Consider the following 72,089-nt stretch of genomic DNA (forward strand, 5'->3'; position numbering starts at 1 on the left):
ATAGATATTAAACAAGTTGTATATCAAGGAACTGGATGAAAATATAATGATATTGAAGTTGATATTACTTGGAGATGTCATGTTGGGGAACATCAGGATCTTCCCGTTCTAATTTCATGCGATGTGAGTTTTAGAAATATGATTGAATCATTCATTTAAAATGGATTAAACATGGTGAAGTTATATGTTAGTGGTCAATCTAAACAAATCATATCCTCATCTACTATAAAGCATGATCATACTCTTATCTTAGTCTCCATATATGCTTAAACGGGTAGACAAGCATCACAATTTGTTGGCCCATTTAGGATAGTGAGGGGTGGATTAAACTTGCCCAATTTGAGAATTCATACAGTGATCAACATAGGTATGACTCCTCCAAGCCTAGTGATAATAAAGATGATGATATATTGGGTTTGGGTGACACATAAAATGATGATGATGATGATCACAATCAAGATTGAGATCTGATCTTGGAAAGCTAAAATAGGTTTGATAGGAGTGTGACATAATAGAAACCCGCCCCAAGGCAGCAACACTATTGGAATGAAGTAGAATGACGTCACGAAGCCATTTAATCTTCAATAAGTCAGATTATGTTCGTTCAAGAATTGAAGAATACAAGAATCACTCTCACACATTAAAACTGAAAAATTCAGAAATAATATTCATCAATGGCTGTCGAAATTTAGGTTACATGTTTTTAAATAGTTTTTAAAAATTAACCCTAATGGTGTGGGCTGAACTGACCCACATACAAAACTCCAAAAACCCTAAACTGAAAAGCCCATAACTTGATCCAAACAAGGCTTGGATCCTAGCTCAAAACAAAGTTTAAATTAAGCCCAAACATGAAAGAAAATAATAAAAATAACTAATCTATCATTAAATAGCACCAACCCTTCTTTCCTTGTGTAACTAGGATGAATAAGGAATCCTTATAAGAAAAGGATTATGAAACATTAATGAATCATTGCCACTCTTGAAAATTATGTTTCAGCTCATTAAAGATTCTTGTGGAACTAGAAAATTCCCAAAATAAGCTGCTACATCCTTTAAGAAAAAGGATCCTTATCAAATAGGAAGTAAATAACAAAATTCATACAACCTATTTTGACCTATATCGCAAGTCCTTTTCAAACTCTAATGCACTTGAAAATTTACCCTAACATAGAAAAATACCTTTGGAATCTTCTGATAAAGTTTTAGCTCAATCCCACGGTTGGATTTTGAGTTTTGTTCAATAGTGTACAAATAGACATAAGGTAATTTTATGACAAAATCCGAATTTGACCTTGCCTGAATCGTATCATGATGATATATTGGGTTTTGGTGACACATAAGAGGATCATGATGATGATATGAGATCACTTGTGCCTGAATTTGAGAATGATACTTTAGCCGATGGCATAATTTGCAATGAATAGGCTCTTAAGCATAGAAATTTAGTCGGTAGTGTTGATTTGGTAGTTAGAAAAACTTTCAACACTAAATATGATTTAATGAATCCAGTTAAGTGGTGACATATTACATATTCACTTGAATATCAAGTTTATCATTCAACAACAATCTATATCAAATTACAATGTATACAAGCACTAGAATATCTAGACTATCTTAGAGGCAGAACTGGGTTCTCCTTTATTATAGAACTTGTAGCCTCATGTCTTAGCTTTCCAACGAGACTAATCTCGCTTGAATAAGAGTTTTAGAACTCCATATATAGTTAAAACTCTGAGGAGAGGTCAGACAGTAACAATTCAAAAACAAGAGAGTAATAGTTCGACAGTAACAGTCCAAATGTATAGAAAGGAATGATAACTGGGGTTGGACAAAGAACAATAATATTAATGGGTGAAATGAGAAAAATATAAAATATTAAGAAATGACTGAAAGAAAGACTTATTGGTTGTTGATATGGTTATTATAAAACATATCCTTGAGTGAGGAAAATTTATGAGATAAACATGTGATTTTCAGGAGGGACCACAGGCACGGTGCAACAGCAGCAGCAAGGGAGCGTGAGTAGAGCTTCTATTGCAGGTAGGTGAATCGCACTTATACCTTCTAGTTAAATTCCATGATTTAATATATATTACTTATGTGAAATGTGAATTACTGAATGTATTTGTATTCAAGGGGAAAGGTTGTTGTGTGAATTGCTAAGTGATGAAATTATCACTAACAAAGGAAATATGAGAAGTGTGATTTGAGGCGTAAACTAGCATACATTTAGTGTATATTAGGATCCCGGGAAAGGAGATCACCATGTTTTGGCTAGCATACAATTAGTGTATGTTAGGATCTCAGGTAAGGGGATCACCATGTATTGGCTAGCATATATTTAGTGTATGTTAGGATCCCGGGTAAGGGGATCACCTTGCATCAACTTCTATGGGGTGATGATGATGATATTAGTGAAATTGGTATCAGTAATGTGTTAAACAAAAATAATCATGTTTGATCTTATAAAGTCTGGAATGGAGGTTAATAGTGGTAGAGGGCACGATTATTAATAGTTGAATACGGAAGAGATTCTAATGAAAATCAGAAGGAAGAAGTGAACAAAATATGAATGCATGTTACCCTATTGAAATTGTTAGATATTCGTGTTGTTATATTTATATGATATTCACCTTTCAATAATATGTATTTTTGTTTGAAGATCATCGTATGCACGACAGGAGTTCCTAGCTTATGTTCCCTTCTTGTAATTTAGGTTCTAGGGGGTATACCCTTGTATTTTGTAAACATGAAAATATTTATATAACTTAATTTGTATAATTAATGTTTAAATTTAATTGAATGCACTTAACTCTATAGTTCATATGACCATATTTCATGTCTATGTATTTATATATATATTTTTATCCATCCATAATGATATTTTGTTATATAATATATATCATAAATATTGTGGTTGATAGGTGTGAGAATATTTATGGAAATTGAAACCCAGGATGATTGGGTCGGGATTTAAGTTATGAGATGCGAGTTATTAGAAGTGTAAATAGGTTATATGTCGATAATAGGTTATATGTCGATAACTTGGGACCTTCCGGTATAGGGGGGACTCCGTCGAAATTTCGGTAGATTTACTACGAAAACCATGAATATATATATATATATATATATATATATATATATATATATATATATTACTCTGTTTTCGGTGGATATGAAATTGTTGTTTTTATCCCGGAATGGGGGATGTTACAGCAATACTCATGTGATTTCACAATACAATATCCTCATAAAAGAGAATACCTCATACAAACATTCATAACATCATGTTTACTCATTCATACATTCACATCCATGTTCCATTACAATTATCGATACAAATCATTTCATAAGTGTTGAATGGCAATTACCTAATTAGTATAATTGTTCCCTACATGAAACATAACACCTAAAACATGCGAATATATAGTTCTAAAAATGTGTAAGCCGTAGAATGGATTTCCTCACGCATTTTGTTGGTGTGACGTCCCTGTTACAGCACAAGTTAATTTAAAGCATTATGAATAATTTAAAACATAGCAATAGATAGCTAGAGTATTATTGTTATTTTTCATTCATGGCCTACAAGAGTATAATTCTTTCATTTCTCTTTACTTATATAATGCCACCCTTATGATTTCATCTATTATCGAGGCTAATTATAATATTCAAACCTGGCCATCCATCTCGTATGTCGTTAACTGAATCTAGTCCTTGAACTCAAACCACTCATCACTCTAGGATGCCCTTAGTCAAAGATTTTCATCAACTACAACCCGCCCATCCCTCTAGGATACCATTAGCTGAAGTTAATCATCAAACACAACCCAGTCATCCTCTAGGATGCCATTAGCTGAAGTTAATCATAATACACATTCAAACACTCCATAATAGTTGATCTTTCGTAATACTTATTCAAACATTCTGTAATAGTTTAACAAACATTATAGCACAATATTATGTCCTTCATAGTACTCATACAACATTCCATAACAGCTCAACATTCACTATATCACAATAATGGATCCTTCATAATACTCATACAAGCATTCCATAATAAGTTAACATTCACTATATCATAATAATGGATCCTTCGTAATACTCATACAAGCATTTCATAACAATTTAGCATTCATTATATCATAATAGTAGATCCTTTGTAATATTCATACAAGCATTCTGTAACAGTTTAGAATCCATTATATCACAATAATAGATCTTTTTTTTTTGGTAAGTTGACGTATGTATTAAAAGAAGAAGATACAAACATTATAAGGGGCATACCCCAGATTTACAATGATAACAGAAACATAAAACAACATATGGCTACAGGCTAGCCACTGACCATAAAACTGAAACCTCACTAGATTCGTTAGGGGAACCAATACAACCAGCTAACTAACAAATTAAGAATCTATGGTATTCACCCTCCAAGCTCGTTGGATCCTTTTGTTTTCATTTGTTGGTGCGACATTCCTCATCAAATCAAGCTTATCACGAATGATACATTCGATTTGATTAAAGACCAAATTCGAAGTTCTAGACATTCCAGCAAAGATCCTTGCAATAATAGATCCTTCGTAATATTCATACAAGCATTCCATAACAATTTAATATTTACTATATCACAATAGTTGATCCTTCATAATACTCATACGAGCGTTCCATAACAGTTTAACATTCACTATATCACAATAATGGATCCTTCGTAATACTCATACAAGCATTCCATAACAATTTAACATACAATATATCATAATAGTAGAGTCTTCGTAATAAATTCACTTCGAAACTAAGGTTATACTAGAAGGGGTGGAAGTCACCTACATGTTCTTCCAGTAGGGTGTCCTTGTCTAGTTGCAGGTCCGATTATGATCGCACCACCTGATACATCAATGGTCACAAATTCGCACATTTGCAGTCGCTAATCACATAACTCGTCACTATACATATTTCAAGAATACCCATGTTCACATTTAAGTGTTCCATATATTACACAATCATACAATGAAATCGTTACAGGTATTTAAGTCAATTCTGAAATGAAAGTATGTTGCAGAATTTAACATCAAAGCATCAAAAACTGATTCACTGGTGACGCAAAATTCAGCAGCGAAAATGACTCACTGGTGGACCAAAATTCGGTAGTGAAAACTGACTCGCTAGTGACATAGAATTTATCAGTGAAAACTGACTCGCTAGTGACATAAAATTAGCCTGAGAAAACTAACTTGCTACTAGCACAGAATTCGAAAGCGAAAAATGACTCGTTGATGACATAGAATTTGGCAATGAAAAGTGACTCACTGGTGACACCGAATTCGACAGAAATCATCAGCGCATATAGGCTACTACTGACTTAGAAATCATTGATGAAAATTGAGTCGCTGCCAACCCTAAAAATCATCAACGCTACACAGTTCTACAGCTGATGATGAAACATGCACACACAAGCTACTGTTTACTCAAAAATCATTGACGAAAATTGAGTCGCTACCAACCTAAAAATCATTAACGCCACCCATGTCGCATCTGATTCAAAAATCAACAGCGGTGATGAAGTCGTTTCTGATTTTACTCTTTCCCTCAACTAAACATAAAGCCTACGTTAGTTTCCCCCCTCATAACTCACCCCCAATCGAGTTTGATCTTATATAGAAATCAATCGCATTCAAAATTTTATCACAAGACTATCAACAATGCATAACCAATTCTCAACATACATAATCCTTCCAAGGAATCCTTTAATCATCACTTTAAGTTCTCAATGGTATTATCCAAAATTCATCAACATTATTGGTAGTAATTCAACAACACGTAACAAGTTCTACATCCATGTTATTTCACGTCGATCTTAAGATGTTCATCATGTAAGATTTCTTCATTATTCCTAATCTTGGTCGGAGCATATTTGCCTCTTTCTTTCAATCTTCTGCATGCATTTCATCAAGTCTAATACAATAATGTTCCTAACAGCATGTCATGCTCATACATATAACCATTAGATTCCTAAATAAACAAGTTTATTCATTCCACACACAAATTCAAGGCATTAACGTGGTGTGATTTTAGTTTTAGCTTCCACATGCTTTTAAGGTTCAAATGACAATACAATTTTGTACATAACATCTTTCTAACACATTTTCACATAATTGGTTCAATCACATATGCATAAATCATGTCATCAACACAAGTCTAGGTTCTGTTTTGGTTATAGCATGATCTAAGACTATAACATGGTCATAATCTATGCATTTCATCACAAGAAATTCGCGTTCTGTCCAGCCTTCACTATGGTTGGCCCTCCCCTAGGTTCATACCTTCAAAACCGTTCATGTTTCTTACGTAAAGGGTCTATGCAAGTGTTCTTTCATTCTTTGTTCTATTTAGGTTAGTCCATTTAGTCAAAATTCCTTGAGTTAAAGAGAACACTACCCCTTCTATTTTTAGGTTCCCCCCCCCTCTTCTTTGCCCAAACCACTAGGGAACACTCAACCAAGGAGATGATATTGGTTTTACCTCACGTTTTTAAAGGTCTTTGTGAAGGTTTTGGTGGTTTGTTTTTCTTCCTTCTTTCGGTTTTCCTCCTTTCCCTCATGCAGCTCTTTCCTCTTTTTCTCCCAACTCTTTCCTCACTCTATACTCAAGGGGTTTGCACGCAAGTTGTTCTGGATCAGTTTCTTCTTGGGAAGGTATATGTTCCCTCTTCCTCCTTGTTTTCAGTCATTACTCCTTCTCTCTAACTCTCTTCTCACTTAGCACCTAAAGAGGTTTGCATGCAACTAGGGTTTTGTCAAGTTTTCTTTAGGAAAGAGGAAAAGAAGCAAGAGCATACAGTTGAGCATATGTAGCAGCTGCAGTTAATTTTTGGGAAGAGGAAGGGTCACCTTCTCTCTCCCCCTTGTATTTATACCCCCTCTTTAATGAGATGGGGGTGTTTGGGTGCTGGTCAAGGATGTCCTTATCCCTCTTTTGGTTTATTTTGGGGATGATTTCTATTCCAATTTATCCCTAGGATAGGTCGGGCCCCCTCCTTTAGGTTTTCTCTAAGGTTAGTTGTTTTGTTCCGATAGATTTTTTTTTAGTATAGGCCGGCCTTTTGCTTAAATTTTTGTTGGGCTTTACACTTTTGATGTTGATTAAGATTCTTATTTGATTTTGGCTCTAGTTAAAGAAAACATAATCACAACTAAAGATGGTTCTTACTTTACCTTCAGAGACAATACTAGTGACCGTACGTACTTATATATGTGTAATATTAGACACAAATATTGGCATTAAGAATAGAACGACAGAAAATATAACCTGAGCCAATTGGATATCATTGATATTGTACTCAACACTTTGTAAGCAACTTCAATTACAAATTCAAAATTTTGTTTGCACAAAAAGATTTAATATAGATGTGTTATGAAGCTTCAAAGTATAAATTTGATGTCTGATTTAATAAAATATGCAAGATATATCTAGAACATAAAAATAGGTTGATCGTGAAATGAAAGAAAGATAAGCACTTTACTATGATGAAGGTAATTAGTATGGCAATTTGAAAATTAATCTGTGAAAAACCTTTAACCACATCTTGAATGGTGCACGTGTAATGTCTATTTCTACTTTAGTCTAAATGACCTTTCATAGGAGTAATGCTTATTTTACTGAACAAAGATACAACTAACTTCAATACACATGGGATATAATGGCTTCTAACTGTACAGGTAGAATTAACAAGAGGTAGGGATAGACTAAGAGATCATGTAAACCCCAAGATAAATTAAAAATAATAATATAATAGAAATTATGGTATAATGAAATGAAATAAGAAAGAGAAAAGAAAACGAGTTAAAGAAGATAAAGGAAGAAAGGTTATGGGTGAAAATGTCCATGTTTCCAAAATTAAAAATGGTTTAGCCATTTTGAGAAATGGCAAGACCAATTTAATAAAACAGACGGAATGTTTCTCAAAATGGCCAGACTATTTTCGCTAGTATGCCTTTTATAACCTGACGATGTGCAACAATATAGAAAAAAGCATTTTCAATTCTTCTTCCTTCATTTCACCTTGAAGAGCTGGAAAGTAAGTTTAGGAGTGAAAAGAGAGGGTTTTGAAAGAGAAAAACACATCCATACTAGAAATTAAGAAAGATTAAAGAGAGGGAAAATTGAGTTAGAGAGAGAGAGTGAAGAAAGAAAAGGAAAAAGGGAGAAGCCTTGGAAAATTTCAACTACTTGATTTTCAAAATATATCTTGTAACCAAGTAAGATGTTTGAAACCCCTTTATACCAATTTAGATAAGATTTAAGTGATTTTGAGCAAAATTGATCAAAATTGAATTAGGTGTTCTTGAGATGAAATTGAGGGAAAAAGAGGTTTTCATAGAAATTGATTTTCTAGGATCTTTTAAGAATGTAATAGGAGTAAAATCATGTTAAAATAATAAAGAAATTTTGATGGGTAGGAAGCCCTAGGGGTTGACCATAAAGAGAACAAAAGGGGGAAGTTTCACATTTACAATATTGTCCATTAATTATGTTACAAATATGTGTATGATCATTGAAATAATGATTTTTTATGGAGTTGAATTATTAAAATGATGAAATGTTGAATAATTGAATGGTTAGGTATAAAAGGATGAAATTGCAATTTTTTAGAGAAAGTATTAATTATTTGAAAATAATCCAACTCATGTTTTGTCATTTTATTGTAGCGAGTTGGATAGACAACAACCTAAAAATGCATGTGTTACCAAAATTGCATTGTAATTAAATTGGTGGTTTAATATTTCTTACATAAAAAATGTTTATAATAAATTGAATTGTTGATGTTGTAATAGATGTTATGGACTTTTTATTCCTAGGATGTCCTTATAGCTGCTCTTCTAATTTGCACAATGAGCAGTGATAATTAGACTTCAATGGTCCTCCTAATATCTATGGACATCAATGGCCCCCTAATATTTATGGAGTTGGTTGAGTAGCATTACCTAAATCGTGTGATAAGACATGTCACACCTGATATCACGATGACCTACTCTATTTCCTAGAAGGTAAAGACGTTTTGAGTTGAGAAAGGAGAAGAGGTCTAAAACTTATAAAAGAAAGTTGTCACCTATTATAGTCACTTGAAACCTTAAGAAGTCTTTAGAGTTTTTCAAGAGATGAAATATGAGACTTCAAACTGAGTATAGTTATTACTATTACACTAGAGATGTGTTGTGGTTGTTCTTAGTTTGTTTAGACTAAAAAAATGACAAGCCAATACTAACTATAAGGGTGAAGTTATGGTTTCCATTATTCTCAAAGATGATGTTATTTGCTTGTTAGTTTCTTCCTTTAAGAGAGAAGACCTCCCTCTTCTCTTATATTTCTCATATTTTCTCTTTTTCTTTATCTTATTTATTTTCTTTTTATCCTTCTCTACCATCTCTTTATTTCCTTTCTTTCACCTTTGCTCTCTTGTTTTTTTCTCTTGAGTAGGGTTTGAGAGGGGTATTTATAGGCAAGTGATAAGGGTTTTGTCGTCTTTGTGTTGGCAAGATCAACACCTTTGATCTTTATAAAGACATTATAACCTTAAATCTCTCTCAAACCTTGTCTCCTTCTCTGCCACAAATTGGCTTAAAAAGTAATGGAATATTGTTGTATTCTACAGGTTTGTTCACAAGCTTTGCAGGGTTTTTGGTTGGCTTAGGCATAGCATTTATAGGATGAAGACAAAAAAAAAAGAATATAAGTGAGGTACGAGGTCAGGTGCGAGGAGAAAAGTGTTTCTTGTCTATGATGGTGGGTAAAACAACAGATCAAATGGGAAAAAGAAGACCACTCAAGGTTGTTTCTTAAATAACCAAAAACTATATGAAAAAAATAACATCATAGGCAACAAGTCATTTTTTTAAAAGGACAGGATGAACGACGCACCATTCTCTTTTGGAATTAGGGTTTCATGTTCTTTTAAAATAAAATGATGTCATTTTTAGCATTTTCAAATTGGTCACGGTACTTTATTTTGTTTTGTATTTTAGTCATTGACTTTTGAAGATCTTCAATTCGGTCCTAAATTGGGTTTTTTTAAAAAAAAAAATTTCCTTTCAATTTCACCCTTGATCACTCTTAATTTGGTCCTTACATCTATGCACACTTTATAATATGGTCTTTGGTTCTCAAGTTATGTAATTTTGGCCAAATCAGCTCTTTATTCTAAAATTATTTTTAATTAAGTCCCTAATTGAAACAAAAAAATCCTCCTAGTTCAAGTGCCTTTTCAATTTAGTCCTTGGACCTTTAATCCCTTTTTTTGTGAAATTGACTTTTATTTTTTATTTTTTCTTTAATTAAGCCACTAAATGAATTAATTTAGCCCATTTTTCTATAAATTACAATTTTGCTCCTTAACTAGGCCCTTAATTGAATGAATTAGAGTATGAAACTTCCAAATTTTGCTATCTTTCCCATTTTGATCCCTGGACTTTCAATTACTTCAATTATGATCGATTTCAACATTTGTTTTGTTGTAATCTCTTCAATTAATCCCTAAATTGATTTTTTTTACATATTAATTAAATTCTTGTAATCTTTAAACTTTTTTCAGTTCAAATTTTTTTTGGAAATGATTTTTTTGGAAAACTTTGGAAAATCTTGGGGTAAAAATTAGGTTATAATAATTGGCCTCTCTCTACAATATTAATGGATAAAGTCTTTTGAAAAAACTTTTAAATAAGAGATAGTATTTGTGAAAATTTTCCAAAAAGGTATAAGAGTCAGAAAGAGACTTTGCTTGGTTTTTTTTTGTTTTTGAAATTTAGGTCGTTTAGAAAGGTGACTACCTCATAGTTTAATAATGATTTGTGCATCGTGATGGTTGAATTGAAAACTTTCAATGGTAAAATATGATTGTTCTTGTTATTGGTTTGAATTTTAATTATGAAAGGCTTAGTTTTTGTAGGATTCTTGGTATGGTTTGAAATTTAACACAAGACTGCATTCCCCAACATATGTTGAATTCTACTGTAGGATGAACTTCTTAGTACTGGTTTGAAATCCAATGATTCAATGATAACTTTTAGAATCAGTTTCATTGATTGGTTTGAATTCCATCAACTTTTTAGTGTTAGTTTGAAATCTAGTGACTCAAAGATAACTTCTAGTGATGATTTTATTTCCAACAACTCAAAAAATAGCTTTTGGTTATTTGAAGGATGATTCAATTTTTGTAGCAAAAACACAACTCTTAGGGAACCATAAGAATACCACCTCATAATCAATTGAAACTTCATATTCTGTCTATTTGGTGTGAGATCGCATCATATGTCAAATTTGGGTTTATTCTGATATCGTTTGCTTGAAATTTTAATTCAAGGTTCAATTTTTCCACATAAACACAACTCTTTGTGAACCATAAGCATTCCATCTCAGAATCAATTGAAACTTCATATTCAGTCTATTAGGGGTGAGATGGAACTGTATATTAAATTTGGGCTTCTTTTTATATCCGCTTCTAGAGGTTTTAATTGGAGGTTCAATTCTGCCGCAAATTCCTAAAGAACCAAAAGAAAGCAAGTTGTGAGGTAAAAAAAAGGCATAGTGAGCTTATTAGAGTGTAAAGCCTTGATTTTTTTGTGTGATACACGAGAGGTGTGAGGATAGATTTTGTGCTACTAACCAAATTTTATAGATTCAAAGAATATCTAAAAACAACGAATCAGCGACACAAAATGTTGACGTAACTTTCTAATACGATCCAAGTAAGGTTTGATTCAGATTTTGATGCGGATCAGCCCAACACCAAGCGTAATCATGCCAACGACCCATTGGAGGTGCCAATTGGGCCAATCACAAGAGTTAGGGCAAAGAAGCTTAAAGAAGCATTAAATGGGCTTGTTCAGAACATATGGAGCAAAATGGATCTAGAGGGGCTTGGGACATTTAAGAAGGGTAGCCTTTAATCCATCTAGTTCAGGTCCAAGAAGAGCCCAATTCGTGTGGAACATGGGGTTGATTTGTCCGGCCCAATACCAGCCTTGTTAGGCTTGTTTTTTCCTAATGCTACAAGGATAAAAAGTCAGCAATTAATTCTCCTAATTAAGTAAGGAAGTTGGCCATATCTTATTCCTAAAGAGAGGGGGATTATTTAATGCTTTTCCTAACTTAGGAAGGAAAGTAATTAAATCAGCAACAAAGGAGGAAATTTGTTTTCTTATTTGTCAATGTTAAACAAGGAAATCCAAGCTAATCAAGGACATCATCCAGGGGGGGCAGCAACACAAATTTTCCAAATCAGATTTGTCCTAGTTTATTTGGGACTTCTTAAGGGTGACAAATATGATTCTAGCATATTGAGCATGATAATTTTCAGAATTTTATTATTTTCTTCTTAGTTTTTGGGTTATTATTACTTATTTGGGTCAATTGTAAGTGGGCTTCATATAATTCCACCTAAGGGGGGTCCATTAGGGTTTTCTTAAGTCTAGAGTCAGTATAAATAAAGGCATAACCAAACATGTAAGGTTACGCAATTTTCAGATCAATAAACTTCTTTGCTGCACTTATTGTGTGTTGGTGGGATAATCTCCCTTCCTTGGTTCTCTAAAGAACTGAAAACGACTTATCAAAGAACAACTGTCTTCATGGCGTCATTCTTATACTTCTCGTTCGCGAATCAATATTCATTGGGTGGGGGTCTCCGTTTCCAATATTGATGGTGCCTAGGTACAAGTTATCTTTGTGTTACACTCCTATCAAACCTAATTTACTTGGCTTTCCGGGAATTGGTGTCTTTGCGTGTGGGTTGCGTGACCATGTGATCACGAGGTTTGCATCAAGCTCCAAGGTCTGAATCAAGGCTATAAGACAGTAGATGAATATCATAAAAAGATGGAGATAGTAATGATTCGGGCCAATGTTGTTGAGGATAGAGAAGCCACCATGGCTAGATTTCTTAATCAGTTGAATCGAGACATTGCCAATGTTGTTGAGGATAGAGAAGCCATGGTTGCAAGATTTCTTAATAGGTTGAATCTTGACATTGCCAATGTTGTTAAGCTACAACACTATGTGGAGCTAGATGACATGGTTCATATGGCTACGAAGGTGGAGAGACAACTTAGGAAGAGACATGTTCAGCTAGCGTTTAATTCGAGCTCTTCATCACCTTGGAAGTCGAATCTAAAGTTGATGTCCCTACTAGTGCCAAAGGTAAATCTGAAACTCAACCTAAACATACTTGTGATGTTAAATGTTTCAGGTGTGAAGGACATGGACATTATGCTTCAGAGTTTCCAAACAAGAGAATTATGATGATTACAGATAATGGTGATATTGCATCTGAAAGTGACAGACCTGATTTTGAAGGCATGCCACCAATGAAGGATAGTGATGGGGATGAGTTAGCATGACTGGTTGAGGAGTCCTTGGTTACAAGGCAAACACTTCAAGTTCAGGTCAAGGAAGATGAAACTAATCAACAAAGGGAGAACATCTTTCATACGTGTTGTTATGTACAAAGTAAGGTGTGTAGTTTAATTATAGATAGTAGAAGCTGTGTTAATGTTTGTTTGTAGTACCACCCTTGTTAGTAAACTGAATTTGTGTACTATTAAGCATCCTAAACCATATAGATTGCAATTGCTGAATGATAGTGGTAAAGTGAAAGTGGCTCAACAAGTTGTGGTTCCATTTTCCATTGGGAAATATGTTGATGAAGTTTTGTGCGGCGTGGTACCAATGCAAGCAAGTCACATCTTGTTGGAGAGACTATGATATGAAGACAATTCATGATGGGGTTAAAAATATGTATATCATTGTAAAAGATGGTAAAACCATCACTCTTGTACCTCTTACACCCAAACAAGAGTATGATGATCAAATAATCTAGGTGGATTTCAAGTTCAGAACGTGATCTTTCTAGATTGTCCAACCATGATTGCACTGGACTTTTGTGCAAGAAGTTATAGCCATTTTAAATTTGGTCTGTTTATGTTTCAATTAAAGTCAGAAAATGTGTGTTAGTTAAATTTGTCTAGTTACTTTGTCAAAGTCTAATTTTTGGGCTTGACTTCTGTCATGTTGAATTTTTCCTAACATTGGAGGGATGTTCCAATTATAAATATAGTATCAAAATATGTAATAAAACACTTTTGGCCAAGATTTCAAACTTAATTCAGAGAATTAAGAGTTGTTCTTCCAAATTGATTTTGTGAAGAACCCTACCTGACTTATCACTTTTCAATCACAAAGAGTGTGGCGTCGAAATCCTAGATTGATCTTTGTGGCATCCAGATCGACTTATCAAAGTATCATTCTAGTCTATCATCCATCTTATTTACCTTAAAATCACAATAATCCATCCTAAACACCAAAAGAAAGATAACACAACCAGACCCATCCCTCATCCATTTTCGTCAGATTCATTCACGGCACATCATCTGGTATCAGAGCATCAGTTGCGATTTAAGGCAGAAGCCAAAAAACAAAAGAAAGGCTTGCTGGAATTAAGGTTGATAAACTTAATTATGGCTAGAGATTAAGAAGATTTACCAAGAGGGTTAAGTTTGGAACAGGCACAGGTTATGGGCTTACAATGATCTCATGCTGAGATTCAGGATGAAATTACTGGAATTCATGAACAGTTGAATACCCTTATGCAAATGATGCAAAGAAATAATTTGCAACCCCAACAAAGGCAAGCACTTAGGGTGCCATGAAATGGTATTATAGAAGCTGACGAAGATCCAAATGGGGATGATGAGGCCGACGATACGGGTAGACCAAGAAGGCAGAATTATAATCCTCCTAATGATCTCAAACGTAAGATTCCACCATTTAGAGGAAGTAGTTCACCCGAGGAATACTTGGAGTGGATTCAGAAGGTTGAAAAGGTGTTTGAATGGTATGAATATTCTGAAGAAAGGAAGTGCAAGGTGGCAGAATTATAATCCTCCTTAGGAATACTTGAGTTTACAGATTATGCTCTTTTATGGTGGGAAAACTTAAAGATTCAGAGGAGAAGGGATGGAGAAGAGGAGATTACAACGTGGGCAACTATGAAAAGAGTGATGAAGAAGAGATTTGTTCCTGATTACTATAAACAAGAGCTATACATCAGACTTCAAACTTTGTGACAAGGATCTTTGAGCGTGGAAGAGTATGTGAAAGAGTTGCTGCTGATTCGATGTGAATTGATGGAACCCCAAGAGCAAACAATAGCTAGATTTCTTGGAGGGTTAAGGAAGGATATAGCTAATGTTGTTGAATTACAGCCGTACATCTTCCTTGAGGAAGTTATAAAGCTTGCAACTCGAGTAGAGAGGCAGCAGAAACGAGGAGGTGTCCGAACTGGTGTAACTACGTCAAGCACAACAAGGGATGTTTCTACACCTACACGAACATGGAGCACACCTAAACGAGATGAGAAGGTGGAGTTTACTAAAGGGAATACCAGTTCTAATTCTTTAAAGGGCAAGGAGAAGGTGACAGAACCTCAACATCCTAGGAGGTCTGGGGACATCAAGTGCTTCAAGTGCTTAGGATATGGGCACATTGCTTCGGAATGTCCAAATAAAAGGGTTATGATTTTGCATGGAGATCATGGAGAGTTGATCAGTGGAGATGAGGTTGAAACTGAAGATGAAGATGAGGAACAAGTGGCTGAACAAGAGGAGGATTTCAAACCAGTGAAGGGAGATTTGTTGGTTGTACAACTAGTTCTGAATGCACAAATTGACGTTAGTGATGAGCAACACGAGAACATCTTTCATACTCGATGTCAGATTCGAGATAAGGTGTGTGGAATGATCATTGACAATGGAAGTTGCACTAATGTTGCGTCAACTACCTTGGTGGAGAAATTGGGTTTAACTACCCTTCCGCATCCCAGGCCATATAGTTTGCGATGGCTGAATGAGAATGGGGAGATTCGGGTGACAAAGCAAGTCCATGTACCTTTTTCCATTAAAACCTATCATGACGAGGTTTTGTGTGACGTTGCGCCAATGTCAGCTAGCCATTTGTTGCTGGGTCGTCCATGGCAGTTTGATAAGGATGTGACCTACAATGGACGAAAGAACACTTATTCTTTTATGCTGAATGGAAAGAAGGTGAACTTGTTACCATTGAGTTCTCAACAGGTTAGGGAGGATCAGATACGAAGCCAACAAAAGGAGGTGAAATCATGTAAGGGGCTGTTGTTAGCCAAAAAAGGAGACATCAAACAAGCATTAGCGTCGGTAGGGGCTGTTTTTATGATCTGGTCAAAGCAATTACTACAAGTAGAAAAATTGTTTGGCTTTAATCCTTGTGTTCCTATTGATCTTGTTCATATTCCAATTGATGAAAGGACATCTATGGATGGAATTAGAAAGGCAGAATTGATGAAGAAACTACATGAGCAGGTTTGATTACATATTGAGGAGAAAACGACAAAGCATACTAAACAAGCTAACAAGGGGCGGAAATGGTTAGGTTTGAACCTGGGGATCTTGTTTGGATTCATATTAGCAAGGGTAGATTTTCAAGCAAACGTAAGTCCAAGTTGATGCCAAGAGCTGACGGTCCATTTCAGATTATAGAGAAGGTGAATGACAATGTGTATAAGGTAGATCTTCCTGGTGATTACAACATATCAGCTACTTTTAATGTGAAAGACTTGACTCCATACTTGGATGATGACGACGATTCTGATCTGAGGACAAATCATTTTCACCTCGGGGCTGATGATGTGCATCATGGGTATTATAATCCATCTCGTAAAGTTAAATCTAATATGCAAGAGGATTCAGATGGTCCAATGATAAAAGCGAGAGCGAAACAACTACAAAGGGCCTCAATGAGTCAAATTGGAATGATTGAAGCTGCGTTGGAGTTAAAAATTAGCAATCAGTTTGAAATTGGTTCAAGGGTGCTTATTTGCCTACAATTGGAACTTAGAAATGGGAAAAGCCCTTAATTGTTCTTTCGATGCCGGACTACTAGAATTTGGGTTGATAATGCAAATAAGTGAAGGAATTGATGTTGTTTACGGTCAGAACAGTAAATGAATTTGAACCCGAATTTGAAGTCATCCATTGCATGTGAAAACAAGACTAATCTAGGTGGATTTCAAGTTAAGAACGTGATCTTTCTAGATTGTCCAACCATGATTGCAATGGACTTTTATGTAAGAAGTCATAGCTATTTTAAATTTGGTCTGTTTATGTTTCAATTAAAGTCAGAAAATGTGTGCTAGTTAAATTTGTCTAGTTACTTTGTCAACGTCTAATTTTTAGGCTTGACTTCTGTCATGTTGAATTTTTCCTAACTTTGGAGGGATGTTCCAATTATATATATAGTATCAAAATATGTAATAAAACACTTTTAGCCAAGATTTCAAACTTAATTCAGAGAATTAAGAGTTGTTCTTCCAAATTGATTTTGTGAAGAACCCTACCTGACTTATCACTCTTCAATCACAAAGAGTGTGGCGTCAAAATCCTAGATTGATCTTTGTGGCATCCAGATTCACTTATCAAAGTATCAATCTAGTCTATCCTCCATCTTATTTATCTTTAAATGACTATAATCCAACCTAAATACCAAAAGAAAGACAACATAACCAGGCCCATCCTTCATCCATTTTCATCAGATTCATTGTTGTCGATTTTCGAATCATTCATGGCACATCATAAAGCTAACAAGTGAGCTTAAGGCGATGGGAAGAGAAAATTAAGGTGAGGAATAAGGGGAGAGAAGACCATTAAATTTCGGCCAGAACCTAAAACACCATTACAACCCATTCGGCCACCCATCCAAACACAAACAATTATTTGGCCAACACTCCAAACAAATAAGACCATTTAACCACTACTCAAAAACACCCAAATCAGGCCGAGTGGAGGTAAGACATGAGGAATGGAGGTAAGTCAAGAAGGGTGATTAGAATTGTGTGGAAAAACTAAAGAAACAACTCAATTTTTATGTTAGAGAGGGTGAGGTCAAATCTGTATTTTTCACTAACAAGCCAATGATTTTACATGTGTTTAAAGAGGCTTACTTTAATGCTAATGATCTTGATCGTATTGTACCTAGTGTTGCAATTTCTTTGTTGCAAAAGTTTGATGATGTGTTCCCCGATGATATTCTTAACGGATTACCACTATTGAGGGGGATAGAGCATCAGATTAATTCCGTACCCGTAACTTCAATTCCTATCCAACCAACCTATAGAAGAAATCCTGAGGAGATAGAGGAGCTTCAAAGGCAAGTTGATGTGCTGTTGGAAAAAAGATATATTCGTGAGAGTATGAGCCTATGTGCTGTACCTGTGCTACTTGTGCCCAAGAAGGATGGAACATGGAGGATGTGTGTTGATTTTCAAGCCATCAACATAACGGTAAAATATAGACACCCTATTCCTAGGCTTAATGATGCGAATCTCGTGATCATGTGGTCACACAACTCACAATCAAGATTGAGATTTGATCCCGGAAAGCCGAAATAGGTCTGATAGGAGTGTGACACAATGGAAACCTGCCCCAAGACACCAACACTATTGGATTGAGTAGAATGACGCCACGAAGCCAGTTAATCTTTGATAAGTCAGATTCAGTTCGTTCAAGAACTGAAGAATGTAAGAATCACTCTCACACGTTAAAACTGAAAAATTCAGAAGTAATTATCATCAAAGCTGCTGAAATTTTGGCTTCCATGAGTTTAAATAGTTCTTGAAAAGTTAACCCTAATGGACCCCTTATGTGGACTTAAATGAGGTCCACTCAAAACTAACCCAAAACCCTAAACTGAAAAGCCCATAACTTAATCCAAACAAGCATTGGATCCTAACTGGAAAAAAAGTATTAATTAAGCCCAAACAAGCCTTGGGCTGTAGCTAACAAAATAAAACAAAGCCCATAATATTAAATCCATGTTCTATCATGAGAAGAAGAGAAGGAAGTAAAATATTATAGAACTGATTCAAGGCCTCTTCCAATGCCTTTGTCTTAGACCGAGTCATTGGACCATTTGGAACATGTAATAGGTCCTTGTTGGTGTTTCTAGGTTGGTCCACATCATCCCCTCTCTCCTCGAAAGGATTCAACCTCAAATCAAAATCTGTGTCAAACAACGTAAGATCAGCAACATTAAAGTTAGCATTAACAACATACTCACCTGGAAGGTCAATTTTGTATGCATTGTCATTGATTCTCTCTAAAACCTGAAATTGACCATCACCACGAGGCTGTAATTTTGATTTTCTTTGGTTAGGAAATCGTTCCTTATGCATGTGTACCCAAACCCCATCACCGGGTTAGAAAACAACCAGTTTACGTCCCTTATTTGCTTTAGAAGTGTAAAGTCTATTCTTTTTCTCTATTTGCAGTCGAACTCCCTCATGAAGTTGTCTCACCATCTTTGCCTTCTTTTCACCATCTAAACTTACATTTTCTTCAAAAGGCAAAGGAATTAAGTCCATAGGAGTCAGTGGATTAAAACTATAAACAATTTCAAATGGAGAAAAACCAGTGGTCGAATGCACAGTTCTATTACAAGCAAACTCAACAAAAGGCAAACATTCTTACCAACTCTTTAAATTCTTTTGAATTATAGCACACAAAAGTTGGGATAATGTTCTATTCACTACCTTAGTTTGTCCATCTGTTTGAGGATGACATGTTGTTGAAAATAAGAGTTTAGTTCCCAACTTTCCCCATAAGATCTTCCAAAAGTAGTTAAGGAACTTAAAATCACGATTTGACACTATACTCTTAGAAATGCCATGCAAACGTACAGTCTCCCTAAAAAACAAGTTTGCGATATGAGATGCATCATCCGTTTTATTGCATGCAATAAAATGCGCCGTTTTATAAAACCTACCAACCACAACAAAAATAGAGTCTCTACCTTTCTTTGACTTAGGTAAACTTAAAACAAAGTCCATAGAGACATCTACCCAAGGTTCAGTAGGTACAAGTAATGGTGTATATAGTCCATGCGGTTGTACTCTAGATTTTGCCTTTCCACAAGCAATGCACTGTTCACAAATTTGTTGTACATCTCTTTTCATCTTCGGCCAATAAAAATGCTCATGCCATACATTCAAGGTTTTTGCAACCCCAAAGTGACCCATTAAACCACCCCCATGTGCTTCACGAACAAGCAATTCACGTAAAGAACTAGCAGGAACACACAATCTATTCTCTTTGAACAAATAACCATCTATCAAATAAAACTTATCAAAAGTCGAATGTCCACATGCGTTATAAATCTCGGCAAAGTCAGAATCATTAACATACAATTCCTTCACATATTCAAAGCCTAGCAATCTAGTATTCATTATGTGTAAAAGAACATACCTACGCGAAAGTGCATTAGCTATAATGTTCTCTTTGCCTTGCTTATACTTGATTACATAAGGAAAAGTTTCAATGAATTCAACCCATTTTGCATGCCTCCTATTCAACTTACCTTGTCCTTTCAGATGTTTCAAGGACTCATGATCCGAATGGATGACGAACTCTTTTGGCCACAAGTAATGTTGCCATGTTTCAAGTGCTCTTACCAATGCATAGAGTTCTTTGTCATAAGTGGGATAGTTCAAGGTCACTTCACTTAACTTCTCACTAAAATATGCAATAGGTCTCCGATTCTGCATCAAAACACCACCTATTCCCATTCCAGATGCATCACATTCTATTTCAAATGCTTTTGTAAAGTCAGGTAAAGCCAAAACAGGTGCAGAACATAATTTATCTTTCAAAAGAACAAAAGCCAATTCTTGTTCCTCCCCCCATTTAAACCCAACTGACTTTTTAACTTCATTCAAGGGTGCAGCTATTGTACTGAAATCTAGCTAACCCATGAAAACTCATAAGTCACTTATCAATTTGGGTGTAGGCCAATCCCAGATGGCCTTAACTTTCTCCTCATCCATCGTGATACCCTGTGCAGTTACAACATAGCCAAAAAACACAATTTTCTCCATGCAAAAGGCACACTTTTTAAGATTAGCATATAATTTCTCACTACGCAACACACTAAGTACATTACGCAAATGATCAAGATGCTCAGTTAAGTTTTTGCTATAGATCAGAATGTCATCAAAATACACAACCACAAACTTACCTATGAATGCACGCAACACATGATTCATTAAAGGCATAAATGTACTAAGTGCATTTGTAAGTCCAAACGGCATTACTAACCATTCATACAAATCATGCTTAGTCTTAAGTGCTATTTTCCACTCATCACCTTCTTTTATTCTAATTTGATGGTATCCACTTTTCAAGTCGATTTTAGAGAAAATATAGGATCCATGTAACTCATCTAACATGTCATCAAGCCTAGGAATGGGGTGTCTATACGAATCACCAGCAAGTTGAATTGACAATTCCTTAGCCTTCTTTCGAAGCCTTTGGAGTTCTTTTCTTGCCAACAATCATCGCCAACTGTTGTTTTATGTTTCTGTTATCATTGTAAATCTGGGGTATGCCCCTTATAATGTTTGTATCTTCTTCTTTTAATACATACGTCAACTTACCAAAAAAAAAAACAATCGTCGCCAACAACTTTGGATGAAAGTTGCAGCTGTTCTATTTTATATCATCATTGCAGCCTTTTTTCTCCTCTTTTTTTGAAGCTTGATGGGCATTGATTGCTGTTGTTAACACATCAAATTCTTGCTTCATCTCCCCTAGAATACGGGATAGACTTTTGGATTCTTTTTTTAGAACACTAATATCTGTATTTCTCTCCTATTGATACCACCTCTCCTTTTGAATCTGCCTTTTCTTTTGCCATAGCACCTCATCAAAATAAATGAACTCCCTTCGGTTTCTAGGCTGTCGAAAACCTTCCTGATAGCCTATGGTCTCATCCTTAAAATCACCATCACCAATTTCATGAATGTCCTCCTCAAAATCATTATAATTAGCCCACCTTGGCCTTTCAGCCCCACTGCCATTATTTGATTTCAGTTCAGCCCTAACCTTTCTCACATCTTGGGTACAAGTTCCAGCCACGTTTCCATGTTTACCCACCTTCTTAAGTCTGTCACACATGTTCCTCATCATGAAATTCATTCTTTCCATCATCTTCGTCATGACTTGCATTTGGAATTGAAGTTCTACATTGGAAGGGGGTGGTGTGTTGTTTTGAACTAACATGATAGTACCTACAAGAATTGGTTAGTGGTGAAAAAAATCCTCACATCGCTCGTGTTTCGTTCAAACACTCTTAATATCCTCACACGCTCACACCTCTCGTCTCACCTTCTTACGGTTCTTGCGAAACTGAAACGAACACCAAATAGAACCAACTTGGCAGTGCAATCCATATATATATATATGACTCAAGAAGCAATAAAAACTAGAAAACAAGCAAAACGAAACTGCGATGATAGTCTCGCGAGTAGCAAGCGAGTCCATCCAAAATATGAACGAAACTGAAGACTCGAATAAAAACAGAAATAAAAAATATGCAAAATCATGAAACAACACCCAAAAACGTTGGATATGATGAAAATAAATTGTAAGAAATGAAAACAACAAAAAGCGAGCGAATTTCAAAAGTTGATGCAAAACAGACTCATTTACGATGAGTTAAGTCCGAATTTGGAACCTAAAGTAAATGATATCCAATTGAGTTAAAATTTTAGATATAGTGCGATATCAACCCAAATAGACAGAATATAAAGTTTGAGTAATTTACGACAAGGTTTGATATACTGACGCAAAAACGTTATGAATCAGACTTAATTAGACCTGATTTTGAAACCCAAAGCAAACAATATTCAGTTGACCCTAAAATCAATATGTGGTGCGATTAGGGTCCCAGTAACAACAGAATAAAATTTGAGCTCATTCCGAGTTGATTTGGTCAAATTTTTCTTTGTTTAGTTTTTTTTTTTTTTTTGGTAAGTTGACGTATGTATTCGTTAGGGAAACCAATACAACCAGCTAACTAACATATTAAGAATCTATGGTATTCACCCTCCAAGCTCGTTGGATCCTTTTGTTTTCATTTGTTGGTGCGACATTCCTCATCAAATCTATGGTTTTCATTGCGTTCTTGCCATACATGATACACTGTAGCTGCAAAACTCAGTTTACGAGAAAAATTGACGAAACTCTTGCCATGCCAAGAGACAGTCGCCCATCGAATCCATTCATCCCAGCCTTTTGTCATTCTTGGAATGTCGCATCTGTCACAAACATCCCACCAGATCGCTTTAGTATAGGAGCATTCAAAGAACAAGTGGTTGTGATCCTCATTGTTGCGGAGACAGTGTGAGCATCTATTGGGACCATGTATACCAAACCGATGAAGTTTATCTTGAGTTGTGAGTTTCTGTTGGACAGCCATCCATAGAAGAAATGAATGTCTTGGAACAGCATTCTTGAACCACACAATGTCATGCCATTCAACCACCTGACGATGACGTCTTAGTTGTTCCCAAGCTACTTTGATCGAGAATCTGTGATTTGGCGAATCCAACCAAACTATCTCATCCTTTTGCCCCATCTTAGGATTAGAATTGGAAGGAATAGCTTCTATAATGGGGTGCCAGCCAATAGCTTGGGTGGTAGGAGTTTTCCATTTTGAGTTATGAATTAGCACATTCACCTTCGTGTTCTTGGCCATACCTGAATCATAGATGAATCTTTCCCCGTAAGAATCCGCGAGTGGGCTGTGAGGATGCCAATTGTCAAACCATAGAGAGGTTGTCATTCCATCTCCTATGATGTACTTCATCTTTGGCCATGCTAAGGATCTGAGCTTTAGAATCTTTCCCCAAGCCCAAGAGCAATTCTGTGGCGTCTTGATTGTCCAGAAATTCCTACCTCGCAACAGATTGGATCTGATCCAAGTAGACCATATTGAGCCATCTGAGTCATTGCACAGGTTCCAAATGTGTTTCAACAAAGCAATCTTGTTCCATTCTGTTATCCTTTTTATTCCTAGCCCCCCCTCCTTTTTTGGAAGACATACCTGATCCCAAGCCACTTTAGCCCCAGTGGTTCTCATATCTGAACCTGACCAAAGAAAGGATTTCATAATTTGCTCCACATTTTTAATTACTTGCCCAAGTAAGAGAAAGAGAGATGCCCAATAGACCTGTATGGAAAATAAAACTGAATTAATCAGTTGTACCCGTCCTACATACGAGAGCGTTCTACAAGTCCAATGTCGAACTTTAGAGGTGATTCGATCCACGAGGCCCTTACAATAAACAACCTTTAGCCTGGACGAGAGAAGAGGTACTCCCAAATATTTCATAGGGAGCTCCCCCTCTCTAAACCCAAGAATATGAATAATTTGCTCCCTCTCAGCATTTAACACACCGCTCAAGAAGATGTCACTTTTGTTTGGATTTCGATAAAGACCTGATAGGTCTTGAAACTTTGTGAGCACAGTTCTGATCATACGAATTGAGTTTACATCCCCGTTGCTAAAAATCATCAAGTCGTCAGCAAAACAAAGATGAGAAATTTTGTCCTTCTTGCATCTCCAGTGGAACTTGAATTCTTGGTTGGCACTCATCTTGCAGAATAGCCCCGAAAGGATTTCCATACATAGGACAAACAAATATGGGGACAATGGATCCCCTTGTCTCAGCCCTCTTCCCCCTTGAAAGTAACCTGCAAGCTCACCATTGACGTTGATAGAGAATTGACATGATGTAACACAAACCATGATCCAATCAATGATTGTTCTAGGGAATCCCATTTTTATTAACATAGCGTCAACGAAATCCCACCGCACCGAGTCATAAGCCTTCATCAGATCAACTTTCATAGCACAACGAGCAGGTCCCGTAGATTTATGATAGCCTTTCATTAGTTCCTGCGACAAAAGAATGTTATCACTGATTCTCCGTCCTGAGATAAAAGCAGTCTGATATGGACCAACTAAGGATGGCAAAACAACTTTGATTCTCCCAGCTAGAATATTAGCGATGCATTTGTACACTGTATTGCAGCAGGATATAGGACGAAAATCTGTCAACCTTGTAGGATTAGCAACTTTAGGAATAAGGGAAATGGATGTAGCATTCATTTCTTTAAGCATTCTACGAGTCTGAAAGAATGATCTAACAGCGTTGATTACATCTTCCCCAACTATATGCCACATTCTTTTGAAGAAACCTACGTTAAAGCCATCCGGACCAGGGGCTTTGTTGTTCTTCAAACTAAACATAGCATGCTTAATCTCCTCCCTTGTTACATCTTGTGTGAGTAGATGCTGTTGTGTTGAAGACAGTTTCAAGTTAATTGCCGATTCCATCACTTCCTCGTTCAGAACCCTAGGCATCTGATGCACTCCTAACACACGATGGAAGTATGCAATTACTTCTGATTTGACTGCCTCCTGTCCTTCGACAACCTCTCCATCCTCCCTTGTAAGTGATAGAAGCTTATTTCTATTCTGTCTTCCATTTACTGATTTGTGAAAGTAGCTAGTATTCTGATCCCTCAAGCTAAGCCATTGTATCCTTGCCTTCTGTTTGAAAAAACTCTCTTCAGCCCTGACGGTAGAAGCGTATTTACGAACAACATCCCTTTCTCGCATGCACAAAATTGGGTTGTCATGCGCTGTATGCAGAGCCTGTTGAGCCTTATCCATTTCGTTTTTTGCATCTTTAACTCTATCTGAAATGTTGGAGAAGTGAGCCATATTAAAAAGTTTCAATTCCTGCTTTAGCTTTCTTAGTTTGCAACACAGCTGATACATTGGACAACCCCCCGAATTCTGATCCCATACCTTCTTCACCAAGGGCATGAACTCGTCATGATCCATCCACATATCAAAGAATCTGAATGGTTTCTTTATGGTCTGACATACCCGAAGGCAAAAATCTCGCTTCCGATAATGGAAAGTTCAGATTCCACTTCTCATTGACAAGCACTCTATCTAGTTTCCGCATGATCAGATTCTCGGGACATTGGTTCGACCAAGTATAATGCATACCTGAATATCGAAGATCATCTACTTTCGCTTCTCGAATACATGTATCCAATCTGTCCATAGTACCAGCCCACGTAGTAGACCCTCCTAACCTGTCCGACTGGTTGCGGATAGCATTAAAGTCACCCATAAGAATCCACGGGGTTAACTCCCATCCATCACTACGACTCACTATATCAGACCATAATGCCTCACGTAAGGAAGCATTATTGTCTCCATAAATAATTGAAGTATTGAAACTGATTTTGGCAGCTAATATAGTGACAGAAACATGAATAGCCTGGTCTGACATTCCAACAACATCCACCTTCACCGTATCAGCATTCCAACAAACCCAAATACGACCACGACAAGAGAAATCATAATTATACAAGAAGGACCAAGAGCGCAGAAGAAGTTTAGAAACATTATCTTTATTCTTGTCTTTAACTCGATTTTCAACCAAACCAAAAAAAGCTATCCTCTCTTGATAGATGAGCCGACGCAATTCTGAATGCTTTATAGGATCATTCAAACCTCTAATATTCCAACATCCAATAATCATAAGAAAATAGAGAGGAGTACAAACAGCAACACAAAGATTACCTTGACGTGCCTCCTAGAGAGGAGCCAGATATCTGATTCTTCTTTGAAGAGGCTTTTGAACCCCTTTTCTTTTTCTCTAGAGAGTCTCTAGCCTTAATAGCTAACTGATTAACAGTTTCCCTTTCGGTGGAATTCAGGGTTTGAGGGGTTGTCAGGATCGTTGACGTTAACTCCTTATCGGTTTGTTCCCCATCTGTATCACCTCCCATTGCGTCCATATCTTGATCTAAAGCAGTACTTGCAGCCCCTTGCTCCTGTTTCATGTCTTCTCGTAAACTCTTCAAGACAAGAGGAGAGGAAGGATTTTCATCTTCATGACAACCAGCATTGCACACATCTGATGTCGCATGATCATTCATATTACAATCAGGCATATGTATACCAGATGTTGAACAACCATTCTCATTACAATTACCCACTTTAGATGCAAAGGGAGCATTCTCCCCACTCACAGAACCCTTGTTTCGTTTACCAACTACCTGCCACTGAAACTGATTCTGCTTGTTATCCGCAGATTTAGAGTTCATAGCTCCTAGATTCCTCTTACCCTCTGCCACCACTTTAAGATTATCAATGTTATTAGTAGCACATAGCGCTATGGTGTGTCCAAAGACATTGCAATTACTGCACTTCGACGGTATCCATTCGTATTCAGCTGAAATTGTTATGAATAACCCATTTGGACAGCGAAGATCATATTCCTTAACCAACGTCTTTGAAGCATCTATCTCAACGCAAACTCTTGCGTAACTAAGCCTTTTACGCAACAATGTCGTATGATCCGCATGAAGGGGGACTCCAATAGCACTCGCTAAACAGCTCAACCCCTTAATAGTCAAATAGTCGAGAGGGACATTATACAGCCTAACCCATACTGGAACTCTTGCCAAATCATCTTTCAAAAATTGCATGTTCGGTTGCCAACGTTTAAGCACCAAAGGCCTGTTTGCCATGTGCCATGGGGCTCTTTCCAGCACATTAGTGGCATCATCGAGAGAATCAAAGGTGAAGATGAAGAAACCATTATCCGAAGACAAAACTTCTGATAGACCGTAGGAGCTCCAAATTCTTTTGGCAATAGAATTAACCACGGGATACGGTAATTTCTGCCCCACAAAATGACCAACTAGGGTGGATTTCCAAAATTCACAGCCATCTTCAAACACATCAAGTGGAGGAGCTACTGTCACACGACCATCAGTCATAGTAGGGGGAGCAAAGTGCAGATTACGGACTGAACTAATGCCAAGGGTCTTGCTACCCTCATTGTCATCAGCATCAGAACCCTTCAAAGCATTTAAAAAATTCAATTTGGGTCTAAGTTTTATTTGTTCTTGTTGATGAGACCCTACCTTCACCTCATCAACTTTAGAACCCAACACATTGTTCATTTCTGGAACAACTTTAGAAGCTTGGACATTAGAGTGTTTCTCTATACTAACATCAGAATCAGCTTCAAACTGAGAAATCCTCATCCCATGGCTATTCAACATATCTTGCAGTTCTAATCTTAATGTATGTCCAGACTTAACTTGATTGTGTTGTTCAATGTTAGAGCTAACCATTGGAACATTTTCCATAGAAGAACATAGAGACATTATGGTAGCATACAAATACTAGAGAGAGCAAAATTCTAATAAGATAAACTGAGGCCAAGAAGCAACCTAAGCTCAGAAATAACAGCAACCTAACTCATAAACAACAAGATGCAGATTAGTTCATGAAGGAAGAAGAGAATTACAGAATTACAAGGCCAATATCTCCCAGCACACTGATTGTAACAATAATCCGTTCGGTCAAGATGTAGAGTAGATTCCGAAGAACAACATACTAAAAAATGGTAACGATCCAACGGTGATCAAAGGAGATCAACCTACGACAAGCCACTCTGAAACTAGCAAGAAAAATGAAACTTTTCCAAAGAACTGTGATTTAATCTTCACATATGGCAAAGGCCTTCATGTCTATGACAGCCATAAGAGAAATCATAAAGAAAATCTATTCACTATGCTGCAACTTCACCACTTCTCCATAGTTCCAGAACTGAAAATGCAGAATAGTAGAAATATTGCGAGATCAATATCTCTTACCTCGTTGATTGGATAACAAATTCGTTCGGTCAATGTTGAGAGAAGGTTGGAAGGAACAACATAGTAAAAAATGAGAACAATCCAACGGTGGACGGAGTAGATGTAGCTCCGACAGCACCACACACTCTCTCTCTCTCTCTAATTTAGGGTTATCTCACTAGAAGCGAATGTTAGGGAAAACTATTTGGCTGATTTCCTAAAATCTGATTTTAGAATATTTAGGATAGTAATTTTTGAATTTTTATTATTTTCTTTTTAGACTTGGGGTTATTATTATTTTTTTAGGTCAATTGTAAATGAGTCTCATATAAGTCCACCTAAAGGGCATTAGGGTTTATTTTAGTTTGGAGTTAGTATAAATAAGGGCATAACCAGACATATAAGGTTATGCAATTTTCAAATCAATAAACTTTTGCCGCACTTGTGTGTTGGAGGGATAATCTCCCTTGGTTCTCTAAAGAACTAAAAATGACTTATCGAGGAACAACTGGCTTTGTGGCGTCATCCTTATACTTGTATTGATACCTAAGTACAAGTTATCTTTGTATCACACTCCTATCAAACCTGATTTACGTGGCTTTCTGAAAATAAATGTTTTTACTTGTGACTTGCGTGACCACGTGATCAAGAGGTTCGCGTCATTTGATATCAAAGCTTGAATCCATTAATCAGATTATATCCTTTTGAAATTTTGGTTTCTTGTTGATTCCGCAAAAAATCATTAGTGTCCAATTTCTTCTTCTCCTTGAATTTGTGGAATATAAAAGAAGTTGTTATTTCATTCTGTTAATGTCCAAAATATATCAGTAGCATAAAAAAAGGAAAGAAAAAAAAAAGTTCAAAATGATATTTTTGGTTTCTGCCACAGAAAACTAAACAAGGAAAAATTGGATCAAATCAACTCGGAATTATCTCAAATTTGATAATCTGATTACTAGGGTCCTAATTGCACAACGTATTATTTTGGGGTCAATTGCATATCGCTTTTTTTGGTTTTCAATTTCGAGTCTATTCAAATCTGATTCATAATGTTTTTGTGTTAGCATATCAAAACTTATCATAAATTGTTCAAAATTTATATTCTGTCTATTTGGGTTGACATCAAGTCTTCAGTTTCCTTCATAGTTCGGATAGATTTGCTTGCTACTCACGAGCCTATCATTGTAGTTTTGTTTTGCTTGTTTTTTGGTTTTTATTACTTCTTGAGTCATATACACATATTTGGATTGTGCGGCTAAGTTGGTTCTATTTGGTGTTGGTTTCAGTTCACAAGAACTACAAGAAGGTGAGACGAAAGGTGTGAGGATATTTAGAGTGTTTGAGCGAAACACGAGTAACGTGAGGATTTTTTTTCCACTAACCAATTTTTATTGGTACTATCATGTTAGATCAAAACAACATGCCTCCCCCTCCCGAGGGAGAACTGAGACGATCCAAGTAAGGTCAAATTCGGATTTTGACGTAAAATATGCAACTATCCAGTTTTACTGCAACAGTCATAATTCTCAATCTAACTATTGGATCGAGCTGAAATTTTTCATGGAGTCTCCTGATATATTATGCTACCATAGGTTAAAATATCAATTTATTCGGAGTTTAGGAAGATATCTCAATACGGGTCAATGAATTTTGTTATTTACTTCCTTTTGACTTGTGGACTTCCTATTTGGCAAGGATCCTTTTCCTACAAAGATATGGCAACTTGTTTTGGGAATATCCTAGCTCTTCAAGGATCTTTAATAGGCAGCAAAATAATTTCCAAGTGTGGCAAGGATTCATAATGTTTCAAAATCCTTTTCTTACAACGATTTCCTTATTCATCCTAGCTACAACAAGAAAAGAAAGTCATCAATTTATTCTCCTAAATAAGTAAGGAAGTTGGCTAGATCTTATTCCTAATGAGGGGAGGATTATTTAATGCTTTCCCTAGCTTAGGATGGAAAGTAATTAAATCAGCAACAAATGAGAAAATTTGTTTTCTTATTTGTCCAAGTTAAACAAGGAAATCCAAGCTAATCAAGGACATCAAAGGGGGAAGCAACATAAATTTTCCAAATCAGATTTCTCCTGGTTTATTTGGGACTTTTTAAAGGTGACAAATCTGATTCTAGCATATTTAAGATGATAATTTTCGGATTGTTAATATTTTTTTTTTTGGTAAGTTGACGTATGTATTAAAAGAAGAAGATACAAACATTATAAGGGGCATACCCCAGATTTACAATGATAACAGAAACATAAAACAACATATGGCTACAGGCTAGCCACCGACCATAAAACTGAAACCTCACTCGATTCGTTAGGGGAACCAATACAACCAGCTAACTAACAAATTAAGAATCTATGGTATTCACCCTCCAAGCTCGTTGGATCCTTTTGTTTTCATTTGTTGGTGCGACATTCCTCATCAAATCAAGCTTATCACGAATGATACATTCGATTTGATTAAAGACCAAATTCGAAGTTCTAGACATTCCAGCAAAGATCCTTGCATTCCGTTCTTGCCATACATGATACACTGTAGCTGCAAAACTCAGTTTACGAGAAAAATTGACGAAACTCTTGCCATGCCAAGAGACAGTGGCCCATCGAATCCATTCATCCCAGCCTTTTGTCATTCTTGGAATGTCGCATCTGTCACAAACATCCCACCAGATCGCTTTAGTATAGGAGCATTCAAAGAACAAGTGGTTGTGATCCTCATTGTTGCGGAGACAGAGCGAGCATCTATTGGGACCATGTATACCAAACCGATGAAGTTTATCTTGAGTTGTGAGTTTCTGTTGGACAGCCATCCATAGAAGAAATGAATGTCTTGGAACAGCATTCTTGAACCACACAATGTCATGCCATTCAACCATCTGACGATGATGTCTTAGTTGTTCCCAAGCTACTTTGATCGAGAATATTTTTATTATTTTCTTCTTAGTCTTTAGGTTATTATTTCCTATTTGGGTCAATTGTAAGTGGGCTTCATATAAGTCCACCTAAGGGGGGTCCATTAGGGTTTCATTAAGTCTAGAATCAGTATAAATAAAGGCATAACAAGACATGTAAGGCCAGACAATTCAGATTAATAAAACTTTTTGTTTGCCACACTTTGTGTGTGTGTGTGTGTATGTGTGTTGGTGGGATAATCCCCCTTCCTTGGTTCTCTAAAGAACTGAAAAGGACTTTTCGAATAACAACTGGCTTCATGGCATCATCCTTATACTTCTGGTTCGCGAATCAATATTCGTTGAGTGGGGGTTTTCCGTTTCCAATAGTGGTGGTGCCTAGGTACAAATTATCTTTGTGTCACACTCTTATCAAACCTGATTTACTTGGCTTTCCAGGAATTGGTCTGTTTGCGTATGGGTTGCGTGATCACGAGGTTCGCATCAAAAACTTAAGTTTTAAATGCAAGCAATGATGCAAATGATGGAGAGGATGAATTTTATGATGGGGAACGTGTGTGACAGACTTCATAGGGTGGAGAAACTTGGTAACGAGGTTGTTACAATCACCTAAGACGTGAGAAAGGTTGGGGTTGAACTGAAAGCAAATAGTGGCAGTAGGATCGAAAGGCCAAGATGGGGTGATTATAAGGATTTTGAGGAGGCTATTGATGATATTGGTGATAGTGGTTTTGAGGAGGAGACCATAGGCCATCAGGAAGGCTTTCGACAGCCTAGAAACCGAAGGGATTTTTGGAATAAAACTAGGGGCCAATTCGGCCAAAGGGGAAATTTTTATAGTGTTGGGGGACATGATGATTTAGATGGTGTTTTGGGTTCTATCAAACTAAAAATACCTTCTCTTAAAGTTAAAAATGATCTTGAGGCATATTTAGAGTGGGAGAAAAAGGTGGATTGGAGTTTTTATTGACATAAATATTCGGAGGTGACGAAGGTAAAATTGGTAGTAATTGAGTTCACAGATTACACACTGATTTGGTGGGATCAGAATGTGATTAGTAGGAGAAGGAGTGGAGAGAGGCCGGTAGCATCGTGGGAGGAGATTAAAGTGTTGATGAGAAGGCAATTTGATGCGAACCTCGTGATCACATGGTCACGCAACCCACAATCAAGATTGAGATCTGATCCCGAAAAGCCAAAATAGGTCTGATAGGAGTGTGACACAATGGAAACCTGCCCCAAGGCACGAACACTATTGGGTTGAGTATAATGACGCCACGAAGCCAATTAATCTTCGATAAGTGAGATTCAGTTCGTTCAAGAAATGAAGAATGCAAGAATCAGTTTCACACGTTAAAACTGAAAAATTGAGAAGTAATTATCATCAAAGCTGCCGAATTCTGGCTTGCATGAGTTTAAATAGTTCTTGAAAAGTTAACCGTAATGGACCCCTTATGTGGACTTAAATGAGGTCCACTCAAAACAGACCCAAAATTCTAAACTGAAAAGCCCATAACTTAATCCAAACAAGCCTTGGATCCTAACTGAAAATAAAGTATTAATTAAGCTCAAACAAGCCTTGGGCTGTAGCTAACAAAATAAAACAAAGCCCATAATATTAAATCCATGTTCTGTCATGAGAAAAAGAGAAGGAAGTAAAATATTAAAGAACTGATTCAAGGCTTATTTATAGCCTTCCATGTAGCCCCTTAATCCTAGAAACAAAAGGAAAAGGTAGCCACCCATAAATATTATAGAACTGATTCAAGGCTTATTTATAGCCTTCGATGCAGCCCCTTAATCCTGGAAACAAAAGGAAAAGGTAGCCACCCATGTTGTTTCCAAGTTGTAGAAGGATTCTTTTGTTTCCTTTACTGTCCTCACCTCATGGCCCAAATAAAGTTGTGTTGGACCCCTCTTGCACATGGATAAGATGTGCCAGGATCTCCTCTTGATACTCTAATGGACTTTTCAATTCTGTCTTGGTTGAAACATTCAAAACCAATGCATCCAATGCCTCTTTCAATGCCTTTGTCTTAGACCGAGTCATTTGGACCATTTGGAACATGTAATGGGTCCTTACTGGTGTTTCTGGGCTGGTCCACATCATCCCCTCTCTCCTCGAAAGGATTCGACCTCGAATCAAAATCTGTGTCAAACAACGTAAGATCAGCAACATTAAAGTAGAACTAACACCATACTCACCTGGAAGGTCAATTTTGTATGCGTTGTCATTGATTCTCTCTAAAACCTAAAATGGACCATCACCACGAGGCTGTATTTTTTATTTCCTTTGGTTAGGAAATCATTCCTTACACATGCACCCTAACCCAATCATTGGGTTGGAAAACAACTAGTTTACGTCCCTTATTTGCTTTATAAGCGTAAAGTCTGTTCTTTTTCTCTATTTGCAGTTGAACTCCCTCATGGAGTTGTCTCACCACCTTTCCCTTCTTTTCACCATCTAAACTTACGTTTTCTTCAAAAGGCAAAGGAATTAAGTCCATAGGAGTCAGTTGGGATTAAAACCATAAACAATTTCAATTGGAGAAAAACCAATGGTCGAATGCACAGTTCTATTAGAAGTAAACTCAACAAAAGGCAAACATTCTTCTGAACTCTTTAAATTCTTTTGAATTATGGCATGCAAAAGTTGAGATAATGTTCTATTCACTACCTTAATTTGTCCATTTGTTTGAATTATAGCACGAAAATAAGAGTTTAGTTCCCAACTTTTCAAGTCCCAACTTTTTGAAAATAAGGTTTGAGGACCACAAACTTACCTATGAATGCACGCAACACATGATTCATTAAACGCATAAATGTACTAGCTGCATTTGTAAGTCCAAACGACATTACTAACCATTTATACAAACCATGCTTAGTCTTAAATATTGTTTTCCACTCATCACCTTCTTTCATTTTAATGTGATGGTACCCACTTTTCAAGTCGATTTTAGAGAAAATACAGGATCTATGTAACTCATCTAACATGTCATCAAGCCTTGGAACGGGTGTCTATACTTTACCGTTATGTTGTTGATGGCTCGGCAATCAACACTCATCCTTCATGTTCCATCCTTCTTAGGCACAAGTAGCATGGGCACAATACACAGGCTCATACTCTCACGAATGTAGCCCTTTTTCCATCAGCTCATCAACTTGCCTTTGAAGCTCATTCCTCTCCTCGAGATTGCTTCTATAGGCTGGTCGGTTAAGAATTGAAGCTCCGGGTACGAAATCAATCTGATGCTCTATCCCCCTCAATGGTGGTAATCCGCTAAGAGTATCATTGGGGAACACATCATCAAACTCCTGCAACAAAGCAATAGCAACACTAGGCACAATATGATCAAGATCATTAGTATTAAAGTAAGCCTCTTTGTACACAAGTAAAATCATTAGCTTGTTAGTGAAAAATGCATATCTGACCTCGCCCTCTCTAGCATTAAAATTGGGTTGTTTCTTTAGTTTTTCCACACAATTCTCATCACCCTTACTGACTTTCTTCACTCCTCTTGTCTTACCTCCACTCTCGGCCAGATTTGGGTGTTTTTGAGTTGTGGTCGAATGGTTTGATTTGTTTGGAGTGTTGGCTGAATATTTATTTGTGTTTGGATGGGTGGCCGAATGGGTTGTAGTGGTTTGCATTCTAGCTGAATCTGATGGTCTTCTCTACCCTTGTTCCTCACCTTGATTTTCTATCCCCATCGCCTCATGCTCACTTTTTAGCTTTATTTGATCATCATACACCTGTTTGGGTGTAAGAAGTACAAGAGTGATAGTTTTACCATCTTTTACAATGGTATACCTATTTTTAACCCCATCATGAATTGCCTTCCTATCATATTGCCATGGTCTCCCCAACAAGATGTGACTTGCTTACATTGGTACCACGTTGCACAGAACTTCATCAATATATTTCTCAATCGAAAATGGAACCACAACCTGTTTACACTTCACCACTATCATTCAGTCATTGCAATCTATATGGTGTAGCATGCTTAACAGTACACAAATTCAGTTTACTAACAAGGGTGGTACCACAAACATTAACACAGCTTCCACCATCTATAATTAAACCACACACCTTGCTTTGTACATAACAACGCGTATGGAAGATGTTCTCCCTTTGTTGATTATTCATCTTCCTTTACCTGAACCTGAAGTGTTCGTCTTATAACCAAGGACTCCCCAACCGGTAATGCAAACTCATCACCATCACTATCCTCCAATGGTGGCATGCCTTCACAATCAGATCTGTCACTTTCAAATTCCATATCACCATTATCTCTAATCATCATGATTCTCTTGTTTGGACACTCTGAAGCAAAATGTCCATGTCCCACACCTGAAACGTTTAACATCACTGGTAAGTTTAGGTTGAGTTTCAGATTTACCTTTGGCATCAGTAGGAACATTAACTTTAGCCTTTGGTGGTTAAGTTCTAGAAGGAACAAAGGATCTTGGCCAGACAGTACCCTCTCTTTTTAGATTCGGCTTCCAAGATGATGAAAAGCTCGAATTAAACGCTGGTTGAGCATGTCCCTTCCGAAGTTGTCTCTCCACCTTTGTAGCCATGTGAACCATGTCCTCTAGCTCCACATAGTGTTGTAGCTCAACCACATTGGCAATGTCTTGATTCAACCTTAAGAAATCTAGCTATGGTGAGAAGAGAGAGAAAAGAGAGAAAGAGAGAGAGAGTGGTGCTGTCGGAGCTACATCTACTCCATCCACCGTTGGATTATTCTCATTTTTGACTATGTTGTTCCTTCCAACCTTTTCTCAACATTGACCGAACGGATTTGTTATCCAATCAACGAGGTAAGAGATATTGATCTCGCAATATTTCTACTATTCTGCATTTTCAGTTCTGGAACTATAGAGAAGTGGTGAAATTGCAGCATATTGCATGGATTTTCTTCATGATTTCTGTTATGGCTGTCATAGACATGAAGGCCTTTGCCATATGTGAAGATTAAATCACAGTTCTTTGGAAAAGTTTCAATTTTCTTGCTAGTTCCAGAGTGGTTTGTCCTAGCTTGATCTCCTTTGTTCACCGTTGGATCGTTACCATATTTGAGTATGTTGTTCTTCGGAACCTACCCTACGTCTTGACCGAACGGATTTTTGTTACAATCAGTGTGCTGGGAGATATTGGCCTCGTAATTCTGTTATTTCTGAGCTTAGGTTGCTTCTTGGACTCAGTTTATCTTATTAGAATTTTGCTCTCTCTAATATTTGTATGCTACCATAATGTCTCTATGTTCTTCTGTGGAAAATGTTCCAATGGTTAGCTCTCACATTGAACAACATAATCAAGTTTAGTCTGGACATACATTAAGATTAGAACTGCAAGATATGTTGAATAGCCATGGGATGAGGATTTCTCAGTTTCAAGCTGATTCTGATGCTAGTATAGAGAAACACTCTACTGCCCAAGCTTCTAATGTTGTTCCAGAAATGAACCATGTGTTGGGTTCTAAAGTTGATGAGGTGAAGGTAGGGTCTCATCAACAAGAACAACTAAAACCTAGACCCAAATTGAATTTTTTAAATGCTTTGAAGGGTTCTGGTGTTGATGACAATGAGGGTAGCAAGACCCTTGGCATTAGTTCAGTCCGTAATCTGCACTTTGCTCCCCCTACTATGACTGATGGTCGTGTGACAGTAGCTCCTCCTCTTGATGTGTTTGAAGATGGCTGTGAATTTTGGAAATCCACCCTAGTTGGTCATTTTGTGGGGCAGAAATTACCGTATCCCGTGGTTAATTCTATTGCCAAAAGATTATGGAGCTCCTACGGTCTATCAGAAGTTTTGTCTTCGGATAATGGCTTCTTCATCTTCACCTTTGATTCGGTTGATCATGCCATTAATGTGCTGGAAAGAGCCCCATGGCACATGGCAAACAGGCCTTTGGTGCTTAAACGTTGGCAACCGAACATGCAATTTTTGAAAGATGATTTGGCAAGAGTTCCGGTATGGGTTAAGCTGTATAATGTCCCTCTCGAGTATTGGACTATTAAGGGGCTGAGCTGTGTAGCGAGTGCTATTGGAGTCCCCCTTCATGCGGATCATACGACATTGTTGCGTAAAAGGCTTAGTTACGCAAGAGTTTGCGTTGAGATAGATGCTTCGAAGACGTTGGTTAAGGAATATGATCTTCGCTGTCCAAATGGGTTATTCATAACAATTTCAGCTGAATACGAATGGATACCGTCGAAGTGCAGTAATTGCAATGTCTTTGGACACACCACAGCGCTATGTGCTACTAATAACATTGATAATCTTAAAGTGGTGGCAGAGGGTAAGAGGAATCTAGGAGCTATGAACTCTAAATCTGCGGATAACAAGCCGAATCAGTTTCAGTGGCAGGTAGTTGGTAAACGAAACAAGGGTTCTGTGAGTGGGGAGAATGCTCCCTTGGCATCTAAGGTGGGTAATTGTGATGAGAATGGTTGTTCAACATCTGGTATACATATGCCTGATTGTAATATGAATGATCATGCGACATCAGATGTGTGCAATGCTGGTTGTCATGAAGATGAAAATCCTTCCTCTCCTCTTGTCTTGAAGAGTTTACGAGAAGACATGAAACAGGAGCAAGGGGCTGCAAGTACTGCTTTAGATCAAGATATGGACGCAATGGGAGGTGATACAGATGGGGAACCAACCGATATCATGACAACCCCTCAAACCCTGAATTCCACCGAAAGGGAAACTGTTAATCAGTTAGCTATTAAGGCTAGAAACTCTCTAGAGAAAAAGAAAAGGGGTTCAAAAGCCTCTTCAAAGAAGAATCAGAAATCTGGCTCCTCTCCAGGAGGCACGTCAAGGTAATCTTTGTGTTGTTGTTTGTACTCCTCTCTATTTTCCTATGATTATTGGATGTTGGAATATTAGAGGTTTGAATGATCCTATAAAGCATTCAGAATTGCGTAGACTCATCCATCAAGAGAGGATAGCTTTTTTTGGTTTGGTTGAAACTCGAGTTAAAGACAAGAATAAAGATAATGTTTCTAAACTTCTTCTGCGTTCTTGGTCCTTCTTGTATAATTATGATTTCTCTTGTCGTGGTCGTATTTGGGTTTGTTGGAATGCTGATACGGTGAAGGTGGATGTTGTTGGAATGTCAGACCAGGCTATTCATGTTTCTGTCACTATATTAGCTACCAAAATCAGTTTCAATACTTCAATTATTTATGGAGACAACAATGCTTCCTTACGTGAGGCATTATGGGCTGATATAGTGAGTCGTAGTGATGGATGGGAGTCAACCCCGTGGATTCTTATGGGTGACTTTAATGCTATCCGCAACCAGTCGGACAGGTTAGGAGGGTCTACTACGTGGGCTGGTACCATGGACAGATTGGATACATGTATTCGAGAAGCGAAAGTAGATGATCTTCGGTATTCAGGAATGCATTATACTTGGTCGAACCAATGTCCTGAGAATCTGATCATGCGGAAACTAGATAGAGTACTTGTTAATGAGAAGTGGAATCTGAACTTTCCATTATCGGAAGTGAGATTTTTGCCTTCGGGTATGTCAGACCATTCTCCTATGGTGGTAAAGGTTATTGGCAATGATCAGAACATAAAGAAACCATTCAGATTCTTCGATATGTGGATGGATCATGACGAGTTCATGCCCTTGGTGAAGAAGGTATGGGATCAGAATTCGGGGGGTTGTCCAATGTATCAGCTGTGTTGCAAATTAAGAAAGCTAAAGCAGGAATTGAAACTTTTCAATATGGCTCACTTCTCTAACATTTCAGATAGAGTTAAAGATGCAAAAAACGAAATGGATAAGGCTCAACAGGCTCTGCATACAGCGCATGAGAATCCAATTTTGCGCATGCGAGAAAGGGATGCTGTTCGTCTATACGCTTCTACCGTCAGGGCTGAAGAGAGTTTTTTCAAACAGAAGGCAAGGATACAATGGCTTAGCTTGGGGGATCAGAATACTAGCTACTTTCACAAATCAGTAAATGGAAGACAGAATAGAAATAAGCTTCTATCACTTACAAGGGAGGATGGAGAGGTTGTCGAAGGACACGAGGCAGTCAAATCAGAAGTAATTGCATACTTCCATCGTGTGTTAGGAGTGGATCAGATGCCTAGGGTTCTGAACGAGGAAGTGATGGACTCGGCAATTAACTTGAAACTATCTTCAACGCAACAGCATCTACTCGCACAAGATGTAACAAGGGAGGAGATTAAGCATGCTATGTTTAGTTTGAAGAACAACAAAGCCCCTGGTCCGGATGGCTTTAACGCAGGTTTCTTCAAAAGAATGTGGCACATAGTTGGGGAAGATGTAATCAACGCTGTTAGATCCTTCTTTCAGACTCGTAGAATGCTTAAAGAAATGAATGCTACATCCATTTCTCTTATTCCTAAAGTTGCTAATCCTACAAGGTTGACTGATTTTCGTCCTATATCTTGCTGCAATACAGTGTACAAATGCATCGCTAAGATTCTAGCTGGGAGAATCAAAGTTGTTTTGCCATCCTTAGTTGGTCCATATCAGACTGCTTTTATCTCAGGACGGCGAATCAGTGATAACATTCTTTTGTCTCAGGAACTAATGAAAGGCTATCATAAATCTACGGGACCTGCTCGTTGTGCTATGAAAGTTGACCTGATGAAGGCTTATGACTCGGTGCGGTGGGATTTCGTTGACGCCATGTTAATAAAAATGGGATTCCCTAGAACAGTCATTGATTGGATCATGGTTTGTGTTACATCATGTCAATTCTCTATCAACGTCAATGGTGAGCTTGCAGGTTACTTTCAAGGGGGAAGAGGGCTGAGACAAGGGGATCCATTGTCGCCATATTTGTTTGTCCTATGTATGGAAATCCTTTCGGGGCTATTCTGCAAGATGAGTGCCAACCAAGAATTCAAGTTCCACTGGAGATGCAAGAAGGACAAAATTTCTCATCTTTGTTTTGCTGACGACTTGATGATTTTTAGCAACGGGGATGTAAAGTCAATTCGTATGATCAGAACGGTGCTCACAAAGTTTCAAGACCTATCAGGTCTGTATCCAAATCCAAACAAAAGTGACATCTTCTTGAGCGGTGTGTTAAATGCTGAGAAGGAGCAAATTATTCATATTCTTGGGTTTAGAGAGGGGGAGCTCCCTATGAAATATTTGGGAGTACCTCTTCTCTCATCCAGACTAAAGGTTGTTTATTGTAAGGGCCTCGTGGATCGAATCACCTCTAAAGTTCGACATTGGACTTGTCGAACACTCTCGTATGCAGGACGGGTACAACTGATTAATTCAGTCTTATTTTCCATACAAGTCTATTGGGCATCTCTCTTTCTCTTACCTGGGCAAGTAATTAAAAATGTGGAGCAAATTATAAAATCCTTTCTTTGGTCAGGTTCAGATATGAGAACTACTGGGGCTAAAGTGGCTTGGGATCAGGTATGTCTTCCAAAAAAGGAGGGGGGGCTAGGAATAAAACGGATAACAGAATGGAACAAGATTGCTTTGTTGAAACACATTTGGAACCTGTGCAATGACTCAGATGGCTCAATATGGTCTACTTGGATCAGATCCAATCTGTTGCGAGGTAGGAATTTCTGGACAATCAAGACACCACAGAATTGCTCTTGGGCTTGGGGAAAGATTCTAAAGCTGAGATCCTTAGCATGGCCGAAGATGAAGTACATCATAGGAGATGGAATGACAACCTCTCTATGGTTTGACAATTGGCATCCTCACAGCCCACTCGCGGATTCTTACGGGGAAAGATTCATCTATGATTCAGGTATGGCCAAGAACGCGAAGGTGAATGTGCTAATTCATAACTCAGAATGGAAAACTCCTACCACCCAAGCTATTGGCTGGCACCCCATTATAGAAGCTATTCCTTCCAATTCTAATCCTAAAATGGGGCAAAAGGATGAGATAGTTTGGTTGGATTCACCAAATCACAGATTCTCGATCAAAGTAGCTTGGGAACAACTAAGACGTCATCGTCAGATGGTTGAATGGCATGACATTGTGTGGTTCAAGAATGCTGTTCCAAGACATTCATTTCTTCTATGGATGGCTGTCCAACAGAAACTCACAACTCAAGATAAACTTCATCGGTTTGGTATACATGGTCCCAATAGATGCTCGCTCTGTCTCCGCAACAATGAGGATCACAACCACTTGTTCTTTGAATGCTCCTATACTAAAGCGATCTGGTGGGATGTTTGTGACAGATGCGACATTCCAAGAATGACAAAAGGCTGGGATGAATGGATTCGATGGGCCACTGTCTCTTGGCATGGCAAGAGTTTCGTCAATTTTTCTCGTAAACTGAGTTTTGCAGCTACAGTGTATCATGTATGGCAAGAACGGAATGCAAGGATCTTTGCTGGAATGTCTAGAACTTCGAATTTGGTCTTTAATCAAATCGAATGTATCATTCGTGATAAGCTTGATTTGATGAGGAATGTCGCACCAACAAATGAAAACAAAAGGATCCAACGAGCTTGGAGGGTGAATACCATAGATTCTTAATTTGTTAGTTAGCTGGTTGTATTGGTTTCCCTAACTAATCCAGTGAGATTTCAGTGTTATGGTCGGTGGCTAGCTTGTAGCCATCTGTTGTTTTATGTTTCTGTTATCATTGTAAATCTGGGGTATGCCCCTTATAATGTTTGTATCTTCTTCTTTTAATACATACGTCAACTTACCAAAAAAAAAAAAAATCTAGCTATGGTGGCTTCTTTATCCTCAACAACATTGGCCCGAATCATTGCTATCTCCATCTCTTTGTGATATTCATCTATTGTCTTATAACCTTGATTCAGACCTTAGAGCTTCAGATACAAGTCTCTATAATAGTGGTTTGGCACGAATTGTCTCCTCATTAAGACTTTCATCTCCCCCCAAGTCTAAATGGGTCGCTACCTATTCCTCCTCCTACTGATTACAATTTGATCCCACCAAATCAATGCATACTCCGTAAACTCAATTATCACCAATTTCACCTTTTTTTGTTCAGAATAGCCATGGCAATCAAAAATCCAACCTACCTTTTTCTCCCACTCAAAATAAGCCTTTGGATCGTTTTTACCTTGAAAGTTAGGAATTTTCAGTTTAAAGGTGTCCAAGTCCCCATCCATATCTTCATAAATGCCCATGCCATGAAAATTCACATTCCTCCTAGCCCTATTCGGTCCAAACGTGATTGCTTGGCCACCAGATGCAAAATCATAGTCATCTTCACCCGCATCTGCGTTTTCGTCAACAAACTCTTCAAAATCAAATCTGACATTCCGTACGGCCATACAGACCGTATTTCCTCGACGATCAGCCGCTCTATTCTGTTGCTTTATTGAATTCACCTCATCTTTCATATCCTTGTATGTTCTAGACAACAACTCAAGTTGCTGGCCTATGGCTCGCAATTGGAGAGCTACGTCAGCATTTTGTGTAGCTGATTCGTTGTTTTTAGACATTTTTTGAATCTGCAAAATTTGGTTAGTAGCAAAAAATATATCCTCACACCTCTCGTGTGTCTCACAAAAAAAAATCAAGGCTTTTCACTCTAATAAGCTCACTACGCCTTTTACCTCACAACTTTTCTTTTGGTTCTTTAGGAACTGAAATCAACAAATCAAAGTCAGTAGCCTTCGGAGCGCACTCTAATTATAATTTTCAGACTCAATAATCAATAAATATACTGAAAACAAAGCAAAACAAAACTACAATTATGATTTTGCGAGTAGCAATGCAAATTCTTACGAATTGTGGACGAAACGAAGACACGAAATAAAACAAAAGCGAATAGTAGCGAAAACAGTTACTTGACTCCTAGATAACCCAAAAATAATAGAAACAAAAAGATTTGGATGAAACTAAACAGTAAGGATCACGTTTTGAAACTTGACGCAAATCTAACCTGTTACGCAATTTTTACGTAACAGAATTGAAACCCAGACCAAACGATCTTGAAATTACCTCAAATTAAATATTTAGTATTATAATATGAAAAAAACAACAAAAATAAATTTATAGGTCGTTCTTTTATGTCTAGGTACCTAAACCCCTTGTATGATTAGTTTGCGGCAGAATTGAACCCCCAATTAAACCTTCAGAAGCTGATATCAAAATAAGCCCAAATTTAATATATGGAGTGATCTCATCCTCAATACACAGAATATGAAGTTTCAATTTATTCTAAGGTGTTTTTCTTATGGTTCACAAAGAGTAGTGTTTCTACGGCTGAATTGAGCCTCGAATTAAAACCTCAAGAAACCAATATCAGAATAAGCCCAAATTTGACATATGATGTGATCGCAACCCTAATAGAATGAATATTAAGTTTCAATTGATTCATGATTTGCAAATGACACACAAAGAGCAGTGTTTCAGCGGCAGAATTGAGTCTCGACTTAAAACCTTAAGCAAACAATATCAGAATAAGTCCACATTTGACATGATGTGATCTGACCCCTAATAGACTGAATATGAAGTTTCAATTGATTCCGAGGAGGTTTGCTTATGGTTCACCAAGACTTGTGTTTCTGCGGCAAAAATTGAATGATCCTTCAAATTTCAACTAATCCCTATCTTTTTAATATACTGATATGATTAGAGACAATAAGAAGATGAAATATAACCCCTTTTTTTTTGCTTAGATGACGTAGACACGAAGAACAAGAAGATGGATGCAAACACTGAAAAACTTAAAGGAACACTAAAAAAAAAGAAAATAACAGAAGGACCTTGTTTCGGAGCCTTGCTCTGATACCAACTCATGCGAACCTCCTGATCACGTGGTCACACAACCCACCATCAAGATTGAGATCTGATCCTGGAAAGCCAAAATAGGTCTCATAGGAGTGTGAGACAATGGAAACCTGCCACAAGGCACCAACACTATTGGATTGAGTAGAATGACGCCACGAAGCTAGTTAATCATCGATAAGTCAGATTTAGTTCGTTCAAGAACTGAAGAATGCAATAATTCAGATTGAGTAGAATGACCTCACACGTTAAAACTGAAAAATTCAGAAGTAATTATCATCAAAGCTGCCGAAATTTTGGCTTGCATGAGTTTAAATAGTTCCTGAAAAGTTAACTCTAATAGACCCCTTATGTGGACTTAAATGAGGTCCACTCAAAACTGACCTAAAATCCTAAGCTGAAAAGCTCATAACTTAATCCAAACAAGCCTTAGATCCTAACTGAAAACAAAGTATTAATTAAGCCCAAACAAGCCTTGGATCCTAACTGAAAACAAAGTATTAATTATAGCCTTCCATGTAGCCCCTTAATCCTAGAAACAAAATATGAAAAATGATGAAACAACACCCAGATATGTTGGATGCGATGAAAATAAACTACAAGAAACAAAAACAACCGAAAGCAAGTGAATTTCAAAAGTTGACGCAAAACAGACTCGTTTACTACGAGTTAAATCCGAATCTGGAACCTAAAGTAAATAATGTCCAATTGGGTTAAAATTTCAGATATAGTGCGATATCAACCCAAATAGACAGAATATAAAGTTTGAGCAATTTAGGATAAGGTTTCATATACTGACGCAAAAACATTATGAATCAGACGTGATTAGACCCGAAATTAAAAACCAAAGAAAATGATATCCAATTGACCCTAAAATCAATATGTGATGTGATTAGGACCCCAGTAATCAGATTCTCAAATTTGAGCTAATTCTAGGTTGACTTGATCCAATTTTCCCTTGTTTAGTTTTATGCGGTAGAATCCATTAAACGTTGTTTTGAACTATTTTTTTTTTTTGCTTTTCTTTTTTTATTTTCTTTTTTTTTATGCTACTGATATATTTTGAACAATAACAGAATGAAATAGCTAATTATTTTTTTGATATGCTGCAAAATCAAGGAGAAGAAGAAATTGGACACTAAGGAATTTTTGCGGAAACAAAAAGAAACGAAAATTTTAGAAGGATATAACCTGATTAATGGAACCAAGCTCTGATACCAAATGATGCGAACCTCGTGATCACGTGGTCACGCAAAGACACCAATTCCCGGAAAGCCAAGTAAATCAGTTTGATAGGAGTGTGACACAAAGATAACTTGTACCTAGGCACCAGCACTATTGGAAACGGAAACCCCCACCCAACGAATATTGATTCGCGAACGAGAAGTATAAGGATGACGCCACGAAGCCAGTTGTTCTTCGATAAGTCGTTTTCAGTTCTATGGTAGGATCAGATGTTTCCTTCAATGCTTTCTTTTTTTTTTGGTAAGTTGACGTATGTATTAAAAGAAGAAGATACAAACATTATAAGGGGCATACCCCAGATTTACAATGATAACAGAAACATAAAACAACAGATGGCTACAAGCTAACCACCGACCATAACACTGAAATCTCACTGGATTAGTTAGGGAAACCAATACAACCAGCTAACTAACAAATTAAGAATCTATGGTATTCACCCTCCAAGCTCGTTGGATCCTTTTGTTTTCATTTGTTGGTGCGACATTCCTCATCAAATCAAGCTTATCACGAATGATACATTCGATTCGAAATGAATGTCTTGGAACAGCATTCTTGAACCACACAATGTCATGCCATTCAACCATCTGACGATGACGTCTTAGTTGTTCCCAAGCTACTTTGATCGAGAATCTGTGATTTGGTGAATCCAACCAAACTATCTCATCCTTTTGCCCCATCTTAGGATTAGAATTGGAAGGAATAGCTTCTATAATGGGGTGCCAGCCAATAGCTTGGGTGGTAGGAGTTTTCCATTTTGAGTTATGAATTAGCACATTCACCTTCGTGTTCTTGGCCATACCTGAATCATAGATGAATCTTTCCCCGTAAGAATCCGCGAGTGGGCTGTGAGGATGCCAATTGTCAAACCATAGAGAGGTTGTCATTCCATCTCCTATGATGTACTTCATCTTCGGCCATGCTAAGGATCTCAGCTTTAGAATCTTTCCCCAAGCCCAAGAGCAATTCTGTGGCCTTCAATGCTTTCTTTGTCTATGGAGATAATTGTTTGTCTAAACGAGAGGCTTCATGGGCTATAATTGTTAACTTCTAGTATTACTTAGAAGACTATTCTATTGGGGGATTTCAGTGCTATTCGACCACTTGATAAGAAGTGCAGAGGCACTAAATCATGGTCGAGGTGGCAAAATGACCTCAATAATCTTGTGCTCATATTTAGATGATCTCAGATTCACGGGTTATAGAGTCATTTGGACAAATTGACAATGTAATAATACTATATTGAAGAAGCTGGATCGGGTTCTTGTTAATGCCAAATTGAATTGTTAGTTAAGATGACGAGTTTGTCGAAAAGGAAGATTCCATTCAAGTTCTTTGATTTTTGGCAGATCAACCTCTTTTCTCCTCTTAATTACAAGAGCAAGGGCAAAGAAGCTTAAAGAGGCATTGAATGGGCTTGTTCTGAACATATGGAGCAAGATGGACCTAGAGGAGCTTGGAACGCCTAGAGAGCATTAAGGACAACCTCTAATTCATTTTATCCAAGTCCAAGAAGAGCCCAACCCGTGTGGATCAAAGGGTTGCCAGATCTGATTTCCTAAGTTATGAAGGATTAATTAATGATTCTCCTAGTCTAGAAAAGAAACTAAATTGGCAGGTATACAAGTGGAAGATTTTCTTTATTAATTGTACATGCAAAACAAGGAAAACCAAGCACAACAAGGCAATAAGACATTAGAATTAATTCCACATTCAAATTAGATTTCCTAGTCTATTTAGGACTTCTTAGGGGTGGGAAATTTGATTCTAACATATCTAGGATAATAAATTTCAGATTTTTATTATTTTCTTCTTAGTCTTTGAGTTATTATTACTTATTTGGGTCAATTATAAGTAAGTCTCATTTAAGTCCACATGAGGTGGATCCATTAGGGTTTATTTCGGTGTAGAATCAATATAAACATCTTTTCCCACAACTTTGTGTGTGAGTGGTAAGATATTCTCCCTTGGTTCTCTGAAGAACTGGAACGACTTATCGAAGAACAATTGACTTTGTGTGTGAGTGGTTTTGTGACGTCATCCTTATACTTCTCGTTCGGGAATTAATATTTATTGGGTAGGGGTTTCCGTTTCCAATAGTGTTGGTGTCTAGGTACAAATTATTTTTGCATGTGGGTTGCATGACCACGTAATCACGAGATTCGCATCATTTGGTATTAGAGCTTGGCTCCATTAATCAGGTTATATCCTTCTGAAATGTTCATTTCTTATTGATTCCGCAAAGATTAAAAAAATTTCTTAGTGTCCAATTTCTTTTTTGCCTTGAATTTGTTGCATATTAAAAAAAAAAGAAAAAAAGAGTCATTCAAAATGACAATTATTTGCTTTCGCAGCAAAAAAACTAAACAAGGGAAAATTGGATAAAAGCAAATCAAAACTAGATCAAATTTGAAAATATGATTACTGGGTTTCTAATCGAACTACATATTAATTTTGGGGTCAATTGAATATTGTTTGCTTAGGTTTTCAAATTCGGGTCTAATCAGGTCTAATTGATAACGTTTTTGCGTCAGCATATCAAACCTTATCATCAATTTCTCAAACTTCATGTTTTGTCTATTTAGGTTGAAATCACACTATATCTCAAATGTTAGCTCAATTGGATATCGTTTGCTTAGGTTTTCAAATTCAGGTCTGATAAGATCTGATTCATAATGTTTTTGCCTCAGCACATCAAACATTATCATAAATTGCTCAAATTTCATATTATGTCTATTTTGGTTGAAATCGAACTATATGTCAAATTTTAACTCAATTGGACATCGTTGACCTTAGGATCAAGATTCGGAGGTAAACAAATATGTTTTTACTTCAACTCTTGAAACTAGTCTTGTTTCTGTTGTTTTCATTTCTTGTAATATATATATACATCACATCTAAAATATTTGGGTGTTGTTTCATCATATTGTATACTTCATTCCTATTTTCATTTGAGTCTTTAGTTTCATTCATATTTTAGATAGATTTGCTTGTATAAATGACTATGTTGTTCCTTCCAGCCTTCATGTCTATGAAAACAAAAGGATCCAACGAGCTTGGAGGGTGAATACCATAGATTCTTAATTTGTTAGTTAGCTGGTTGTATTGGTTTCCCTAACGAATCTACTGAGGTTTCAGTTTTATGGTCGGTGGCTAGCCTGTAGCCATCTGTTGTTTTATGTTTATGTTATCGTTGTAAATCTGGGGTATACCCCTTATAATGTTTGTATCTTCTTCTTTTAATACATACGTCAACTTACCAAAAAAAAGATTTGTTATCCAATCAACAAGGTAAGAGATATTGATCTGTTGTTTCTTCCTCTTTACTTTCGATCTGTCACTCCTCGAAACACAACCCAAGCACATCAACTTACCAAAAAAAAAAGATATTGATCTCGTAATATTTCTACTATTCTGCATTTTCAGTTCTGGAACTATAGAGAAGTGGTGAAATTGCAGCATATTGAATGGATTTTCTTCATGATTTCTGTTGTGGCTGTCATAGACATGAAGGCCTTTGCCATATGTGAAGATTAAATCACAGTTCTTTGGAAAAGTTTCATTTTTCTTGCTAGTTTCAAAGTGGTTTGTCGTAGCTTGATCTCCTTTGTTCACCGTTGGATCGTTACCATATTTGAGTATGTTGTTCTTCGGAACCTACTCTACGTCTTGACCGAACGGATTATTGTTACAATCAGTGTGCTGGGAGATATTGGCCTCGTAATTCTGTTATTTCTGAGCTTAGGTTGCTTCTTGGACTCAGTTTATCTTATTAGAATTTTGCTCTCTTTAGTATTTGTATGCTACCATAATGTCTCTACGTTCTTCTGTGGAAAATGTTCCAATGGTTAGCTCTCACATTTCACAACACAATCAAGTTAAGTCTGGACATACATTAAGATTAGAACTGCAAGATATGTTGAATAGCCATGGGATGAGGATTTCTCAGTTTCAAGCTGATTCTGATGCTAGTATAGAGAAACACTCTACTGTCCAAGCTTCTAATGTTGTTCCAGAAATGAACCATGTGTTGGGTTCTAAAGTTGATGAGGTGAAGGTAGGGTCTCATCAACAAGAACAACTAAAACTTAGACCCAAATTGAATTTTTTAAATGCTTTGAAGGGTTCTGATGTTGATGACAATGAGAGTAGCAAGACCCTTGGCATTAGTTCAGTCCGTAATCTGCACTTTGCTCCCCCTACTATGACTGATGGTCGTGTGACAGTAGCTCCTCCACTTGATGTGTTTGAAGATGGCTGCGAATTTTGGAAATCCACCCTAGTTGGTCATTTTGTGGGGCAGAAATTGCCATATCCCGTGGTTAATTCTATTGCCAAAAGAATATGGAGCTCCTACGGTCTATCAGAAGTTTTGTCTTCGGATAATGGCTTCTTCATCTTCACCTTTGATTCGGTTGATCATGCCATTAATGTGCTGGAAAGAGCCCCATGGCACATGGCAAACAGGCCTTTGGTGCTTAAACGTTGGCAACCGAACATGCAATTTTTGAAAGATGATTTGGCAAGAGTTGCGGTATGGGTTAGGCTGTATAATGTCCCTCTCGAGTATTGGACTATTAAGGGGTTGAGCTGTGTAGGGAGTGCTATTGGAGTCCCCCTTCATGCGGATCATACGACATTGTTGCGTAAAAGGCTTAGTTACGCAAGAGTTTGTGTTGAGATAGATGCTTCGAAGACGTTGGTTAAGGAATATGATCTTCGCTGTCCAAATGGGTTATTCATAACAATTTCAGCTGAGTACGAATGGATATCGTCGAAGTGCAGTAATGGGAGCAAGGGGCTGCAAGTACTGCTTTAGATCAAGATATGGACGCAATGGGAGGTGATACAGATGGGGAATTGATAAAATCAGGTTAAAATCGGTGAAATCAAATGAAATCATAAAAAAAAAAAACGATTTTAGTACCGGTTTTACTATTTCAACAAAAAACATATACTGCACTACAATATTGCAATATATATGTTTCTTCTAGGCTAATAGCCACATGCCAGTTGTCTACAATCTCCCGCATATGTTTTTCTCCAGGCTTCAGCCCTCCATATCATCATTATTTTATACACACATACAATATTTACTCTAATCTCTTTCTCTCAGTCGTGGGCAGCCATTCATGATTCAACAATTAATCAGCCACCGTGAGATTGATGGCTTCCTTCTCATCAACAGTGGCAGTGCTCTCCTTTTTTTCCCCATCATCAATGGCATCCTCTTCAGTCTTCATCAACAGCTGGGAAGGGATGTTCTCCATGAGGGTAAGGTTTAATTGCTTATGTTGAATTTTTATTGTTGGAAAGGGATTTTTAGCCCCGGTTGCTCTTTGTCCCATTCCTTTCTTTTCTCTCCCTTATAAGACTATGATGATTTGTTAATTAAAATGCAATCGCTTCCTTGATGATATGTTTTTTTAGCCCCAGCTCCCTTTATATAATTGATAGTGTTTCTGTCTTATTTTTAGTCGATGCTTGAGATGTTGAAAAAAGATTGCATTTTAATATTTTGTCCACAATAGATGTAGGAAGAAATTCTCGAGTTCACGATCTTGACATAATCTTAAGGTTGTGGTAAAGGCAAGAAGATTTGACATTTTATTGCAGGATTCTAGTCTACTTCAATTGTTCTTAATGTCATGCCTTCTTCTTGTTCTTGCAATTCAATGATTCCATAATCTTGGTTTATCTTAGCATATTAATCTCTGTGGATTGTATCACATATGTCCTCTTTGTACAATATGGTATCGTTTCTTGAGTAAAGATGGAATCCACTGGCTTTGCTGGATATTTTTTCCTTGTATTATCACCATCAGTTTCTTTTGTTTTGAATCATATCTATTGGCGATGTCATCTTCTTGAGAACTATGGAATTTATACACCAGCCGCTTTAGCCTCATGGATTTTGATGGTGATATTTTTTAGTTGGTGATATCATCTTTTGTAAGCAGTGGAATTTATTCTACCCCTTCTTACCCCGAGAATTGTGATGGATAAAAAATGGCATGATCATTATTTTTTGGTAAGTTGACGTATGTATTAAAAGAAGAGGATACAAACATTATAAGGGGCATACCCAGATTTACAATGATAACAGAAACATAAAACAACAGATGGCTACAGGCTAGCCACCGACCATAAAACTGAAACCTCACTAGATTCGTTAGGGAAACCAATACAACTAGCTAACTAACAAATTAAGAATATATGGTATTCACCCTCCAAGCTCGTTGGATCCTTTTGTTTTCATTTGTTGGTGCGACATTCCTCATCAAATCAAGCTTATCACGAATGATACATTCGATTTGATTAAAGACCAAATTCGAATATAGAAGTTATTCCTTCCAATTCTAATCCTAAGATGGGGCAAAAGGATGAGATAGTTTGGTTGGATTCGCCAAATCACAGATTCTCGATCAAAGTAGCTTGGGAACAACTAAGACGTCATCGTCAGATGGTTGAATGGCATGACATTGTGTGGTTCAAGAATGCTGTTCCAAGACATTCATTTCTTCTATGGATGGCTGTCCAACAGAAACTCACAACTCAAGATAAACTTCATCGGTTTGGTATACATGGTCCCAATAGATGCTCGCTCTGTCTCCGCAACAATGAGGATCACAACCACTTGTTCTTTGAATGCTCCTATACTAAAGCGATCTGGTGGGATGTTTGTGACAGATGCGACATTCCAAGAATGACAAAAGGCTGGGATGAATGGATTCGATGGGCCACTGTCTCTTGGCATGGCAAGAGTTTCGTCAATTTTTCTCGTAAACTGAGTTTTGCAGCTACAGTGTATCATGTATGGCAAGAACGGAATGCAAGGATCTTTGCTGGAATGTCCATAACTTCGAATTTGATCTTTAATCAAATCGAATGTATCATTCGTGATAAGCTTGATTTGATGAGGAATGTCATCCCAACAAATGAAAACAAAAGGATCCAACGAGCTTGGAGGGTGAATACCATAGATTCTTATTGATACGGATCAGCCCAACACCAAGCGTAATCATGCCAACGACCCATTGGAGGTGCCAATTGGGCCAATCACAAGAGCTAGGGCAAAGAAGCTTAAAAAAGCATTGAATGGGCTTGTTCAGAACATATGGAGCAAAATAGACCTAGATGGGCTTGAGAAATTTAAGGAGCATGAAGGGCAGCCTTTAATCCATCTAGTTCAGGTCCAAGAAGAGCCCAATTCGTGTGGAACATGGGGTTGATTTGTCCGGCCCAATACCAGCCTTGTTAGGCTTGTTTTTTCCTAATGCTACAAGGATAAAAAGTCAGCAATTAATTCTCCTAATTAAGTAAGGAAGTTGGCCATATCTTATTCCTAAAGAGAGGGGGATTATTTAATGCTTTTCCTAACTTAGGAAGGAAAGTAATTAAATCAGCAATAAAGGAGGAAATTTGTTTTCTTATTTGTCAATGTTAAACAAGGAAATCCAAGCTAATCAAGGACATCATCCAGGGGGGGCAGCAACACAAATTTTCCAAATCAGATTTGTCCTAGTTTATTTGGGACTTCTTAAGGGTGACAAATATGATTCTAGCATATTTAGCATGATAATTTTCAGAATTTTATTATTTTCTTCTTAGTTTTTGGGTTATTATTACTTATTTGGGTCAATTGTAAGTGGGCTTCATATAATTCCACCTAAGGGGGGTCCATTAGGGTTTTCTTAAGTCTAGAGTCAGTATAAATAAAGGCATAACCAAACATGTAAGGTTACGCAATTTTCAGATCAATAAACTTCTTTGCTGCACTTATTGTGTGTTGGTGGGATAATCTCCTTTCCTTGGTTCTCTAAAGAACTGAAAACGACTTATCGACGAACAACTGTCTTAGTGGCTTCATCCTTATACTTCTCGTTCGTGAATCAATATTCGTTGGGTGGGGGTCTCCGTTTTCAATAGTGCTGGTGCCTAGGTACAAGTTATCTTTGTGTCACACTCCTATCAAACCTGATTTACTTGGCTTTCCGGGAATTGGTGTCTTTGCGTGTGGGTTGAGTGACCACGTGATCACTAAGTTCACATCACTTATAGTTAGCTGGTTGTATTGGTTTCCCTATCGAATCTAGTGAGGTTTCAGTTTGATGGTCGGTGGCTAGCCTGTAGCCATCTGTTATTTTATGTGTATGTTATCATTGTAAATCTGGGGTATGCCCCTTATAATGTTTGTATCTTCTTCTTTTAATACATACATCAACTTACCAAAAAAAAATTCTACCTTCAGATTTGATTCTCCTAGTTTATATGAGACTTCTAAAGGGGAACAAATTTGATCTTATTATATTTAGGATATTAAATTTGGATTTATTCTTGTTATTATTATTTTCCAATAGTGTTGGTGCTTAGGTACAAGCTATCTTTGTGTCACACTCCTATCAAACCTGATTTACTTGGCTTTTTGGGAATTTGTGTCTTTGCATGTGGGTTGCGTGACCACATGATCACAAGGTTCGCATCATTTGGTATCAGAGCTTGGCTCCATTAATCAGGTTATATCCTTCTGAAATTTTTGTTTCTTTTTTATTCTGCAAAAAAAATTCCTTAGTGTCCAATTTCTTCTTCTCCTTTAATTTGTGGCATATAAAAAAAATTGTTATTTCATTCTGTTATTATTCAAAATATATCAGTAGCATCAAAAAAAAAAAGAGAAGAGAAAAGCAAAAAAAAAAATCGTTCAAAAAAGACGTTTATTGGATTCTGTCGCAGAAAACTAAACAAGAGAAAATTGGATCAAATCAACTTGGAATTAGGTAAAATTTGATACTGTAATTACTGGGGTCTTAATTGAACCACGTATCAAATTTGGGGTCAATTGGATGTTGTTTGCTTTGGGTTTCAAATTCGGGTCTAATCAGGTCTGATTCATAACGTTTTTTCGTCAGTATATCAAACCTTATCGCAAATTGCTCAAACTTTATATTCTATCTATTTGGGTTGCTATCGCACTATATCTGAAATTTTAACTCAATTTTACATCATTTACTTTAGGTTTCAGATTCTGACTTAACTCGTCGTAAACGAGTCTGTTTTGCGTCAACTTTTAAAATTCGGATTCTTTCTGTTGTTTTCATTTGTTGCAGTTTATTTTTATCATATCCAACTTATTTGGGTTTTGTTTCATCATTTTTAATATTTTCTTTATGTTTTTTTTATTCGAGTCTTTAGTTTCGTTTATATTTCAGATAGACTCGCTTGCTACTCGTGAGACTATCATCGCAGTTTTGTTTTTCTTGTCATAATTCTCAATCCAACCTTTAGATCAGGCTGAAATTTTACTTGGCATCTTCTGACATGGTGTCCTATCTTGGTTTACAATTGCAGGTCAATCAGAGTTTGAAAAGGCATCCAAACACTTTTTTTTTTTGGTAAGTTGACTTATGTATTAAAAGAAGAAGATACAAACATTATAAGGGGCATAACCAGATTTACAATGATAACAGAAACATAAAACAACAGATGGCTACAGGCTAGCCACCGACCATAAAACTGAAACCTCAGTAGATTCGTTAGGGAAACCAATACAACCAGCTAACTAACAAATTAAGAATCTATGGTATTCACCCTCCAAGCTCGTTGGATCCTTTTGTTTTCATTTGTTGGTCCGACATTCCTCATCAAATCAAGCTTATCACGAATGATACATTCGATTTGATTAAAGATCAAATTCGAAGTTCTAGACATTCCACTGTAGCTGCAAAACTCAGTTTACGGGAAAAATTGACAAAACTCTTGCCATGCCAAGAGACAGTGGCCCATCGAATCCATTCATCCCAGCCTTTTGTTATTTACTTCCTTTTGACTTGTAGACTTCCTATTTGACTAGGATTCGACCTTGTTTCGGAAATGACCTTGTTTCGGAGCCAGCTCTGATACGAACTGATGGGAACCTCGTGGTCACGCAACTCACAATCAAGATTGAGATCTGATCCCGGAAAGCCGAAATAGGTCTCATAGGAGTGTGACACAATGGAAACCTGCCCCAAGACACCAACACTATTGGATTGAGTAGAATGACGCCACGAAGCCAGTTAATCTTCGATAAGTCAGATTCAGTTTGTTCAAGAATTGAAGAATGCAAGAATCTCTCTCACACGTTAAAACTGAAAAAAATTCAGAAGTAATTATCATCAAAAGCTGCTGAAATTTTGGCTTCATGAGTTTAAATAGTTCTTGAAAAGTTAACCCTAATAGACCCCTTATGTGGATTTAAATGAGGTCCACTGAAAACTGACCCAAAACTCTAAACTTAAAAGCCCATAACTTAATCCAAACAAGCCTCGGATCCTAACTGAAAACAAAGTATTAATGTTTGTATCTTCTTCTTTTAATACATACGTTAACTTACCAAAAAAAAATAGAGGTACAAGAGTGATAGTTTTACCATTTTTTACAATGGTATACCTATTTTTAACCCCATCATGAATTGCCTTCCTATCATATTGCCATGCTCTCCCCAACAAGATGTGACTTGCTTGCATTGGTACCACGTCGCACAGAACTTCATCAACATATTTCCCAATCGAAAATGGAATCACAACCTGTTTAGTCACTTTCACTTCACCACTATCATTCAGCCATTGCAATCTATATGGTTTAGCATGCTTAACAGTACACAAATTCAGTTTACTAACAAGGGTGGTACTACAAACATTAACACAACTTCCACTATCTATAATTAAACCACAGACCTTGCTTTGTACATAACAACGCGTATGGAAGATGTTATCCCTTTGTTGATTAATTTCATATTCCTTTACCTGAACCTAAAGTGTTCGTCTTATAACCAAGGACTCTCCCACAGGTAATGCTAACTCATCCCCATCATTATCCTCCAATGGTGGCATGCCTTCACAATCAGACGTGTCACTTTCAGATTCCATATCACCATTATTTCTAATCATCATGATTCTCTTGTTTGGACACTCAGAAGCATAATGTCTATGTCCTTGACACTTGAAACATTTAACATCACGGGTACATTTAGGTTGAGTTTCAGATTTACCTTTGGCATCAGTAGGAACATCAACTTTAGCCTTTGGTAGTTCAGTTCTATAAGGAACAAAGGATTTTGGCTGGACAGTACCCTCTCTCTTTAGATTCGGCTTCCAAGATGATGAAGAGCGGTGAATTAAACGCTGGCCGAGCATGTCCCTTCCGAAGTTGTCTCTCCACCTTCAAAGCCATGCGAACCATGTCCTCTAGCTCCACATAGTGTTGTAGCTCAACCACTGAAAAACTTAAAGGAACACAAAAAAAAATGAAAATAATAAAAGGATATGACCTTGTTTCGGAGCCTAGTTCTGATACCAACTAATGCGAACCTCGTGGTCACGCAACCCACAATCAAGATTGAGATCTGATCCCGAAAAGCTGAAATAGGTCTCATAGGAGTGTGACACAATGGAAACCTGCCCCAAGGCACCAAAACTATTGGATTGAGTAGAATGACGCCACGAAGCCAGTTAATCTTCGATAAGTCAGATTCAGTTTGTTCAAGAACTGAAGAATGCAAGAATCTCTCTCACACGTTAAAACTAAAAAAAATTCAGAAGTAATTATCATCAAAAGCTGCTGAAATTTTGGCTTCATGAGTTTAAATAGTTCTTGAAAAGTTAACCCTAATGGACCCCTTATGTGGATTTAAATGAGGTCCACTGAAAACTGACCCAAAACTCTAAACTTAAAAGCCCATAACTTAATCCAAACAAGCCTCGGATCCTAACTGAAAACAAAGTATTAATTAAGCCCAAACAAGCCTTGGGTTGTAGCTAACAAAATAAAACAGAGCCCATAATATTAAATCCATGTTCTGTCATGACAAGAAGAGAAGGAATTAAAATATTATAGAACTGATTCAAGGCTTATTTATAGCCTTCCATGCAGCCCCTTAATCCTCGAAACAAAAGGAAAAGGTAGCCACCCATGTTGTTTCCAAGTTGTAGAAGGATTCTTTTGTTTCCTTTGCTGTCCTCACCTCATGGCCCAAATAAGGTTCCGTTCGACCCCTCTTACACATGGATAAGATGTACTAGGGTCTCCTCTTGATACTCTAATGGACCTTTCAATTCTGACTTGGTTGAAACATTCAAAACCAATGCATTCAATGACTTTGTCTTAGACCGAGTTATTGGACCATTTGGAACATGTAATGGGTCCTTGCTGGTGTTTTTGGGCTGGTCCACATCATCATAAATATAAAAATTCAGATTTGACTTCATTAATTATAGACGATATTTCACTTACCTCCTTCTCCGGTCGAGTGAGCTCCTTTGATGGAAAATCTGAATTTTCCATATGAATATATTTCTGTTAATATATTCTTTAACAAGTTTACATACTCATTCTTTACACAAGAATTACTTCTTTTTAACTTCATCTTAAAACTCATTGTGTCTAAACAATTCATGACAAGTGCACTAGAACATTGTTTTCTCCCCCCACTAGAGTTGTAGAACAAGCCTTGGTTCATTAGGGGGTTTATTGCTTTAGTAGGCTAAAACACAATTACATAACTTTGATGAAAAGGGTTAAACCCAATTCTGCCATTTACACACTTAAATGTATCGAAATACAATGGAACACGGATCTGTCCTGTAAAGTACTACCTAACCCCTCCCTAGTGTTTTTATCTATATCTGGAGCTCTATAAATCCAAATGGAAAAAGGTTTGTTCCCTGTGAAAGTTAACATAATTGAACAGTTTTTTCGTGAAGAAGTAAAAGGTTTGTTCCCTGTGAAAGTTAACACAATTGAACAGTTTTTTCATGAAGACATTTACTTCAAATGTTCTCAGCTGCAAATCTAATATCTAGAGTTCTACAGCTCCAATTTAGGTGATTTTGATTTCATTTATAAGTTATCATCCATCCAATTTTACAACTTTCATGAAGGGCAACACTCTAAATTCTACTTTTAACTAGGCCATTTTTTGGTCACAAGTTGGCTAACAACACTGTCCAGATTTCCAGTTTTTTTTTTTTGGTAAGTTGACGTATGTATTAAAAGAAGAAGATACAAACATTATAAGGGGCATACCCCAGATTTACAATGATAACAGAAACATAAAACAACAGATGGCTACAAGCTAGCCACCGACCATAACACTGAAACCTCACTGGATTCATTAGGGAAACCAATACAACCAGCTAACTAACAAATTAAGAATCTATGGTATTCACCCTCCAAGCTCGTTGGATCCTTTTGTTTTCATTTGTTGGTGCGACATTCCTCATCAAATCAAGCTTATCACGAATGATACATTCGATTTGATTAAAGACCAAATTCGAAGAATATCATTTCTACATAAACCATCACTTTCACGCATTCCTTCATTTCTTTTATCAGTATTACATATAGAATATCATTTCTACATCAATAATCACACATGGAATATCAATCATTCAAAAGTTAAGCTTGACAAGAGCATGCATCACGAGGATTTGTTCATATGTTTAAGTTTCAACACACTAAGATCCTTCACTTGTTATTTTAACATGCATGCATAACTTAGCATCAAAAATATTTTCCCCATCATTTGTTCATGTCTGGCCGAAGGCTTTCAAGCCTTTTCTTAGTCATCTTCTTTACTTTTGTTAAAACATTATTAAGGCTTCTTCATCTCTCCTTCACACTCCATCCTTACCTTCAATCTCCCTAGAAAAATCCATAAAGAACTATAATCCAAGACCTAGTATTTTTGCATAAAACTTACCCAACATATTTGAAATTCCTCTAGGATGGTTTTAGGTTTGTCGTAGCTGCGTTTTCTGCTCCTCAAAACTCCTCCTCAAATATTTTGGCCTCACTTCATCTTCTCCCTACCGCCGCCAGCTTCTTCTGTTCTTTTTTTTGTTGGTAAGTTGACGTATGTATTAAAAGAAGAAGATACAAACATTATAAGGGGCATACCCCAGATTTACAATGATAACAGAAACATAAAACAACAGATGGCTACAGGCTAGCCACCGACCATAAAACTGAAACCTCACTAGATTCGTTAGGGAAACCAATACAACAAGCTTCTTCTGTTCTTCTCCCTCAATTTGTTTTATTTTTGGTGTTTATATCTTCACTCAAACCTCTTATTTCCTCTCATGTATTTGAATGCATGTGTTTTTTCTTTACTTCTTCTTGAGAGAAAGTGCTGAAAAGATAAGTGACTCTTCTTCTTCCATCTCCCTTTTCTACCATCACCCTTATCTTCTCTTAAAAATAACAGGTTTTTCTCTTTTTTTTTTTTTTTTTGTTTTTGTACCTCACTTGTTTATGGCTTTTCAATTTATTCCTCTCATCTTTTGCCTATCCCTCATTAGATCCTAATTTTCTCTTTATTCACTTATGTGTATTTCATACTTTAAGTCAAAGCTTTTTTTGTATTTTACCAATGAGTTCTTCTCTATGGCTCCATTACGAGTGCCCACCATATGATCTGTTATATAAATAGGTTAAATGCTCATTCCCATTTTGGATAGCAATAGTATGACCAATCGTTATGGGTATAATTGTAGATGCTCAGGACCATGTTACTATTAATTTTTTTCTGCCTTTGTGTTAATTTTATTTTTTTCTTAATAAATGATTTGCTATAAAAGGATTTTTTTTTACTGAAGAAGTCATAGTTACTTTCTCCTATTGTTTTTTAAGATGAGCAAACAAATTTTATTTTCTCTCATATTTACTACAGTGACGAAGAATCAAATTATTACTGTATTTATTCCTTTTTCTACTTCTTCTAATTGTAGATAACCCCAAGGGGTTGTGGGTTTTTTTTCTACCAATTAGGGCCCTCCCTTCACCATCCCTATGGAGATGGTCTACAGGGTTCATAACTACTCCTTTTACTACGAGACGTTTACTTAGTCAACATTTAGATCCAACTCTACTTAAACATTTCTAGTTCACCTCAGCATTCCTTATGTGTCTGACTGTTGCTGAGCAATTTTTGGATATTAAACGAACCTCCCTAGAAGGTAATTTAAATGTAGCCGATTTCCCCTCTTTTGCAATCAGTTTCGCTATAACACATGTTGATACGATCCAAGGTCAATCGAAGTTCAGGAAGGCATCTCAATACGGGTCAATAGAGGCTGTATGAATTTTGTTATTTACTTCCTTTGACTTGTGGACTTCCTATTTGCTAGGACTCTTTTCCTAAAAGGATGTGATAGCTTATTTAGGAATCTCCTAATTCTTCAAAGATTTTTAATGGGATGGAACATAGTTTTCATGTGTGTCAAGGATTCATAAATGTTTCAAAATCCTTTTCTTACAAGGATTCCTTATTCATCCTAGCTACCAAAAGGAAAGAAGACTTCATAATAAATTCTACCTTCAGATCAGATTTCCTAGTCTATTTGTGACATCTTAATGATGACAAATCTGATTCTAGCATATTTAGGATATTAATTTCGGATTTATTATTGTTACTATTATTTTCTTTTTAGTTTAAGGTTTATTTATATTACTTGGATTTAATTGTAAGTGGGCATCATATAAGTCCACATAAAAGGTCCATTAGGGTTTATTTTAGTTTGGAGTCACTATAAATAAGGGCATAAGCAAACATGTAAGGCTAGACAATTGTAAGTGGGCATCATATAAGTCCGCACTTTGTGTGTGTGTGTGTGTTGGTGAGATAATCTCCCTTCCATGGTTCTCTAAAGAACTGAAAACCGACTTATCGAAGAACAACTGTCTTCGTGGCGTCATTCCTTGTACTTCTCGTTCGCGAATCAATATTCGTTGGGTGGGGGGGTCTTCGTTTCGAATAGTGCTGGTGCCTAGGTGTAAAGTTATCTTTGTGTCACACTCCTATCAAACCTGATTTACTTGGCTTTCCGGGAATTGGTGTCTTTGAATCGATGTGTCAGGTATAAGATCAATTTGATGTTCGATGTCTCTTATTGGTGGCAATTCACTAGGAATCTCATTAGGAAACACATCAGCAAACTCCTGTAACAAAGAAACACAAACACTAGGAATGAAAGTGTCAAGTTCGTTAGTATTAAAATAAACTTGTAAACAAGTAGGATTATTAGTGGGTTTAAATAATACGCAAATTTAACCTCACCCTCTTTTTTTTTGGTAAGTTGACGTATGTATTAAAAGAAGAAGATGCAAACATTATAAGGGGCATACCCCAGATTTACAATTATAACAGAAACATAAAACAACAGATAGCTACAGGCTATCCACCGACCATAAAAGTGAAACCTCACTAGATTCGTTAGGGAAACCAATACAACCAGCTAACTAGCAAATTAAGAATCTATGGTATTCACCCTCCAAGCTCGTTGGATCCTTTTGTTTTTATTTGTTGGTACGACATTCCTCATCAAATCAAGCTTATCACGAATGATACATTCGATTTGATTAAAGACCAAATTTAGAGTTCTAGACATTCCAATAAAGATCCTTGCATTCCGTTCTTGCCATACATGATACACTGTAGCTGAAAAACTTAATTTACGAGAAAATTTGACGAAACTCTTGCCATGCCAAGAGACAGTGGCCCATCGAATCCATTCATCCCAGCCTTTTGTCATTCTTGGAATGTCGCATCTGTCACAAACATCCCACCAGATCGCTTTAATATAGGAGCATTCAAAGAACAAATGGTTGTGATCCTCATTGTTGCGGAGACAGAGTGAGCATCTATTGGGACCATGTATACCAAACCGATGAAGTTTATCTTGAGTTGTGAGTTTCTGTTGGACAACCATCCATAGAAGAAATGAATGTCTTGGAACAACATTCTAGAACCACACAATGTCATGCCCTTCAACCATCTGACGATGACGTCTTAGTTGTTCCCAAGCTACTTTGATCGAGAATCTGTGATTTGGCGAATCCAACCAAACTATCTCATCCTTTTGCCCCATCTTAGGATTAGAATTAGAAGGAATACCTTCTATAATGGGGTGCTGATGTGCCGTGCATGATTCAAAAATCGGCAAATATGAATCTGACGAAAATGGATGAAGGATGGGTCTGGTTGTGTTGTCTTTCTTTTGGTGTTTAGGCTGGATTATAGTGATTTCAAGGTAAGTAAGATGGAGGATAGACTAGAATGATACTTTGATAAGTCGATCTGGACGCCACAAAGATCAATCTAGGATTTCGACGCCACACTCTTTGTGATTGAAGAGTGATAAGTCAGGTACGGTTCTTCACAAAATCAATCTGGAAGAACAACTCTTAATTCTGTGAATTAAGTTTCAAATCTCTGGCCAAAAGTGCTTTATTACATATTCTGATTTTATATTTATAATTGGAACATCCTTCCAAAGTTAGGAAAAATTCAACATGGCAGAAGTCAAGCCCAAAAAACAGACTTTGACAAAATAACACTAGCACACGTTTTTTGACCTTTCTAACATAAACAGACCAAATTTAAAACAACTATATCTTCTTACACAAAAGTCCAATGCAGTCATGGTTGGACAATCTAGAAAGAGCACGTTCTGAACTTGAAATCCACCTAATTAGTCTTGTTTTCACATGCAATGGATGACTTCAAATTCGGGTTCAAAATCATTTGTTGTTCTGACCATAAACAGCATCAATTCCTTCATTTATTTGCATATCAACCCAAATTCAAGTAACCCAGCATCAAAAGAACCATTAAGGGCTTTTCCCATCTCCAAGTTCCAATTGTAGGCAAATAAACATTCTTGAACCAATTTCAAACTGATTGTTAATTTTTAACTCCGATGCAGCTTCAATTATTCCAATTTGACTCATCAAGGCCCTTTGTAGTTGTTTCGCTCTCGCTCTTGTTATTAGACCATCTGAATCCTCTTTCATATTAGATTTAGCTTTACAAGATGGATTATAATTCCCAAGATGCACATCAGTAAGGAAGCATTATTGTCTCCATAAATAATTGAAGTATTGAAACTAATATTGGTAGCTAAGATCGTGACAGAAACATAAATAGCCTGGTCTAACATTCCAAAAACATCCACCTTCACCGTATCAGCATTCCAACAAACCCAAATACGACCACGACAAGAGAAATCATAATTATACAAGAAGGACCAAGAACGCAGAAGAAGTTTAGAAACATTATGTTTATTCTTATCTTTAACTCGAGTTTCAACCAAACCAAAAAAAGCTATCCTCTCTTGATGGATGAGTCGACGCAATTCTGAATGCTTTATAGGATCATTCAAACCTCTAATATTCCAACATCCAATAATCATAGGAAAATAGAGAGGAGTACAAACAGCAACACAAAGATTACCTTGACGTGCCTCTTGGAGAGGAGACAGATTTCTGATTCTTCTTTGAAGGGGCTTTTGAACCCTTTTTCTTTTTCTCTAGAGAGTCTCTAGCCTTAATAGCTAACTGATTAACAGTTTCCCTTTTGGTGGAATTCAGGGTTTGAGGGGTTGTCAGGATCGTTGACGTTAACTCCTTATAGGTTTGTTCCCCATCTGTATCACCTCCCATTGCGTCCATATCTTGATCTAAAGCAGTACTTGCAGCCCCTTGCTCCTGTTTCATGTCTTCTCGTAAACTCTTCAAGACAAGAGGAGAGGAAGGATTTTCATCTTCATGACAAGCAGCATTGCGCACATCTGATGTCGTATGATCATTCATATTACAATCAGACATATGTATACCAGATGTTGAACAACCATTCTCATTACAATTACCCACTTTAGATGCCAAGGGAGCATTCTCCCCACTAACAGAACTCTTGTTTCGTTTACCAACTACCTGCCACTGAAACTGATTCTGCTTGTTATCCGCAGATTTAGAGTTCATAGCTCCTAGATTCCTCTTACCCTCTGCCACCACTTTAAGATTATCAATGTTATTACTAGCACATAGAGCTGTGGTGTGTCCAAAGACATTGCAATTACTGCACTTCGACGGGTATTCAGCTGAAATTGTTATGAATAACCCATTTGAACACCGAAGATCATATTCCTTAACCAATGTCTTTGAAGCATCTATCTCAACGCAAACTCTTGCGTAACTAAGCCTTTTACGCAACAATGTCGTATGATCCGCATGAAGGGGGACTCCAATAGCACTCGCTACACAACTCAACCCCTTAATAGTCCAATACTCGAGAGGGACATTATACAGCCTAACCCATTCCGAAACTCTAGCCAAATCATCTTTCAAAAATTGCATGTTCGGTTGCCAACGTTTAAGCACCAAAGGCCTGTTTGCCATATGCCATGGGGCTCTTTCCAGCACATTAGTGGCATGATCGAGATAATCAAAGGTGACGATGAAGAAACCATTATCCGAAGACAAAACTTCTGATAGACCGTAGGAGCTCCATATTCTTTTGGAAATAGAATTAACCATGGGATACGGTAATTTCTGCACCACAAAATGACCAACTTGGGTGGATTTCCAAAATTCACAGCCATCTTCAAACACATCAAGTGAAGGAGCTACTGTCACACGACCATCAGTCATAGTAGGGGGAGCAAAATTCGCACCCCACAAAATGCCAAGGGTCTTGCTACCCTCATTGTCATCAACATCAGAACCCTTCAAAGCATTTAAAAAATTCAATTTGGGTCTAAGTTTTAGTTGTTCTTGTTGATGAGACCCTACCTTCACCTCATCAACTTTAGAACCCAACACATGGTTCATTTCTGGAACAACATTAGAAGCTTGGACAGTAGAGTGTTTCTTTACACTAACATCAGAATCAGCTTGAAACTGAGAAATCCTCATCCCATGGCTATTCAACATATCTTGCAGTTCTAATCTTAATGTATGTCCAGACTTAACTTGATTGTGTTGTTCAATGTTAGAGCTAACCATTGGAACATTTTCCACAGAAGAACATAGAGACATTATGGTAGCATACAAATACTAGAGAGAGCAAAATTCTAATAAGATAAACTGAGTCCAAGAAGCAACCTAAGCTCAAAAATATCAGCAACCTAACTCATAAACAACAAGATACAGATTAGTTCATGAAGGAAGAAGAGAATTACAGGATTACGAGGCCAATATCTCTCCCAGCACACTGATTGTAACAATAATCCGTTCGGTCAAGATGTAGAGTAGGTTCCGAAGAACAACATACCCAAAAATGGTAACGATGCAACGGTGAACAATGGAGATCAAGCTACGACAAACTACTCTGAAACTAGCAAGAAAAATGAAACTTTTCCAAAGAACTGTGATTTAATCTTCACATATGGCAAAGGCGTTCATGTATATGACAGCCATAAGAGAAATCATGAAGAAAATCCATTCACTATGCTGCAACTTCACCACTTCTCCATAGTTCTAGAACTGAAAATGCAGAATAGTAGAAATATTGCGAGATCAATATCTCTTACCTCGTTGATTGGATAACAAATCCGTTTGGTCAATGTTGAGAGAAGATTGGAAGGAACAACATAGTCAGAAATGAGAACAATCCAACATAGTCACCCATCATGTATTGCATTCCTTAAAAAACTTGTATAATCAATTTGCGGCAAAATTGAACCTCCAGTTAAAACCTCAAGCAATTGATATAAAATCAACCCAAGTTAATATGGTGCTATCTCACCTCCAATACACAGAATATAAAGTTTTAATTGATTCTAAAGTGGTTTGCATATGGTTCACTAAGAGTAGTGTTTCTGCAGTGTAATTGAACGAATTAAAACCTCAAGTAAACAATATCAAAATAAGCCCAAATTTTATATATGTTGCGATCTAATCCTGAATGGACATAATATAAAGTTTCACTTGATTATGAGATGATTTTCTTATAATTCATTAAGAGTTGTGATTTTGCGGCAGAATTGAAATTCAAATTAAAACCTTAAGCAAACGATATCAGAATAAGCCCAAATGTGATATATGATGCAATATCACACCTAATAGACAGAATATGAAGTTTAAATTGATTCTGAGGTGGTTTGTTAATGATATAGTTCAGCTTTGTGATACGACCCGAGTAAGGTTAGATTCTAATAACACAAGATTGGATTAAATACCTGAATGCTAGGCAAGCTCGTCAATCCCAATGCTAGCGAAGCGTCACTTCAACTAGTCCATTCTCGAGGCAAGCCGGTAAGCCACATGAGGTGGCGGCACTTCCATTCTCGGAGGGAGGTCCCGCATGAGTAGAGCCCTTCACTTTTCGACATTCGTAACGAATTAAGAAAAGCGTTCTAACGGCAGTTACACAGCCCCTGAATGTTTTAGAGAACTGTAAGTGAAAGAAAGAAGGAAGGAAGGATACTTAGTAGCTGGGTTTATTAACACAACCGGATAAACTCTGGGTGCAGATTTTGAAAGGAAAGTATGTTAAGGATAAGAGGAACCCTCATGTGGTAATTACCAAACCGAATCCTTCCCCCTTATAAAAAAGTATGGCCTTTGGTTCTTCAATGATGCATATGGGTTATAGGTAACGGTAAGGTAGCGTTGATCAATTCATTGGATCCTAGGTCGAGACTGATGAGGCTTTGACCGATTGAACTACAATCCCCAGAAAGCCAAATTATTTTTTTTTTCTCATCATTATTGAGCTCGAACGTCAATAGCAAGACTGATTACCAATCCCGGGGGACAGCTACCCCAGTAGAACCTGTAGTTTATCTACAAAAGCTTCTACATTTTATATATGAAAAAGTCTACCAAAGAGACGATTCGAAGTAAAGGACGCATTTTCAGGTTGAATCGAAAGTACCGTGCCAACATGAAGGAACATCGCCTCCGTTTCCTTTTAGGAGGCCTATGCCCCATAGAAACTGTCTATGCCCCTTCTGGCGGTTTCAGTAGGAGTTTTTCCTGTCTATTTCTGTTCCTCTCTTTTCGATCCAGGTCCTAACAACGTCATGGCATGCTCAATTATCTCTTAACCTAGCTATGTTAGGCTCTTTAACCATTGTTGTAGCTCACCATATGTATGCCATGCCCCCTTATCCATATCTAGCTAGGGAAGAGGGATTTTCCAAGTGATTCGATTGATAGGATTTGGTATGATACTTATGAGATCGATGAGATTGATATTCAAAAATTTCTTGTTACAACATATTGATTTGACCCCGTAAGCGAGACCACCACCCCATAGCATGTTGCCGCGTAAAAAGCACAACAGTCCTGGTTGCAGCAACAGTTATAATTCTCAATCCGACCGTTGGATCGAGCTAAAATTTTACGTGGACTCTCCAGACATGTCTAAATTTTGGACATGTCAAACGGATTTTGGTTAAGGCACCGAAATATCGATCAACAGAGGCTGTATAAATTTTGTTATTTACTTCCATTTAACTTATGGACTTTTTATTTGATTAGGATTCTTTTTCTACAAGGATATGGCAGCTGGTTTTGGAAATTTCCTAATTACACTAGGATCTTTAATAAGCTTCAGTATAATCTTCAAGTGTGGCAATGATTCATTAATGTTTGAGGGATTATGTGTTTCAAACTCACATGTAATATGAAATTGATTATTAGCTTATGTTTTTATGACTTGGAATGATGTAGTTAAGAATGATGAAATGAACACTTAATGTTAATACCTCATGTGTTCGGTCTATGAAAGTTTAGATAGGAGAATCCTTGAGAACGTGCATGTTTGAACTTAATTGTAAACTCAACATTGTGACAAACTTGATGAGATTATGGAAAGGAATATGATCCTTAAACATGTTTAACAACATTTCAAAAATTGGAATGCGTAGAATACTAAGATATGATAATGAATGAGAATTTGATGTTGCCACATGAAGAAAACAAAAATATGATTATTAGGGGAGTGATATAGGCTTCAACCATCTTAGAAAAGATTAGCAAAGAAAGACCCTCATGAAAATAGTAGTAAGTAATAAATCCTCTTTAACAATGTTTGATGAATGAGTGAGATTATAATAAAATGGAGACATTATAAACTTTGGAAGTGAATTTGATTGTGGTCTATGTCCAAAACAAGGTTAAAGTGTAGTTGATGTGGACCAACCCAGAAACACCAGTAAGAATCCATTACACGTTCCAAATAGTCCAATGACTCGGTCCAAGATAAAGGCATTGAATGCATTGGTTTTGAAGGTTTCAACCCAGTCAGAATTGAAAGGTCCATTAGAGTATCAAGAGGAGGTACTCATACATCTTATCCATGTGCAAGAGGGCCCAATACAACCTTATTTGAGCCATGAGGTGAGGACAACAAAGAAAACAAAAGAATTATACTACAACTTGGAAACAACATGGGTGGCTACCTTTTCCTTTTGTTTCTATGATTAATGGGCTGCATGATATGCTATAAATAAGTTGTGAATCACGTCTGTAATATTTTATTTCCTTCTTTTCTTCTCATGGCAGAACATTGATTTAATATTAGTGGCTTTATTTTATTTTGTTAGCTACAACCCAAGGGTTGTTTGAGCTTAATTAATACTTTGCTTTCAGCTACGATCCAAGGCTTGTTTGGATCGAGTTTTGGGCCTTTTAGTTTAGGGTTTTTGGGTCAGTTTTGAGTGGACCTCATATAAGTCCACATAAGGGGTGGACCATAAGGGTTAATTTTTTAAAAACTATTTAAACTCATGTAACCAAAATTTCAGAAGCCTTTGATGAATATTACTTCTGAATTTTTCAGTTTTAACGTGTGAGAGTGATTCTTACATTCTTCAGTTCTTGAACGAATTGAATCTGACTTATCAAAGATTAACTGGCTTCATGGTGTCATTCTACTCATAGGTTTCCATTGTGTCACACTCCTATCAGACCTATTTCAGCTTTCCAGGATCATATCTCAATCTTGATTGCGGGTTGCATGACCACGTGATCACGAGGTTCGCATTAGTAGTCTATAGGAGAAAAACTTGGTATTGACCATATGCATGAACTTGGGGGAAAGAAATGTCAAAATGACTTAGTTTTGTTGATAATTTTCAATGTCAAAGCGAATTAGATTTTGTTAATATTTTCAGTGTCAAAATGACTTAGTTTTCGCTGATGATTTTCATTGTCAAAATAACTCAGTTTTTGTTGATGATTTTTTGTATCATAATGATATAATTTTAGTAAATGACATTCATTAAAGTTGGGAACGAATGTCTTGTTATGAGATATTATCACTATACAATTATATGAACATGGGAGATGTTTAAATGAATATATGTGTGCACTAATATATTTTTGAAATGGTGTTTGACATCTCTTACATAAAAAAGATACTAAGCAATGGTCATTTTGTGTATCAAGAGGTGTAATCGGGATCGAATCTTCAACCAGGCGAGGACATACTACGAGAGGAGCAGGTAGGTGGTTCCCACCTTCAGCTAATTATTATTAAATTCTCGAAGTATTTATACATAATATTTCGCTAATGGTATCCATATTGAATAGCCAAGATTAATTGATGAGATTAGCTTCGGCTAATAGCATTCGTATTGGATAACCGAGAATGAATAATAAGGTTAGCTTTAGTTAATGGTATCCATAGTAGATAACTAGGAATGAATAATGAGATTAGCTTCCGCTAATGGTATCCATATTGGATAACCATAATTAATTAATGAGATTAACTTTGGCTAATGGTATCCATATTGGATAATCAAGATTAATTGATGAGATTAACTTTGGCTAATGGTATCCATATTGGATAATCCAAATTAATTGATGAGATTAATGTCGGCTAATGGTATCCATATTTAGATAAACAGGAATGAATAATGAGATTAGCTTCGGCTAATGATATTCATATTGGATAACCGAGAATAAATGATGTGATTAGTTTCGGCTAAGGATATCCGTATTGGATAATCAGGAATGGATGATGAAGTTAGCTTCGGCTATTGATATCCATATTGAACAACTAAGATGATTGAATGAGAGAATGAGATTAGTAATGTTAATAATGTTAACAATAATTGCTTTTTGAAAGTAGTTATTGATTTGCTAAAGTAAGAATAATGACATGTCAAATACAATTGTGATTAATGTTCAAAAATCATAAACAAATTGACCATAGTCAGGAAAGAATAATCATTCATGGAAGGATGCCAAACATACAAGGGTTTCCAGACCATAATACAGGTTAATTGATGTTGTATATAGATCAAATATAACAATTCAACATAAGGTCGCACTAAGATATAAAGTAAAATGTTAAGGATAGACTTAGTAGTTATTAATGAGAATCTATCTATTTAAATTGTTAAAATGATTACAAGTATATGTTCATTGTCCAATTATATTATAAGAAATTGGTTATACACTTAAATTGAATTTATTTTGTAATAGGGATGTCTTATAGCCATGACGCTTAGAAACTTTGTCTTAAGTATTTTGTGATAAATTAGGTAATAATATGAATAGGCGACCTACATTTTATAACAATTATGTAATAGCTATGAATCGCCCTTTTACATTTTTATAGACACTTATAATGATGACTTTTAAATTCATTGATATGGATTATGACATGTATGAACACTTCTGATGCAAACCTCGTGATCATGCAACCCATACGCAAAGACACCAATTCCCGGAAAGCCAAGTAAATCAGGTTTGATAGGAGTGTGACACAAAGATAACTTCTACCTAGGCACCACACTATTGGAAATGGAAAACCCACACCCAATGAATATACAGTGTATCATGTATGGCAAGAACGGAATGCAAGGATCTTAGTTGGAAGGTCTAGAACTTCGAATTTGGTCTTTAATCAAATCGAATGTATCATTCGTGATAAGCTTGATTTGATGAGGAATGTCGTACCAACAAATGAAAACAAAAGGATCCAACGAGCTTGCAGGGTGAATAACATAGATTCTTAATTTGATAGTTAACCGGTTGTATTGGTTTCCCTAACGAATCTAGTGAGGTTTCAGTTTTATGGTCGGTGGCTAGCCTGAAGCCATATGTTGTTTTATGTTTCTGTTATCATTGTAAATCTAGGGTATGCCCCTTATAATGTTTGTACCTTCTTCTTTTAATACATACGTCAACTTACCAAAACAAAAATATTGATTCACGAAAGAGAAGTATAAGGATGACGCCATGAAGCTAGTTGCTCTTCGATAAGTCATTTTCAGTTCTTTAGAAAACCATGGAAAGGAAATTATCTCACTAACACATAAATACACACAAAGTGCGGCAAACAAGAAATTTTATTAATCTGAATTTGTAACTTACGTGTCTGGTGATGCCTTCACTTATAATAACTCTAGACTTAAATAGATCCTAATGGACTCCCCTTACGTGGAATTATATGAGGCCCACTTACAATTAACCCAAATAAGTAATAATAACCCAAAACCTAAGAAGAAAAAAAAAAAAAATAAATAAAAATCCAAAAATTACTATCCTAAATATGCTAGAATCATATTTGTCACCATAAAGAAGTTCCAAATAGACTAGGAAATTTGATCTGAAGGTAAAATTAATTTTGAAGTCTTCTTTTCTTTGTAGAATTAGGAGATTTCCAAAACAAGCTGCCACATCTTTTTAGGAAAAGAATCCTAGCAAAATAAGAAGTTCACAAGTCAAAAGAAAAGTAAATAATAAATTCGTACAACCTCTGTTGACTAGTATTGTGATGCCTTCCCAAACTCCAATTGACCT

At 36.8% G+C, this 72,089-nt stretch overlaps 1 pseudogene; it reads right to left on the reverse strand.

Moving 5' to 3' along the window:
• Nucleotides 1-18,169: 18,169 nt before the first annotated feature.
• LOC133702737 (uncharacterized) lies at nucleotides 18,170-42,979 on the reverse strand (annotated as a pseudogene).
• Between the last annotated feature and the right edge of the window lie 29,110 nt (nucleotides 42,980-72,089).

The sequence above is a fragment of the Populus nigra genome, chromosome 9 (assembly GCF_951802175.1).
Source record: "Populus nigra chromosome 9, ddPopNigr1.1, whole genome shotgun sequence".
Classification (NCBI taxonomy): Eukaryota; Viridiplantae; Streptophyta; class Magnoliopsida; order Malpighiales; family Salicaceae; genus Populus; species Populus nigra.